This window comes from Chrysochloris asiatica, unplaced genomic scaffold (assembly GCF_000296735.1).
Source record: "Chrysochloris asiatica unplaced genomic scaffold, ChrAsi1.0 scaffold00083, whole genome shotgun sequence".
NCBI classification, from domain to species: domain Eukaryota; kingdom Metazoa; phylum Chordata; class Mammalia; order Afrosoricida; family Chrysochloridae; genus Chrysochloris; species Chrysochloris asiatica.
The window spans coordinates 9,355,397-9,419,642 of record NW_006408601.1 but is presented as its reverse complement, the minus strand read 5'-3'; the positions used below and the strand labels follow the sequence as shown (position 1 = coordinate 9,419,642).

At 46.8% G+C, this 64,246-nt stretch overlaps 2 protein-coding genes across 2 annotated transcripts in view; both read left to right on the top strand.

The window, feature by feature from the left end:
- Positions 1-5,615: 5,615 nt before the first annotated feature.
- On the top strand, positions 5,616-49,416 carry PTPN5 (protein tyrosine phosphatase, non-receptor type 5 (striatum-enriched)). Its single transcript, XM_006865835.1, has 14 exons — positions 5,616-5,707; positions 5,858-5,934; positions 31,753-31,946; positions 32,497-32,610; positions 32,819-32,902; positions 33,353-33,594; positions 35,320-35,509; positions 37,718-37,802; positions 43,300-43,379; positions 43,563-43,700; positions 44,690-44,800; positions 48,592-48,752; positions 48,829-48,942; positions 49,323-49,416. The coding sequence occupies exons 1-14, from the start codon at positions 5,616-5,618 to the stop codon at positions 49,414-49,416; spliced, it is 1,776 nt and encodes a 591-aa protein (XP_006865897.1).
- A 4,722-nt stretch (positions 49,417-54,138) lies between these two features.
- Positions 54,139-64,246, top strand: part of IGSF22 (immunoglobulin superfamily, member 22) — a 20,408-nt gene continuing 10,300 nt past the window's right edge. The window contains exons 1-12 of the mRNA XM_006865809.1: positions 54,139-54,284; positions 56,923-57,051; positions 57,208-57,344; positions 58,818-58,917; positions 58,999-59,038; positions 59,237-59,414; positions 59,613-59,726; positions 60,254-60,416; positions 61,068-61,340; positions 62,894-63,178; positions 63,939-64,063; positions 64,153-64,246. The exon at positions 64,153-64,246 is cut by the window's right edge and continues 48 nt beyond it. Coding sequence (XP_006865871.1) covers positions 54,173-54,284; positions 56,923-57,051; positions 57,208-57,344; positions 58,818-58,917; positions 58,999-59,038; positions 59,237-59,414; positions 59,613-59,726; positions 60,254-60,416; positions 61,068-61,340; positions 62,894-63,178; positions 63,939-64,063; positions 64,153-64,246 — 1,750 coding nt within the window. The 5' untranslated portion in view covers positions 54,139-54,172. The remainder of the gene's footprint in view (positions 54,285-56,922; positions 57,052-57,207; positions 57,345-58,817; positions 58,918-58,998; positions 59,039-59,236; positions 59,415-59,612; positions 59,727-60,253; positions 60,417-61,067; positions 61,341-62,893; positions 63,179-63,938; positions 64,064-64,152) is intronic.

The following is a 64,246-nucleotide window of genomic DNA, read 5'->3' as shown; positions in this document are numbered from 1 at the left end:
AGGTTGGCCCAGGATCGGGCAGTGTTTCATTCTGCTGTGCATAAGGTCGCTATGAGTAGGTACCGACTTGATAGCATCTAACAACAACAACCACATAGGCAAAATGGTGTGGCGCTGTAGGTTAGTACACAGGACTGCAAATTGGTTTGAACCACAAGGTTGGTGGTTCAAACTCACCAGCCACTTTTTGGAAACCCTATCCAGGGTCGCTATGAGTTAGAACCAACTCGACAGCACTTAACAAACAGAAAAAACTTGGCCAAAATATTGAATAATGCAAAAAGCATCAAAAGAAGATGGAAGAAATATACAATCACTAGACCCAAAAGATATGGTCGATGTTCATCTGTTTCTAAAGGTAGCATATGATCAAGAACAGATAGTATTAAAGGAGGAAGTCCAAGGTGCATTGAAGACATTGGCAAAAAACAAGGCTCCAGGAACTGACAGAATACAAATTGAAATTTTTCGACAAACTGATGCAGCTCTGGAAGCACTCACTCAACTATGCCAGGAATTTGGAAGACAACTACCTGGCCAACTGATTGGAAGAGGTCCATATTTATGCCCATTCCAAAGAGAATTGAACCAGTGGAATGTGGAATTCATTAAACGGTAACATTAATACTACATGCAAGTAAAATTTTGTTGAAGATAATACAAAAACAGTTGCAACAGGGAACTGCCATAAATTCAAGCTGGATTCGAAAGAGGACGTGGAACTAGGGATATCAGATGGTGTCAGATGGATCTTGGCTGGAAGTAAAGAATACCAGAAAGATGTTGACTTCTGCTTTATTGATTATGCAAAGACCTTTGACTGCGTCGATCATGGCAAACTATGGATGGCATTGTGAAGAATGGGTATTCCAGAACCCTTAGAAAAAGAACACACTTGTAAAACACAGCTTATTAGGTGTTGCACAGTAGACAAGTAACCAGTTGCCTTTGAGTTGGTACTTACTCATGACAAGTCCATGTGTGTCAGAGTAGAACTTTGCTCCGTAAGGTTTTCAATGGATGATTTTTTAGAATTAGATAGCCAAGACCTCTCTTCTGAAGCAACTCTGGGTGAACTTGAACCTCCAACATTTTGGTTAGCAGCCAAGCACATTAGCCCCGTCCCTGAGTTGCACAGTCAGTGTTGTCTCACGCTCCTCCTCCCCTTGACCTCTGTATTCCAGCCTCAATAGAGACGTTGCTCTTCATTGTGCCTTTGCAGGTGCTTTTCTCTCTGTCTGGAGAGGTCCTCCAGCTCTACTTCCTAGTATCTCATATCCATAGCATTTGTCATAGTTTGAAATTTCTTCTAAACGTATGGCATTCTTTGATTAGCATCTATCTCAATCATGAAGGCAAGGACCACCATTTCTGTTTCATCTACCATTGAATCTTCAAAACCTAGCATAGTCCTGGCTCATAGTTGTTGTTGTTAGGTGCTGTCAAGTCAGTTTTGACTCCTAGCGGCCCTGTGCACAATAGAATAAAACACTGCTTGGTCCTGTGCCAGCCTCACAATTGTTACATTTGAGCCCATTGCTGCCACCACTGTGTCAATCCATCGCGTTTGGAGTCTTCCTCTTTTTTGCTGACCCTCCACTTTACCAAGCATGATGTCCTTCTCCAAGGACTGGTTCCTCCTGATAACTTGTCCAAAGTATGAGAGACAAAGTCTCATCGTCCTGCCATCTAAGGAGCATTCTGGCTGTACTTCTTCCAACACAGATTTGTTTGTTCTTCTGGATGTACATGGTACTGTAATTCAAATGCATCAATTCTTCTAGAGTCTTCCTTTTTTGTTGTCTCTAACTTTCACATGCACATGAGGCTATTGAAAAGACCTTGGCTTGGCTCAGGCTCACTTTAGTCATCAAACTGCTGGTATCTTTGCTTTAGAACATTTTAAAAAGGTCTTGTGCAGCCTAATGCTGCAATCTGTCCTTTGATTTCTTGATGGTTGCTTCCAAGAGTGTTGACTGTAGACCCAAGCAAAATGAAGTCTTTGACAACTTCTGTCTTTTTCTTCATTTTCCATGATGTTATTTATTGGTAGTTAATAGGGTTTTTTGTTTGTTTGTTTTTTCCATTGAGGTGCAATCCATACTGAAGGCTGTGGTCTTTGATCTTCATCAGTAAGTATTTTAAGTCCTCTTAGCTTTCAGCAAGTAAGGTTGTATCATCTGCATATTGCAGCTTGTTAATGAGTCTTCCTCCAATTCTGATGCTACATTTTTGTTTATATAATCCAGCTTCTTGATTTATTTGCTCAATATACAGATTGAATAAATATGGTGAAAGGATACCACCCTAGTACACACATTCCCTGATTTTAAACCATTCAGTCCCCCCTTGTACTGTTGTAATGGCTGCCTCTTGTTCTGTGTACAGGTTCCTCATGAGTTTCCATTCTTCAAAATATTATTCACTGTTGGTTAAGATCCACACAGTCGAATGTCTTTGCTTAGTCAATAAAACACCAGTGAACATCTTTCTGATATCCTCTGCTTTCAGCCAAGATCCATCTGATGTCAGCAGTGACATAACTTGTTCCACATCCACTCTCAACTCAGCTTGAATTTCTAGCAGTTCCCTGTTAAAGCACTGCTGCAACCATTGTTTAGTTCTCCTCAGCAAAATTATACTTGCATTTGATGCTAATTATTTTTGTCTGATAATTTATGTAATTCTATTGATTCACCTTTCTTTGGAATGGGTACAGCTGGCCAGGTAGTGGTCTTCTACATATCTGGGCATAGACAAGTGAGTGCCTCCTGTACTGAATCAGTTTGTTCAAACATTTCAATTGGTATTCCATCAATTCCTGGAACCTTGTTTTTCACAAATGTCTTCAGTGTAGTTTGGACTTCTTCCTTATGTACCAGAAGTTTTGATCATATGGTATCTCCTGTGAAATGGTCAAACATCAACCAATTCTTTTGAGTACAGAACTTTGTGTATTCCTTCCATCTTCTTTTGATGCTTCCTGCAGTGTTCAATATTTTGTCAATAGAATCCTTCAATATTGCAAGTTGAAGCTTGAATTTTTTCTTCAGTTCTTTCAGCTTGAGGAATGCTGAATGTGTTCTAACCTTTTGGTATTCTCATTCCAGATCTTTGCACATTTTACTTTAAACTTTGTCTTCTCAAGCTTCCTTTTGACATACTCTGTCCAACTCTTTTGCATCATCATTTCTTCCATTTGTTTAGGTACTCTACATTCAAGAGCAAGTTTCAGTTTAATGGCATCTTAACATATTGAAAGTTCCATGTGCTGCCAAAAGAACAAACAGATCTGTATTAGAAGAAGTGCAGCCAGAGTGCTCCTTGGAGGCCAGGATGGCCAAACTTAGTCTCTCATACTTTAGACATAGTGTCAGGAGGGACCAGTCACTGGAGAAGGATATCATATTTGGTAAGGTGGAGGGTCAGAGAAAAAGAAGACCTCCAGTGAGATGGACTGGCAAAATGGCAGCATCAATGGGCTCAAACGTGGCAACAATTGTGAGGTTGGCCCAGGATTGGGCAGTGTTTCATTCTGTTGTACATAGGGTCACTATGAGTCGGTACCAACTCAATGGCACCTAACAACAACAACAACAAATTCAATAGGATGCCATTAAAGTATTTTTTTTTAAGGAAGGTTTTTGATAAATGTTGAATTTGAAGAGTTGATTCTAACTCAGGGCTGCCTCATCTCTTGTGCAGGTTGGAAACTGCATACCCTCTGTAACATGTGCATTGGCACTGTTACATATACAATATATGTGGAGAATATATTGGAGGCCAACCTGAGTAGGAGCTGGATCACGTTGGCTTGGGTAGAGATGAAAGTGATTTGAGAGAGAATTGGAGGGACGCAAGAGGCATTTAAAGGTATGGAAGGTAGCAGCCATCTCTCTTCAAGAGACCTGAGCTCTGAGATTTGGGATTCTCAAAGACCGTTCCAACTGGAGTAAGGGAAAACACTGAAAATGCAATGTCAGTTGGGAACAGAATGTGTCAGCCTGTCTGCCCTTGTTGTGAAGTGTTGAGTCAGTTGCAACTCATAGCAACCCTGTATAGGGTTTCTGAGGAGTGACTGGTGGGTTTAAACTGCCAACCTTGCTGTTAGCAAATCAGTGCGTATCCTACAGCACCACACCAGGACTCCTGCCTGCCCTTAATCATTTAAAATCTGCAGGTGAGCCTGAGAGAAGCCTGAATGCCATCCAGAGACACAGACCTTGCAGAGAGAAAGGCAGCCGACCTCTTGGACTTCTTGGAAGTATGATGTTACCTGAGGCTTTTTTTTAGAGGCTCTTTTGATTGCCAACTTCAGAAATTAAATCCACCTAGCTTAAGCTAAAGTGCCAAAATGTATTGGAAGGATTCTGGCACGTCTTTTGGCCTTACTGGACATATTGCCCACTCAAGACTCAGAATTGGTGGGAATGAAGCAGTTCTAAGGACAGATGTTCACAGTCTTCTCCAAGGGCACTGCAGTTACTGTGACTCATTGTCAGAAACTACAGGCTCCAGGCCCTCTAGGAAGCATTATAAATGTACAGGAGAGAGGATCAGATTGCCCCAGTCTGCTGTGTGTGTTCCACCCCTGGAACAGTTATCTATGCCCAGGTCAAAGACATAAAGGACCAATATGACCTTTGGAGCCCATGCCTGTATCCTGGGCCATTCTCAGAGGAGGGAAGCCTCTGTGAGTTAGCTGTGTAGTTGCTCTCAGGATGGCTCTACAGACACTGCATAAGAGCTGACTGATCTCCAGCAGCCTACTGTGTAAAGGGGAATAGACCCTAGTATGGTCCTACAAGGAATCCTGATGTGGTGCTGTAGGATAAGCACTGGACTGCAAGGTCAGTTTGAACGGAAAGGTCAGCAATTCAAATTTCCCAGCCACTCCTATACAGGGTCGCTATGAGTTAGAACTGACTCATTGGCACTTAAAACAACAACAAATAGTCCTACAAGGTGCCCTGATGGACCAGAAAGAGAGTTTTTTTAATTTTAGAGGAATGAAAACATTTAGAATATGCTATATATATGTATGTATATATTGCATTATATATGTATGTGTGTACACCACGGGAGTCCTGGTGTGGCACTGTGGGTTAATGCACCAGACTGCAAAGCCAATTGAACTGCAAGGTCAGCAGTTCAAGCTCACCAGCTGCTCCTTGGAAACCCTATACAGGGTTGCAATGGATCGGAACCGACTCAGTGGCACTTCACAACAACAACAACAACATGCACCGTGAGTGGGAATCAACTGGACAGCACTTAACAACAACAAATTCTAGCAGTTTCTGGAAAATAATTTTGCATGTCACTTTCCATTGCTTTAAGGCCTTTTCTGAAGCCCCAGAGGCTGTGTGTAACTCAGACCCCTCTCCACACTCACCACCCATAGTAACCAGGAAGGAGAACAGCACAAAGTGAGGGCGTGAGCCTGACTCCTAGACTGTAATTTCAAACCTAGTGTCACCCTAATTAGCTGTGTGACCTTGAACAAGTTACTTCATCTCTGAGTCTGTTTAATGATCCCTAATGCAGGCAGTCATGATGAGGGTTCACTTTGGTGGCATTTATAACATTCTTCCCATAGTGAACCCAGGGCAAAGATGATGATGGTTGTGATGATAACTGCTACCGATGATTCCACATGGAAGACGCTCGCAAAGTTCTGTTCCTGCCTCGACAGCTTGACCCCTCTGTAGGTCGATCTTTTCTTCAGGTCCCCGTCACAGGGTGGTGGTATTCAAAAAGACACAGAGTGCAGGAAAAGAAGGCATTTTATCTTTGTTCAGGATTTTGCCTTGTTCTGGCTCATTGGCATCACCCCCCATTTTTCATCCTGCTGCAGGAGTGAGAGAGAGAACCACGCTGCTGATGACTCCGAGGGAGGGGCCCTGGACATGTGCTGCAGTGAGAGGCTGCCGGGTGAGTCTTCCCAGCGCCCAGCTGGCTAGCCCCCAGAGCTCAGTGTGGAGGGAGGAAGCCCACTCTGACACTGGGGATGGAGTGAAACTGATTAGGGCTGAACTCATTTGAAAGGAGTGACTCAGCTGGTCTGTAGGTCTTCGTTTAAACAGGGATTTGTTTATCTAATCCCTGATGTCTTCCTGACCTGTTAGCATTTGGAGTTTCTTTGGACTCACAGAGAACGAAGAGCAGCTGAGTTGGCAGGGTGGAGAGAGAGGGTAAGAGCTGGGAGTCCAAGGCTGATAAGGATGTGACCACTGATTGGTGATGTGCTGGGTGGACGGACCCAAGAGATTCAAGAGGTAAGATTAGAAAATACAAGCAGACAACCTGAATGTGGCACGAACCAAGGGTGGGGTGGGTGATGTGGCTTAACCTGGCTGTGAGGGTGAAATCGTGTTGCCCACATCGGGTTGGCAACACCTATGGGGAACCTGACCATCTGACCATGGGCAGTCAGTCACCTCGGAGACATTGCCAGGAGGTGGCAGTGTCTCACCAAATACCTAGGTGATGATAAACAACCTTGGGAGGAAGGAAGGAAGGAAGTTTAGGGCATTTTTTTTTGTTGTTGTTGTTTATTTTTGGTTTCTATATTTTATTGGAAAGGAGCTCTGGTAGCGTAATGGTTACGAATCAGTCTGCTAACCTCAGTGTCAGCAGTTCGAAACTACCAGCTGTTCCTCGGGAGAAAGATAAGGCTTTCTGTTCCCATAAAGGTTTACAGCCTCAGAAACCCTGTACAGGGTCACTATGAGTCAGAACCGACTCCACGGCACAAAACAACAACAACAAATATTTTATTGGAGTCCTGATTTGGGGCTGTGGGTTAACGCACTGGACTACAAAGTTGGTTTGAAACGCAAGGTCGGCGGTTCAGGCTCACCAGCTGCTCCTTGGAAACCCTATACGGGGTTGCTATAGGTCAAAACTGACTCAGCGGCACTTAACAACAACATGTTTTACTGGTTTATTACTATTAAAATATCTATTGTAGAAATATTAGAAAATAAAGACAATTTAAAAGTTTCCATAATCCCACAAAAATAGCATGCATTTTTATACTTACCTTTCCAAACCTTTGTGTTTTGGGGAAAAAAAAAAAAAAAACAGCCTTTTGAATTCTAACTTGGAAGTCCCAAACCTATAGCTTGGCAGAAGCCACACCACTGGCAAGAACTTTCACTTGCCACCCTTTAAGGTGGACATTGAAAGTAACTAGGTATGATTCTAAAGTGATTGCTCTTTAAATTAAACTGTTATCACCATGTGTCAATGGCACAACTACTATACTAACTCCTCCAGCAACCAAATGAGGAGTGAGGCCTTTGCTGTAGTTCACCTGTTCTCCAGTAGGGGTGCCATTGCTCAAAACACGTAGAGGACACCCCTTTGGACCATCTGCAGAGATAGTCTCACTAGAGAAGTCAATGTGGGAGCCAGATGTAATTAACTTGGAGAAAAAAATTCTCAGAATGGATGTGAGAGCTATTTGCAGATATTTGAAAGAGTGTCTTGGGGTGAGGGTGGGTGGGGGGACAAATTCATTTTCTGTATCTTAGGAGGATGACATAAGTCCAATACGTGGACATTAAAGAGAGGCCTGTTAGCCCAAAGCATGCAGAACTTTGTTTCTGGCTCTAAGTGATTCAGTCATAGAACTCATCATCCAAGAAGGAAAAAACAAAACAAATGTTCCGTCACTAGAGGAATTGAAGTAATGGCTAGCAGACATTGAAGAGGAAATTTCCACAACAGGGGGGTGGTCCAGATGACATCAAAAGTCCCTTTCAACTATTAAACAGTTCTGTGATTCACATATGAGTCATAGAATTTGGAGATGATTCTACAATCAGGGATGGCCCCGCTGGCTAAGAAAAAAAAAAAAACACACACACAGAAAATAGGCCATGATGTATATGTATAGGAGTCTAGAGCATTGCTTAGTGTAGAGAAAAGAACATGGGGTTCGGCTATCCTGCTTACCATTTGTGTTTGTAGGAAAATTACCTACCTTTGTTGAGCCTCCAGTACTTCATCTACTAAAATGGAAACAGCAGTGAATATTTATCCTTACAAGATGACTTTGTTGTTGTTGTTAAGTGCTGTGGAGTCAGTTCTGATTCATAGCAACACAATGTAGGGTTTCCAAGGAGCAACTGATGGGTTTGAACCATCAACCTTGCAGTTAGCAGTCCAGTGCTTATCCTACAGTGCCACAAGAAGACTAAGTGAGTCAACAAATGCACCCACTCAATCACTCAATCAATAAAATGTTTATTGAGCATCTACTATATGGCAGGCACTATAGTGGTTACGAATCAGGCTGCTAACCTCAAAGTCAGCAGTTCAAAACTACCAGCAGTTCCACAGGAGATAGATGAGGCTTTCTGTTTCCATTAAGATTCACAGCCTCGGAAACCCTATACAGGGTCGCTATGAGTCGGAACCGACTCTATGGCACATAACCACCATCACCATACTGGGCACTGGGCAAACAGTGGTGAATAAAGCAGACATAGTCTGTTTCACATACAAATCCTGCTTTGATTGGGGCTTAGAAAATGAGATGAAGTTACAGCAGAGAAACTGCCGTAATAGGCAGCATATGTTTCATTCTAATTCTAATCCTCTCTCCTGTTGTAGAGTGGGAGATGAGTGATGGTCATCATGGTCAGAGCTGGTCCATTTACTTCCTTGGGCCAGCCACTATCCCAGAAGCTCCTATACATCTCATCTCTCATAGAACCCCCTCCCCTACTCTATGAAGGTAGTACTGCTGGGTGCTGTAGGATAAGCATTTGACTACTAACCACAAGGTCAGCTCCTCAGAAACTCTATACAGGGCCACTATGAGTTGGAATTGACTCCATGGCACTTAATAATAACAACAACCATCTGAAGTTGGTATCATTTGCTGTTCCCATCTTATAGATGAGACGACCAAAATTACAGTCTCTTCAATGTTACTTAGCTAATGTCTGGTAGAAGGAGGATTCACTCAAAGGCCATCTCTCCCAGAGCTTGTGCTCCTAGCTGTCACCCTGTTCTGCTTCCATTGTCACCATCAGAGTTGCCATCGTTTTCTGATGATACCTTGTTGACTATGACAGGAAGAACTAGGTTGTATGTGTCTCCAGGGAAGAGTTTAGAGAAGGTTGGCCATGTCTGTGTGCCTGCCAGGAGCTGTCCCCAGACTTCCATGATACTATCCTTAGAGAGCACTGTAGTGCTTTTGTTTCCCCCATGAGACTATGAAGTCAAGTACCAGCTCGGTTGTATTCCGTGTCCTCCGTGTCCAGCATTCATTCACTCATTTCCTTATTCATTCACTATGAACTGAGCACCGACATGAGCCAGCACTGTTGTAGGCACAGAGACTCAGCACTGAACCAACTGAGAAGATTCCCTGTCCTCAAAGGGCAGTACAGTGAACTGTTAAAGAGCAGGAACTCAGGAGCCAGAGTTGGCCTCACGTCTTACCAACAGATGACCATGAGCAAATTAACATTACCTCTCTGCACCTTGGTTTCTGAATTTACAAAACGAGAGAAATAATTTGTTGGAGGATTAAATGAATTAACATAGAACTTAGAACAGTACTTGGTATATAGCAACTGTTATATAGGTTTTTGGTATGAATGGAGAGACAGTAAATGAAGCAAAATATATAACATAGCAGATGGTAGTGAATGCCATGAGAAAAAAAAATGGAAACCAAGAAACGGCATAAGTGGGGTTTGGGAAGTGGTTTGCTATTATAATAGAGTGATTCTAGAGTCCAGTGTGGAGTAGACATCCACAAATGCCTAAACTGTAGCTTGGATACAGAGATAAAGTTGTACAGATAGGTCAAGAGAATTGGCTCTTGGTCTTAAAAAAAATAGCCCACGGGCACTGTAAACAATTGCATAGTGATGGTATAAAAATACAGCTGTCACTCAGATAGATATGTGTACACTAGCATTCACTGCAGTATTATTCAGAATAGCCAAAAGAAAGAAACAAGCCCAGTGTCCATCAACAAATAAATGGATAAACTAAATGTGGTACCTGTATATCCAACCAAAAGGCCACTGCTGCCAAGTCAGTTCTGACTCAAAGCTGCCCTGTCAGATTGAGTACAACTATCCCATAGGGTTTCCAATGCTGTAAATCCTTACAGAAACTGATTGCCACATCTTTCTTGAACGGAGTGGGTGATGGGTTCAAACCACCAACCTTTTTGTTAGCAACTGAGCTTTAGCCACTGTATTACCAAGGCTCCTCATACATACATACAGTGTAATATTCAGCCATGAAATCTGATTCATGCTATGACATGGATGAACATTGAAAACCTGATAGAGTCACAAATAATGGACAAATATTTTATGATCCTACCCTGGTAGCTTAGTGGTTACATATCGGGCTGTGAACTACAAGGTCAGCAGTTCGAAACTACCAGCTGTTCCGCGGGAGAAAGACGAGGCTTTCTGCTCCCGTAAAGATTTACAGCCTCAGAAACCCTGTACAGGGTCACTATGAGTCGAAATCGACTCCACGGCACATAACAACAACAACTTATATGAAATGTCTAGAGTAAGGTTAACACATAAAGGCTAAAGTTTATTAGTGGTTACCAGGAACAAAGGGGAGGAGAGAATGGGAGTTATTACTGGAGAAGTACTGTGTCTATTTGGGGGATATAAAACTTTGGAAATGGATAATGGTGGTCGTACAACGTGGTGCATGTGATTAATGTCACTGAATTGTATACTCAAATATGATTAAACTGGCATTGTTTAGTTATATTTGTTTTTGTTGTGATTGTTAGCTGCTGTCGAATGATTCTGACTTATGTCATGCGCAGAATAGAACTGTTCCGTAGAGTTTCAAGAGCACACTTGATTGCTCGCTCTGCCCCCCACTTGATTTCTGCCACAGCCACACCCCTTCTCATGCACACACAGAGCTCAGCAGCACCTCCTTCTATCATCAGACATTCACCTCTTCCTTTCAGAAGTGGGTTGCCAGGCCTGTCTTCCAAAGCACTGCTAGGCTTGAACTACCAGCGTTTTGATTACCAGTTTTGTTTTTTTAATGCTGTATTGTGAATTATGTGATAGTTTACATGGGAGAGCATTAGCTTCACATTGATCCCATCGTATATCATTTCCTTGCCATGGTTACAATCCCTTCCATGCATCATCAATTAACCAATAGTAGTCTTGTTTTGTTAAGTGCTGTTGACTCATAGCTAACCTATGTAGTGTTTCCAAAAAGTGGCTGGTGGAGTGGAACCACAGATCTTATAGTTAGCAGTCCAATATTTATCCTACAGCATGACACCAGGGCCCCGGTGAGTAGTCTAGCACTTAACTATTTGCACCACTCAGGGACTCTTATATATGCTTTACTACAATAAATTTTTTTTTTAAAGAAATACAACCTAGGACTTCCAGCAAGGTGGTGGTCTAGACAAACACACTAGGGGATCCCTCTACAACAAAGATACATGACACCAAATAAACAGACACAGATGAAAATTCTGGAAGCCTGAACTTCAGAGGAAAGGTTAGAGAAGTGGATTGAGTGCTTGCTGGGAGGAGAAGCTGAGCAAGGACAGTTGGAGAGGGAGACTAGTGAACAGCTGGTCAGACTCAACACGACCATCTTGTGAGCAGGTCTGGCAACAGAAGGAGGACTGACAGAGCAAATTCACACAGGTGACAGAAAAGGTGTCTTTTTCCTTCTTTTCTCCCATGCTCCCTGGTGACCACAGGTATGGCCAGCTCCCACCCTCATCCATACCCAACAGATCCCCTGCTCTCAGGAGTTCAGAACCACGTGGTTGGGAGCCATGCCACGGTGCCGCTTTGGTGCCTGGATTCAGGCGGGATGGGCTCTAGACCTACAAAACCTTCAGAGTCACCAGATTAGCATTTAACCAGTTACCCTGCCCCCAGCTTCCTTATGGTCCAAACAGACACTGAAACAAGCTCCATTAAGGGCCTCCAAAAGGACTTCCAGATTTAATGCCCTGAACATAGATAACAGCAAGGCTGTGAGGAACTCCATCTAGGGCCAGGAACTGTGCTGTCAAATCCCTCCCACGTCCACCTCATGAACTCCTTGATTTGCAGGAGCCACCAGAGTTTTCTCCTCGCTGGATTTTTTTTTCCTTAATTGTTTTATTGTTTTTGTTTATTCTTTCTCTTCTTTCCACTGCTCTTTCCATTTTCTTGAATTTTATTCTTTCAATCTCTGCTTTTGTTTTCCTTCTGTCCTTCTGTTTCTCATTTCCACTCTTCTTTTTATCCCCCTCTTGATCTTTCTTTACTACTCTCTTTTCATCTTGCCTCTCTTTGGTTTTTTAAGTGTTATTTTCAATTTCTTCCTTTTAGTCTCTCTCTTAATTTTCTTTTCTTTGGCTCCATTTCCCTGTTTTTCTTTTCTTTCTTTCTTTTTTTTTTTTTTGTTATTCTTGAGTTCTTATTTCTTCCTTTTATTTTCTCTCTTATTTTTCCCTTCTGTAGCTCAATTTCCCTGTCCCTCTTTTGTCTTTATAGTTATTACATTCCTTTTTTTCTGTTTGCTGACTGTTTTTATTTCTCTTTTTCTTTTAATTGTTGGTTTCTTGTTTGTTTATTCTGTTTTGTTTTCTTGTGGGGGTGGGGGGAGGGTTTTCTCTTTCCCAACTGGCAGGAAACAACAACTGTGCCTTTACAGCCCAGTCACAAGTTTACCCTCTGCAGCTCTGCCCACTGGGAAAGAGCCAATACCAGCTCCTATGCCACCTGATCAATGACAAACAGCAGCCAACACCAGCCAGAACTGAGGTGCACAAACAGCAAAGGAGAATAGTGTACACACTTCCATTCACTAACCATGCCCACAGGTGATTGTTGGTAAGAGCCTAAGAGCATATTAACATACAATCATCAACTAAAACCAAATACAATGATTTCACAATACCCCAGAGGCAACAGACAATTTTAGCTCACACAAAGAAACAAGAGAGAATGGCTTAAATAAATGACCAAGGTGCAGAACCAGAAAATGTTCTTGAGGAAGAAAAGGTAATGGAACTACCTGAAAAATAATTCAAAATAATTACATTTAGGTACCTTCAAAGGATTGACAGAAAGATCAAGGAAAGCAAGAAGAACACAGAAAAGAAAAGAAAAAAAAACTTTAGAAGAACTCAGGAAAACGCTGTAAGAACAAACTGACCAAATAAATGCAAATTTTGAAAAAATAAAAAACCTCTAGTGTGCTGAAGACCTGGGGGGTACGGGGGGAAGGATTGCAGGGTATACCCTTTGGTTGGTTGATGATACATGGAGGGGATTGTAACCATGGCAATGAGATGATATACAATAGAATGAATGTAAAATTAATGTTCTCCCATGTAAACTATCACATAATTCACAATAAAACATTTAAGAAAAAAAAAAAACAAAAAAAAACCACCAGACCCGGAAGATAATACTAAGATTTCAGAAATGAACAATACATTAAAAGGGCAAATCAGTAGGTTCAAAGCAATGGAAGCCTGAATTAATGAATCTCTTAATACTAGTATGCTAGAAGCACAATCAGAAAAAGGAATGAAAAATTCCAAAGAGAGCCTAAGCGTTATGTGGGACACCATGAAGAGGTACAACTTACAGGTCATCAGAATTCCAGAACAGGAAGAGACAATAAAAAGTACAGAGAAAAATGTCAAAGAATATTGGAAGAAAACTTCGTACCATCATGAAAGAGAAAAAGATATAAGAAGCTGAACAAACCCCAAACAGGATAAATCCTAAAAGAAAATCAGGAAAGACAGCATAATCAAACTTTCAAAAGCAAAGACAAGAAAAGAATCCCTAGAGCAGTTCGGGAAAAAATGAAATTCTACCTCCAGAGAAGAACCAATAAGTCTAAGCTGACTTCTCAGCAGAAGCCATGAAGGCAAAAAGCAATGGGATGACATATACAAAACTCTGAAATGAAAAACTTGCCAACCAAGAATCATATACCCAGCAAAGCTAACCCTCAAATACAATGGCAAAATTAGGATGTTTCCTGATAATCAGAAATTAGAATGAATTTGTAATGATCAGAGCAACTTTACAAAAAATTCTAAAGGGTGTTTGTTCTTTGGACTGAGAACCAACAACAGCAGATAACAACCTGAGATTACCATACATGACAACAGCACCCAGAACTCAATCCAAACATAGAAGTATGTAAAGTCCTGGTGTGGTGCTATGGGTTAATGCATCAGTCTTCAAAGCTGTTTGAACTGCAAGGTTGGCGGTTCAAGCTCACCAGCTGCTCCTTGGAAACCTTATACAGGGTCGCTATGGGTTGGAACCAACTCGACGGCACTTCACAACAACAACAACAGAGTAAAACAAACCTTCAAGACTGAAAATAGGGAGCCAGAGATACCAATTTACAATGAAGTCAACTGCAAAACTAAAAGAGGGAATTGTGTAGATACAGAATTTCCAAATGGCAAGAAGTCTAGTAGATTTAAAGATAAAACACTGTTTTAAACAGTTAAAAAAGTAATGAATTATAAGGTAACCTCAGAGAAAATTAATACAACAGAAATTAAGAAACCTGTCCCACCTACTAGTAGTCTATACGTGTTTATTCTTGCTTGTCAAGTGCATGTGCACACATACCCACAAAAAAAAGATCTCTGCACAGAAAATTACGTGAAACAAAGAAACCAGCAGTACCACAAAAAGCACACACAGCAAAATGACAGCAATCAATTCATACCATTCGCTAATTACACTGAATGTAGATGGATTAAACACACCAGTCAAGAGACAGAGAGAACAGAATGGATGAGAGAGCAGGATCCTTCAATATGCTGTCTACAAGAGACACATGAAAAAGATAGAGACAGCCTAAATGCCCATCAACAGAAGAGTGGTTAAACTTTGGTACATCCATACAGTGGAATACTATGCAATGTGGAGAATACTGATGAATCTGTATAACATCTCACAAACATGGATGAACCTGGAGGACATTATGCTGAGTGAAATTAGTCAATCACAAAACGACAAATATTGTATTAGACCAATGTTGTTAAAATGTTAAGAAAAAGTTTTCTTAATAAAAAGAAATAATCAATGATTGTTATGGAGGAGGTGGGAAGGGAAAATATTCATGGGCTAGAGGGCAGACACGTGTTAACACAGGTGACAAGGCAGGTAATATACAAGAGGGAGGTTAACAGATGAAAGGTGAAGGTGGAAACCCTGTACAGGGTCGCTATGGGTTGGAACCGACGACACTTAACAGCAACAACAACAATGTAAGAAATAAGAAAGAGATGAGGAGAGAGACTTGGCTTCAATAGTTGTTGTTGTTAAGTGCCGTGGAGTCAGTTCCGACTCATAGTGACCCTGCACAGGGTTTCCGAAGCTGTAAATCTTTACGGGAGCAGAACGCCTCATCTTTCTCCCATGGAACAGCTAGTAGTTTCGAACTGCTGACCTTGTGGTTCACAACCCGATTCGTAACCACTACACCACCAGAGCTTCAGCAGTAAGTAGGTTTATTAAGAGTAAACCTGGGAGGGGGTACCCCAAGTCACCAAGAGACCAAGAGCCCACCTGTTCCTGACAGACTGCAGTATTTAAGGTGGTGTGGTCCCGGGTACAGTTCTGGTGAGCTTCCAGTGGGCAGGGTTATAGAGATTTTCCTGAAACCTAAAACTACCAGAGGGGAGGGTCTCTTGATATAATAAAGACCCAAGCCTTCCGGAGAAGCTTAAGCAGGACTTTATTTAGTGCCACTTGGGGGTAGCTGCAGTGAATGCCATTTTGTTGATCAGGCTCAGGATCCTTCAGGTAAATGCTGTTAACTCATGGTACAGGAAGAAGATTACAAACATTATGATGAAGCAAAGTATATGATTTACTGAATGTAAAACTGATGATTTGCTCTCAATTCACAATGAAAAGTTTTTTTAAAAAAAGAAAGGAAGAAATACAATCTTTGAGTAATCTCTCCCAACTCCCAGCTTCTGTCCCCACTGGGCTAGGTGTAAGGCGGAGCACAGGAGGTCCAGCCATGTCCGGGTTACTCACTCATTCCCACACACGCCACAAGGTGAGAGTGACATGACCAGCACTCCAGCCGTGGTCACTCAGACCTGAACCTGTGCCGGCTAGGTCATACAGCCCTCCCAGAAGGAGATTTCTGGGGTGAAAACATACTTAGGTGTTACCATCACCCCCACACAGCACCAGTTGCTCAGGGACTTACACTCTGGCTCCCAAAGCCGTCCCACCTCCTAGCAGTCTATGCATGTTTGTTCTTGCTTGTCAGGTACATGTGCACACATTCCCAGAAGCCCTCCCCAGGCCCATGCCTGGTCTCTCCAACTCCCACGGCCCTGCAGGGGTGGCCCCACACCTGCCCACCAGCTTACTCTTGCACACTCAGTCTCATTTAGCTGCACCGTCTACCCACTCTCTGCCTCTAGACTTTGCTTCCCAGAGATGAGCACATTCACTTGTTCTCTCTGCCTCCCACAACCACACCCCCTTCTCATGCTCACATAGTGATCAGCAGAACCGCCTTTTCTCACGGGCACTCTCTCCTCTTCCCAGGCCCTCCTTTATGTGTAGCTCCCAGGTACCATACCTGCTCCAACCATCTGCCTTCTCCACTCCATGTGCACATGCCCACGGGCTTTTTCTCCTTTCTTAGGCATACCTTCTTTTTCATTCAAGCACCCTCCTTTTCCTTTCACTGTTCGCCCTGGGTTTCTCACTCATTTTCCCAAGCACACTTGTACACTCTCCTTCACACCTCCACCCTTGTGTGTAGGAGTTCACATGTGCAGGAAAACAGGCAATGCTGCTGGCACTGGGGCCTTCACTCCTGTTCCCCAACCAGCACCAATGTGGGCCTCGCCTAGGACCCAGCGGCCTCCCCGAGGGAAGGCTGTAAAGCCGAAGTAGGACTTATGATGGCTAGGATGGCAGTGGAGCCACAATCCCAAGTGCTACTTTCAGGGGATCCTCGGGGCACACTTATGGATAGGCCCACTGCTAACATCTGCAAAGACCAAGGGGCAGACTACAGATGAGATACCCACACTATAAATAGAAATCTTTCAACAAACTGATGCAGCACTAGAGGCATTCATCTATGGCAAGAAATTTGGAAGACAGCGAGCTGGCCAACTGATTGGAAAAGATCCATATCTGTGCCTATTCCAAAGAGGAGGTGCAACAGAATATGGGAATATTCCAACAATATCATTAATAATGCATCCAAGTAAAATTTTGCTAAAGATAATTCAAAAACTATTGCAACAGTATGTTGACAGGGAGCCTCCAGAGGTTCATGTCAGATAAAGACATGGAACAAGAGATATCATTGCTGACATCAGATACATCTTTGCTGAAAGCAGATAATACCAGAAAGATGTTTACCTGTGCTTTATTGACTATACAAAGGCTTTCAATTGTGTGGATCATAACAAGCTATGGACAACATTGTGGAGAATGAATATTCTGGAACATTTAATTGTACTCATGAGGAACCTAAATGTAGACCAAGAGGCAGTTGTTCAAACAGAATAAGGGGACACCAAATGGTTTAAAATCATAAAAGGTGTGTACCAGGAATGTATTATTTCACCATACTTATTCAGTTTGTAGGAGTCTGGGTGTGGCACTGTGGGTTAATGCACTGGACTGTGAAGTCAGTTTAAACTGCAAGGTTGACAGTTCAAGCTCACCAGTTGTTCCTTAGAAACCACATACAAGGTCGCTATGGGTCAGAACTGACTCAATGGCTCTTAACAACAACAACAACAAAATTCAGTCTGTAGGTGAGCAAATAATATGAGAAGCTGGGTTACATGAAGCAAAACATGGCATCAGGATTAGAGGAAGACTCATTAACAACCTGCGCTATGCAGATGATACAACCTTGCTTGTAGTTCTGGTGGGGCACTGTAGGATAAGCACTGTACCGCAAAGTTGATTTGAACTGCAAGGTGGCAGTTCAAACCCACCAGCTGCTCCTCAGAAACCCTATACAGGGTCACTATGAGTCAGAATTGACTTGACAGTGCTTAACAACAACAATAGCAGCACAACCATGTTTGCTAAAAGTGAAGAGAACTTAAAAATACTAATGAAGATCAAAGACCATAGCCTTTGATATGGGTTGCACCTCAATGTAAAGAACAAAAAAAAACAAAACTCCTCAGCACTAGACCAATAAATCACATCAAGATCAATAAACAAAAGGTTGACAATAAGTAGTCAGCAGTTTGAACCCAACAGTAGCTCTAAAGAAGACAGATATGACTGCCTACTTCCGTACAGACGGGTGGTGGTAGTGTGCCGTCGAGTCACTTCTGACTCAGAGTGACCCTGTATAGGCTTTCTGATCCTGTAAATCTTTCCAGGAGCAGAAAGCCTCATCTTTATCCCAAGGAGTAGCTGCTCAGATCTCCTCTGTCCTGTAGAGTTATTATGAGTCACAATCAGAGGACAATGGGTTTGGTTTGGGGTGAAAATGAACTTAAAGGTCAAGTTCACATTTCTGTTTCTGACTTTTCAGAGTTATGTACCACATATGGGGCATAAGGAAAGCCAGTCTCCACCCACCCTCCCCACTGGCTGTATCTACCATCACCAGGGGTCTCACATGCACTCCTGAGAATGGGAACCCCCGTCCACACATCCAAGCTCCATCCACATCTTCTGTAAGCAGCACCCTTTAATCACCTCTAGAGATAGGGGTGCTTCATAAAGCAGTCAAGGAAGAGAGCCACACACTACCAGTTTAGGCAGGAAATTCTAGGGTTCTGGGCACCCAGATCATGGTCTAAGTGGAAGAACTGATTCCAGATAGGAATGACCCTTTGTGTCACCCATGAGGAGACATATGCCTGGTGAAGGATTGAAGCAGGACCCTCTAGCATGGGGCTAGGGCAGGGGTCTTCTTGAGTGTACAAGCGGTACTGCATGTGCTTGCTTGCATATTGAGTGCCAGGCTTCAAGCCATGGGCATTGCCTCTGACAAATGCACTTGGATATGACCTGGTACTTCATCACCCCTTGGATTGGTTCATTCCACTATAATGGGAAAAAACAATCTTTTCATAATACTATGAGAATTCTGTGATAAAATAGATATAACTGGGGGTGGGGCAGTTATAAGCCATAATGCGCCACTTTTATTCTTAGTTTTTATTGGATTCAGAATTTGGACTGTGTTGTTTTCAAGCTTGGGATCTTGGATGAATCACTTTATTTCCTAAACTTCAGAATTACACACAACACATGAAACCCCATAGGACAAGTGGAGCTGTTTCTTATGACCCCAGTGTTGTCTGTTTAACTGTGAGTGATTAAACCGGAGTGATCTAATGAACCAGGGGAAACGTCCTCAGAGAAGGAACTAGTCTGTCTGCAGTAGGATTACCCAGAAGTTAGTGGGGCTCACATTGCCTGGTTTTTTCTTTAACGTTTTTTTGTTTGTTTGTTTGTTTGTTTGTTTGTTTGTTTGTTTTGTGTGTGTGTGTGTGTGTGAATAGGGTGAAGATATACAGAGCAGATCATTCGTTTTCCATTCTACAATTCATACACTTTGTGTTTCATCTCAGCGATTGCAGTCCCCTCCATGGAACAGCACACGTATTCCGTTTCTTTCCTGTGTTTCCTGTTTCCGTTGTTCCTCCTTTCCTAACCCTTTGTTTCACAGTTTGTGCCTGTAACTCTTGGTTCTCTGAGCATGGTCCCATAGAGGGCTCTACCTCTACCACCACCACAGATTGCCCAGGAGTGAGTATCATAGCTGACATGTCCCAGGCGAGGCTGTGAGAATTTCTTTGAGACCTACACCCTGGAGCAGAGCCTCTGGTTCCCAGATTTCTGTCATTCCCAGACCAGTTCCCACAGGGGACCAAAAGAATCTGGAGCAGAGAGAATACGGGGGAGGAAGTGTGGTTGGAGACTGAGGACATAGCGGCCCCTAGAACTTGCTGAACCCCCCAGATTGACCCTGGCAAAGATTGTGGTCTTGATCCTAAAGACAATGAGAAGCCATTGGATTAAATTCAAACAAGGGCTTAGTGTAAAAAAAAAAAAAAAGGCAGTGAGTCTTTATAGCTGGAAAGGTCCTTAACTACCCCCCAGTCCCAGTCTTGGAAGGCCCATGGAGATAGTCAGGTGCCTACTGGAAGTCACACAGCCCATTCGAGCCAGTGCTGAGACTGTAACTCGGTGCTCCGGTACCTTACCAATGCTGAGGACCATCTGAGAGTGGCAGCCTTCAGAAGCTTGGGGTTTGCCAGCTTTGCTACCCTGGGGCTCTTTGCTCATTTATCTAGAGCTCTCATGGCACTGGGCAGACCCCACCAAAGAACCATAAACCAGGACCGCCCTCAGCCTTATGGGGCTTCAAACTCAGACCCTCCCGAAACCCACAGGCAGTGCCTGTTAAACTTCTCCTGCAGATCCAATGAAAGAGAGCTTCCCCAGAGGGCCAAAGACACAAGTACCACGCCTGGCTCGGAATCTGATTCTCTGGACCTCAGCTTCCTCTTCTATAACATGAAAAAGGAAAGCAAGATGCTCTCTCAAGTCTGCATCTTTGTCCAAAGAGCTCTCCTCTTTGCTCCAGAGTCTCTGCTGCTGACTCTTTGAGTTCTCAGCATGGGCAACGCTGTAGGGGGTCTGCACCCTCAGAGTTTCATTGACCCTTTTCACCCTCATACTTCTGGGCCTCCACTCTAGAGAGGCACAAAGAACTGAGCCTTTGTTTGCAGCAACAAAGCTGTCTGCCATTCCAGATAGATTCATTTTATTATTTCCCATCCAAAGAGTACTTGAGCTCTTTTTATTTTGGAAGATTCTCAGATTTAATTAACTGGCAGAGACAAAGCTGCCCCACTTTACACACCCCCAGCCCCTGCCCCCTCCATCCATAGACCTGTTGCTAGCCAGCAACCTCAAAGTCACTGCCCATGTGGGACGTAGTGCCCATTGTCTTGCTGGGGGCTCACCTGGCAGATGAAAGAGGAATCCTTCCTCTCCCTCACCCCCCAGCCAATTATTGAGCACTTGTGTGCCAGGCACCAAGCTGAGACCTCTGTATGTTGTATTTCACCATATCTTCAAAATCCTATAAGGCCTAAGAACTTTAAGGGGCAGACAGCTTCAATTAATGGTGATGAGACAGTCTGAATAGAGAGTGAGAATGAACACAGTGTGAATGAAATATGTAATTAATGGCATTGAACTGTTCATGTAGAAATTGTGAATGGATATATGGTTGGTTGTGTCCATTGCCACCAAATAGAAATAAAATACAAAAATCCTATGAAGCAAATTTTTTAGTTTGTCCATTTTCTAGATGAGAAATTCAAATTCAGAGAGACTTGCCCAAAGTCACACAGGTAGTGGCCGTATGGTCCACAAATGATGTTATAAATTTTGACAGAAAAAAGGTTCCCCACCCTTGCTAGTGGCAGGGTGTGTTACTTGAAAAACATGCCTCCCCAGAGCATCCAGACCAGTGTCCCATTCCTGCCCCTTCCCTAGCACATCCCTGCCCACTCCAACCTCCTCTCCTTCAGGCTAAGTATTGGATATGCTTGGCTTTCTGCCATCGTCCCCAGCTACTTGGGACCAGTTCCACTGTTCTATGTTCACACCTCCTCTCAGAAGATCCTCACTGTGGTGGACAGGTGTGATTGTGCCATTTGGGGTGTCCCCTCTGGAGCTCCTTCTTGGGCTGACTACCCCGACAGAGAAGAGGGAGAAGCAGTTGGGGTGTGGAGGTGTAGTCTGGGTCAGGAAGTACAGAATGTGATAAAGAAGACAGATGCTGAAGCCAGACTGGGTCTGAGTCCTGTCTGTGATGACTTGGGGCAAGTTGTTTACCCTCTTGTAGTTCTCAGTTCTTATTGGCAGTTCAGTGGTACAGTTCTTGCCTTCTGTGTGGGAGACCTGAATTTTATTACTGGCTATTGTACCCCCTGCATAGTCACCACCTGTCTGTCAGTAGAAGTTGCTGTGTTGCTATGATGCTAAATGGGTTTCAGTGGAACTTCCAGACTGAAATAGACCAGGAAGAAAGGCCTGGCAATCTACTTCCCAAAGCAGCCAATGAAAACCTTTTGGATCACAAGGGTCTGCTCTGCAACCAATCATGGGTATGGTACAGAACTGGACAACATTTCAATCAAGGGCCAACATGGCAGCAACTAACAACAATAAACAAACACTGTCACCAAGTGAATTCTAACTCATAGTAACCCCATAGGAGAGGGTAACTCCCCCATAAGGTTTCCAAGGCTGAAAATCTCTCCCCCAAGAAGTAGCTGGCAGGTTTCAACTGCCAACCTTTGACTTTGCAGCCAAGTACTTGAACTGCTACACCACTAGGTATCCCTAACAATGTTGTTGTTGTTGTTAAGTGCCGTGGAGTCAGTTCCAATTCAGAGCGACCCTGGATAGGGTTTCCAAGGAGCCTAACATCTAAAATGAAGGCAATTCCAGTACTTATCTCATGCAGTTGTTATGAGGTTTGGATAAATTGTTATTTGTAAAGTGTTAGCTGAAATTTTGCTTTGTAATAGAAAGGAAAAAATATATAATCAATCACACGGGTGGTAGGAGGTAAATTTTGTTTATCCCAAACTGCAGACCTGCAGATGTTTATTTTGTGTGGGTCTCAGAATCAGGGTCCTTGGTTTAGGGGGTTAGTTGTTAGTATGTTCATTAATAGTATGGGCTCTGGGAACAGACTACCTGGGTTCTAGTTAGCTTCTAACCCATTTATTGACCTGACCTTTAACCAGTTGACTTAATGTCCCTGTGCCTCAGTTTCCTTATCTGTACAATGGAAGTAAGTGTAACAGCTGCCGCCTTTGTTGTGAGAATTGAATGAGTCCTGGTGTGGCGCTGTGGGATAATGCACTGAATTGCAGGATCAGTTTGAACTGCAAGGTTGGCGGTTCAGATTCACCAGTTACTCCTCAGAAACCCTATACGGGGTTGCTCTGAGTCAGAACTGCCTTATCAGCACTTAACAACAACAACTACATATGGAAAGCACTTGGAAAAGTGCCCGGCACATTGTGAGCCCTTAGTAAGTATTAGTTCATGTGATCATGGTTGCAGCTGATGTCCTGACTTAAGTCCTTTTCATAATGTCACTAGAGGGATGTATATTGCACTGGGTAACACTGTCAGTGGGACTTACACAAAAATAACTACCAGCAAATTTTGTGTGCAGTGTTTCCACAGAGATTTATTAATTTTTTAAAACAAAAATGTCCCTCGTAGTTAGTTATAGCAACAAAAACATTTTTCATAAGCCCAACATACATATCAATATAACTACAAGGCTAAAACATTATGCTGATTTACTTTTAGGACCTTCTATGTGCTATGAGAAAGCTGTCATTATTACTCAGTTACAATGTTGCTGTGATTCACAGGGTTCTGTCTAGATGTGCTGCAAGCTGCACGTGTTACAAGCACACGCTGCTGTTTCTGTTGCTGCCGGTGTTTTCGTGTTCGTTGATTTTGCTACGTTTTCAATGGATACTGTATTTGTAAAACTATATAACTTTTTTGATAACACAGTACTAATTCAAGAAAAAGGTGAAAAATCCAAAATCTTTCTACATTGAGTTACGACATTATTAGTTACAACTGATAAAGTTAAAACTGTAGAAAGATTTTACAGAGTAATTTTGGTGTTAGTATTATACAGTCTATGGACTGTTACATTTAAGCTATTTATGACAATAATCACATGTGATTCTGTGATTAAAATTGTAAGTCTCCTGGTATGGCACTGGACTGCAAGGTCTGTTTGAATCTCAGGGTCGGTGGTTCAAACACACCAGCCACTCCTTGGAAACCATATACATGGTCTCTATGAGTCCATGTTGGCCTGACTGTGGACAAGTCACTTCTCCTCTATGAGCCTCAGTTTTCCTGTCTAAGAAATTAGGAGGCTGGAGCAAGACGTCTCTTAGGCTCTGTATGGTTCTGAAAGTCAGTGGTTCTAGATGCCTGGGCCCGACTGAGTATGATGCTCTACTCAGGGGCATGAGTTCTACATTGGGGAAAGGAAGAAAAGCTGAATGGGCAGAGTCCCCCTGCGCATGTAAACAGGAACCGGCTAAGCCAGCCTTCCGCTCCAGTTCCAGTTCCGGTAGGCTGGCAGCCAGGGAGGCAGCTCAGAGATGAGTCACCGACAGAAGCCGTCACGGGTGCTGACGCTCAGGAGGCACCAGGCCCAAGGCATAGAACCTGCAGAGTTTAATGGTGGATTCAGATGCTAGGTACCAGGAGAGGGAGCCTAGTGCCACATGCCCCAGGTAAAATCTGAAGGCATAGGACTGCTAATCACAAGATCAGCTGTTCAAAGCCACCCGCTGCTCCACAGGAGAAAGCTAAAGCTATCTGCTCCTGTAAAGATTTGCAGTCTTGGAGACCCTATGTAAGGTTACTGTAAGTTGAAATCAACTTGATGGTCAGAGGTTTGGGCTTGGATTTGGGTTGGTCTGGGATATTCATCTCTTGCCTTTGGTACTATTTTCAGTCTCTCCACACCATAGAGCCTTTGAGGACCCATCTGCTAGGACACAGGCAACCATTGTAGCTGGTTAGGGTCTGAGGGTCCCCAAAACACAGGGACCACCCCCCGGATACTCGCCTTTCTTGTGCTACAAGAGAACACTTGTGGTTGTTGTATGCCTTGGAGTCAATTCCGACTCTTAGTCAGCCCATAAGACAGAATAGGACTGCCCCATAGGGTTTTCTAGACTGTAATCTCTGTGGGAGGAGATCATCAGGTCTCTCTCTCCAGGAGCCATTGAGTGGATTCAAACCATTAACCTTTTAGTTAGTAGTAGAGTGCTTAACTGTTGTACCACCAGGGTTCCGTACAGAGACCCTTTACAAGGAAGCAGTGTCACAAACTGGGGAAATCACTTGGTGTCAGGGAGCTCTAGGTTCAGCTCTCAGCTCTGCACTTACTCGAACAAGCTGCTTAACCTCTCTGCACCTTGATTCCTGGCCTTGAAAATCCCCTTGCACAAGAGGCAAGACTATGAGGAGCCTGATGTTAAATGGCTTGTCAGCAAGTTGCCTGTGAGTCAGGGTTTCATGCGTGGCAGAGCAGTTACCTCGCTGTGATCTATTGAAAAGCCAGCCCTTGACACAAGCAGCCGCCTCTCACCGACAAAACGGGGCTGATGATGATAATGTCTACCTCATAGGGCTGCCAAGAGAAGCAAATACAACTGCGTACGCACTTGCGCTTTGGGAACTGCAGAGTCTGTGTGGGGAGGTGGTGCTGTCACTCAGAACAAGACAGTCCAAGGAAGGGTGGGGTAGAGCTGGGAGAAGAGCTGACTTCACCTCAGGAAGAGGGAACTAGAGGCCAGAAGAACAGATGGGCCAAGCGCTGCAGGGGTCCCTGCAGTCAGGGACTGTCTTGTTCACTGCTATATCCCCCAAACCTAGCCCATTACCTGACAAAGTAGGCACACAGGAAGTGCTTTCTGAATTGCATGAAATTGAATCTTTGCATTTCCAGTGCTTAGCTTGTAATTGTTACTCATAATGAGCAGAGACAAGAATGGGAGAGAAGGTTGTACATCAGACTCCAACCCTCAATCCATTAAAGATGGGGGGGGGGGGGAGAATCCCTAACCTGAGATCTTGGTGTGGCACTGTTGGATAAACAATGGACTGCTAACCGCAAGGCTGGCAGTTCATACCACGGAAACCCTATCCAGGGTCACTATGAGTCAGAACTGACTCAGCAGCTCCTAACAACAAGAACCTGAGATCCATGGATTTATCCCTCCCTGTTTAATTGTATGCAGAATACAGTATGTGTTTAAGAATATATCTTCTTGGACAAAAGATGTTAGGTTTCTATCCAGAAATGCTTTTAAATAAACCATGCTCTAATAAAGGACCTCTGGTAGCTTAGTGGTTATGAATCGGGCTGCTAACCTCAAGGTCAGCATTTCGAAACTACCAGCTGTTCCACGGGAGAAAGATGAGGCTTTCTGCTTCCATAAAGATTTACAGCCTCAGAAACCCTGTGCAGGGTCGCTATGAGTCAGAACCAACTCCACGGTACTTAATAATAAAAAGGTGCTCAGGGAGCTCTGGTGGCACAGCATTTGACTGCTGCTAACGACAAGTTCTGGTGTGTGGCGCTGTGGGTTAGCGCACCAGACTGCAAAGCTGTTTGAACTTCAAGCTCATCAGCTGCTCCTCAGAAACCCTATTCAGGGTCGCTATGGGTCGGAACCGACTCGACAGCATAAACAACAACAAAAACCACAAGCTCAGTAGTTCAAACCTACCAGCTGCTCTGCGGGAGAAAGATGTTGCCATCTGTTCCCGTAAAGTTTAGTTATGGAAACTCTACAGAGAAATTCTGCTCTGTCCTACAGGACCAATATGGAATTGACTCAATGGCAGCAGTGAGTTTGGTTTTTGGCGGGCAAGTGCCCATCCACCAAGTGCTCAGTGAATAGCTGTCAGTGGGCTGCCAGCTTCCCTGTGGATTTAAGAACAATATAGGCTCTACCTTGGCTCTGGAGTCCTGGTGTGACACTGTGGATTAATGCGCCAGACTGCAAAGTCATTAGAACTATAAGGTCAGTGGTTCAGGCTCACCAACTGCACTTCAGAAACCCTATACAGGGTCACTATGCGTCAGAACCAACTTAATGCCACTTAACAATAGCAACAACAACCTTGTCTCTGAGCCGTGTATCCACGGTTTTCCAACCAGCAAAGCCATGAACCTGCCATCTTTCATATGAAAAAGGAATGATCATACATCATCCATGGTGCCTGCATTTTAATGGCTTTTCTACTGCTCAGTGGGTTTCACAGAGCTGCTCACCCACATCCTCTAATGGGCCAGCATATGCATTCAGGTATCACATATGGGAATCAGGTCCTGGAAACCAGGAATATTGACTAGGCCTCATGAAGTTTGATCTCTTTACGAAAAAAAAATTCTCTTGACAACTATATAAGAAGAAATTGAGAATATATAAACAATGAAAAAAATCACCTCTAATCTCACTCCCACAAAGTTAACACCTTGCTTATTACATTCGACCATTTATCAAGTACATTTGTTAAGTACTTACTATGTGCCACACTCCTGGTGTGGCACCACAGGATCAGGACTGCAAACCACAAGGTAAGCAGTTCAAACCCACTTGATATGGCGCTGTTGGTTCATGCATTAGACTGTGATGTCCTTGGTGTGGCGCTGTTGGTTCATGCATTAGACTGCGATGTCCATTTGAACAGCAAGGTCAGTGGTTCAAGCTCACCAGCTGCTCCTTGGTAACCTGAATATAGGGTCGCTATGGGTCATAACTGACTCAACAGCACTTCACAACAACAACATGCGAGACTCACGGTGTGGCATCATAGGATCAGGACTGCAAACCACAAGGTAAGCAGTGCAAACTCACCAGCTGCTCCTTGGAAACCTTGTATGCGTTGGAACCGACTCGACAGCACTTAACAACAGCAAGACATTCATTCATTGTGCTTTGTGTTCTTCAAGCACTATCTTGCACCAGCCTCTTGCCTCTCTTTTCTGTTGTTGTTTTTGTGGTGGTGGTGAAATATATGTAACAAAGCATTTCAACTAATTTTTGTATACACATTTATACTTGTTTTATTCTTATGGCCAATGAGGTTTTATAACCTTGCCTTTCTCATTCAGTGCCTCCAGAATCCCTCTCTGTGCTATTAAATCATCATCTGCAGAATCATCTATGATGGCTGCATGGCACTTTATGGCGGGCAGGTTCCATCCTTCTCAGACTGGGGTGCATTTACCCCTAAGGGCAAAGCCACAAGATAAATTATAGCATATCTTCCTGAAGCATCAATTTTATTCGAAGCTTTGCGAAGGAGAACAACCATTATTTTAATATCACAACAAGGTGGCATCGAGCACAATCCAGAGCAACAAAGCCCAGACCATGTGTGCTTGTTGCTATTCGTGTCCATGTGTTCTCTCCTCTGAGGTTGGCAGAAACATTGAGAAGCACTGAACTCCAGCCCCTCCTTTTTTCTGCTCAGGAAACAGGCCCAGAGAGAAGAAGGGGTTGTCCAAGGCCCCACAGCCTATCCATCGCAGAGCTGAGATGTAGAAGTCAGGTGTCCTCAGGCCTGTGCCCTGTCCTTCCGTCCACATTTGGCATCAACAAGGGTGTGGGTGGATATCTCATGTTGGGTAATAATCCTCCGCTTGTCAATAGCAGAAACTCTTGACTTCACCCATGATCCATCTTTTAACAGCAGCTTTTCCTTTTTCATTTTCCTAACTAGGATCTGAGCCATGTACTCATGTGGTCAGCAACTCTAGCCTCCATGGGTGAGAGCTACTTCTCCCCATCTTAGATTCCTCCAGCATTTATATGTACTAGTTAATGCAGTGTACTGTAAACAGTTTTTTGCAGGTGTGTTTTACCTACTAGATTAGGAGCCTTTTGAAGGTAGAAAATTTGTATTATCATAATCTGCCATTTATTATTATGATTATCATAATCTGCGATTTATTGTTATTGTTGTTAAGTGCCATCAAGTCGGTTCCAACCCCGTCTAGGGTTTCGGAGGAGCGACTGATGAATTTGAACCAACAATCTTACAGTCCAAACTGATCTTGAGGTGGAGTGCTTACCGTACAGCACCACATCAGGACCCCCTGCCATTTATTGAGCACCTACTAAATGCCAAGTTCCAGATGTGCATTTCATATGTAGTATGCACAGTCATTGTAAGGTCTTTACATGGCACAAGCAGTTTGCATCTAACTGCTAACCAGAAGGTTGGTGGTTCGAACCAGTCTAGCAGGATCACAGAAGATAGACCTGGCAACCTATTTCCATTAAGATTACAACCCAGGAATCTAAGGAGCAAGTCTACTGTGTGTCAGAATCAACTTGACAACTAACAGCAATAGCAGTCTGCATGCAGTTTTTCCAAGTGAGCAGTATACGAAAGAGAGGAAGACCCCCAAAGAAGTGGATTGGTACAGTGGCAGCAGCAATGAGCTAAAACATAGCAACAGTTGTGAGGTTGGTGCAGGACAGGGCTGGGTCTCATTCTGTTGTGCCTAAGGTCGCTGTGAGTTGATAGCGACTAGTTGGCACTTAACAACAATAATATATATATATAAATAATTTTTTTGGTTTTACTTTATATCCTGTGACCTAGTTGAGCTCACTTATAATTCTAGTAGAATTTTTATTGTCTTTTTAGGATTTTTTGTGTAGATAATTGTGTTATCTGTAAATAAAGACCATTTTATTTCTTCAAAAAGAAAAAAAAGTGAGCATTATCCCATAAACAGGTGAGAAAACTAAGTAAGAGATTGCCACTTGCCCATCATCAGTGATTTATTATATAGCTATTTGTTGCAGACTTACTAGATGCTGAGCACAGTTGTGACAAGAAACACTGACACATCTCCTGCCCATATAGAACTTGTTATTGTTGTGAAGTGCCATCGAGTCGGTTCCAACCCATAGCAACCCTGTATAGGGTTTCCGAGGAGCGGCTGGTGAGCTTGAACTGCTGACCTTGCAGTTCAAACGTCTTTGCAGTCTGGCGCATTAACCCACTGCGCCATACCAGGACTCCGTATAGAACTTAGTGGTGGAGATTATATTCAACAATGACACAGTCATAGTTTATGTAATATAGCCCAGAGTCTGTCGCACTGTCTCAGTTGAGCACATTTCTACCACTTACTAGCTAAGTGACCTTGGGTAAGTCCTATAATTTTTCTGCACCTCATTTTCCCAATCTGTAAAATGAGGATATATAATGAGACCAACTTCATAAAAGCGTGGTGAAGATTACATAGCTTAACATATGTAAACCACTCAGAACAGAACCTCATCACATTACAGTCGCATTTCTACTCCTGGAGGGTTTGAAAGAGAGGCAAAGGATGCTAGGAACATAGAATAGGGCAAGAGCTACATCAAAATGACTAAGAGTTAACTTGGTGAACTTGTGGGAGGTACAGGGGGAGGCAGGGTATCCAGAGGGATGTCCCAGGCTTAGGGAACCATATATACAAAGCACAGGAAGCAGGCTCACTGGAGGAACACAGAGAGTGTAGCTAGAAGACAGCAAGTACAGAACCATGCAGTGTCAGCAACTGGGAAGGCGAAGGCTGCAATGTAAATCCAGGTGTCTGGAAGACCAGGGTGCCTTGCACTGCACTGTTGATCCAGACCAGGGGAGGTGCTCAGTAAATATCGAGTGAGCCAGAAATACATGGAGAAACACCAGTCTTCGCCTTACATGGTCTTGGCTGTAAATGTTCTGATGTTGCCCATCCAAGAAGGAGCCCATTCTCCCATGTGTGCAGTGATATGGTAGATACCTGAAGTGGAAGCGTGTCTACAGGGTTCCATGTGTGGATAGCCCCATCTCCACTGTCAAGCCCTGCACATCCATTTTGCTGGTCCTTCTGTTTTTGGTAATAGACTGAACCATATGGGTTTGGATGGGGACATCCAATATCTGGGACTCACCAACATGGCTGACACAGGATCCTCAGACTACCACCAAGACCTCAGATCTAGGCTGTTGTCATCTAGACTTTTTAGTAGTTGAGCCCTTTGTTGAAGTACCTTAGAGGAAACCCAATATATGAAACAGGGACAAGCAGAGGTTCTAGGGTCAAGGCACAGATATTAGACTCTGAGCACCAAGTAACAGTCCTTAACACACTTGAGAAAAATCTATGACCCTGTAAAGCACAGTTAGAAACCTGTGTGCAAGCAGGGCCCAGAGTCCAGCCCCCCATTTTCCAGATATTAAAACTGAGGTCCGGAGATGGACTAACACACAACCATGCTGTAGTGCTGTGGGATAATGGTCTGCAAAGTCGGTTTGAACTGAAATGTCAGTGGTTCAAGCTCACCAACTGCTCCTCAGAAACCCTATACAGGGTCGCTATGGGTCAGAACTTGACAGCACTAACAAACAAAAAAAAAAGTAGCAAACCCAGAACTAGACCCCAGATGATGTTATTGTTGAATGCCATCGAGTCAGTTCCAACTCATAACGATCCTATATAGGGTTTCAGAGGAGTGGCTGGTGGATTTGAACCACCGACCTTGTGGTTCAAACCGACATTGCAGTCGATTAGTTGTCCTACAGTGCCACACCAAGATTCCACCAATGTCAATTCTTATACCAAGAGTTTCCTCCTGGTTGCCCCCACCCCCTCTCAGTGCGGGGGGTCATCAAAATAGGCACTTGGTTGTGGATCTTGTAAAGAGTCCATCTGCAGTCCCAGCTGGGGCAAAGACCACAAGAGACAAAAATTCAGAGAGCAGGCGTGGGTGGGTTGTTCAGGGTCACAGCCTGGTTATGCCGTGTCTTTTTTCCTTTTTAATTGAGTTTGAGGTGGTTGTTTTTTGTTTCCTTAAGAAATGGAAAAGAATGAAGCTACGTAAACACAACGATATTAACTCTCTGAAAAACCTCCTGCCATTTTAACTCTGTTACTGGAGAAATAAAAGAGAAATAATTTGTCCACCCACACTTAGCTCTTTCTGACGAAGGTAGGTGAATATTGCTTTGCTAATCGAGGGTGACTGCTGGAAGTGGAGCCACGCTGACTGATCCCAGATTGAGAGGAATCCACAGCAGCCCCAAAAGGAGCGGGCCGCCTGGGTCAGCAGAGTCCCGAGTGTCCTGCCTTCCACAGGTCCCCCCCAGCCGGTAGTGATAGAGGCGCTAGACAAGGCTGAAGGGCTCCGGGGCTCGCACAGAACAATGCCACCGCCCCCACCACCCTCACGGCTCTCAGAGCCAGCTCGGAAACCACCACCTAGAGTCACCTGGAGCGACTCCCTGGTTCTCTGGAGCAGCCTGTGCCTGTTTGCTGTTTCACATTTCCTGGTAAGGATCTCACAGGCCTGGAGAGAGGGTGGGTTGAGGGACAACCTTCCACTTCCTCCCAAGATGGTCACCTGGGTCTGGGGAGGCTGGAGGGGCCATTGTGGTGTCCCTCAGTGACTCTGAGCCCTCTGGAATGGTGTGAGGAGAAAGCTGGAGTTCTGAGCCAGCTCCTTCATAGGTAAACCCCTCACAATCCCTAATCTGGGAGGCAAGGACACAGAACCTCCCCTCCCTCCCTCCCAGGACTTCCTCTCTGTGGAGGTATCTCTGGGAGAGTCCCCTTTTTCTGTATGTGCCAGTGCATTGAGGGGGCCCCTCTGGGAAGGGCTTTCTCTTGGCTCTCTTCAGTCAGCTTTTCTTCAGGTAGAGTCTTGAGGCCTCCTTGGGGCACATGGTACCTTAGCCTTTCCCTCAGCTACCCACTCTGGACCCTGGAGGTTCAGGAGTCTCCTTGCTGGCCCAGATTGAGGCTGAAGGTGAGCTCTCCAGGGGGGTCTGGGGGCAAGGAGCCCAGGCTCTGGACTCAGTCTGCTCCCCTTGGCTGGCCCAGCTTGCCTTCGGGGTGCTCTGGTATAGTGGCTTCGGCTACATCTGGTTGAAGAATGCCACAAACTTCATCTCTTCCACCTTCACATTCATGGAACAGCTGCTCCTAGGACCCACAGTGAGTAACTCTGTGTTACCCCAGGGTAAGAGGGAGACGTTGGGGCTGCTTTGAAATCATAAGATACTTCTGAGCCCCTGAAATTGTTTGCCTGCTCCCCATCCCAGACCTGCTATACAGTTTTCAGAGCCTCGGTTTTGTCACCATTGAAATGGATGAGAAGTGCCCCTCATTACCACCCTGACTTTGTATGTCTGGTGTTCCTCAGGCTTGGCTGGGTGTTGAGACCTGGGGAGTCTCCAGTCTGCTGCTGGTCTCTCTGTCTGTAAGCGTGGTCCTCATCACCACCCTGGTAAGCCTTCTGAACCCATCCTCCATGTTCTCCTACTGTGATCCTGTGGCCCTCATCCCACAAGCTCTAGACATTCTGAGTAGGGGTGGGGATGAGGTTTCTATTTCCTTCCATTGGAATGTTCCACCTAGGATGAGAGGGACCTTCCTTCTAAAAGTTGTCTAGCAATGACTTGAAATAGATAAGAACTAAGGGAGAGGTCTGGTGGAAGAGCCCCCACACCTCATGAAGAAAGCGTGGTCCACAGGAAACTGAGGGTTGGATGAAGGAGGATTCAGAGAGGGTGGAGTCACCAATCTAGATGAGGGGCATTGAACTGTAGACACCTCCCAGGAGAGCAGGGATGTTCTCGATCCATTGAGAAACTGGGGGCCTAATCACATGGGCACCTAGTTACCCAGGGGCAGCTGGCTTAACCCCATTCCCATAATGTCACATGCCCCTAACCAGGTGTGGTACCTCCTGAGAGCTCCCCCGGAGCCACCCACCCCACTGCCCCCCGAGGACCGACGCCAGTCTGTGAGCCGTCAGCCCTCCTTCACCTACTCAGAATGGATGGAGGAGAAGGTCGAAGATGACTTCTTGGACCTGGACCCTGTCCCTGAGACACCTGTGTTTGACTGCGTGATGGACATCAAGCCTGAGGCTGACCCTGCCTCGCTGACCGTCAAGTCCATGGGTCTGCAGGAGAGGTGGGAGGGGTGGAGGAGGAGGTGGGCTCCACGGGCCCTTGAGCTCTCAACTCCATTCCAAAGGGCAGATGCCCAAGTCTGATTGTCTATGCTCCAAGACCAAGCTGTCCTCGCAGCTTAGCAGTGTAGACCAGTACTCTTCAGGTCTGATTGCTGTAGCTTGTACCCCCATGTCAGTGCTACATTACTACATACACACGCAGGCATCCACGGACGTACACACATACACATCCCTGTGCACACTCACACAGTGACCTGTGCTCAGGTAGGTTTGGGAAGTATTGGAGATGAAAAAGGTTTGGTTACTACAGGACTTGTCAGTGCTTTTAACACATTGGTGAGCATTGTTAAGTCGTTAACGAGGGTGGTGTGCAGCATTCCCCAAATTCACTTAACCACAGAACCCTATGTTTATGGGGTTCATCGTGATCCACAGAGCACATTTTGGGGAATGTTGTTATTGTTGTGTACCAACCAGCTGATTCTGATCCACAGTGACCCGATAAGACAGAGTAGAACTGTCCTCATAGGATTCCGTAGCAGGACAACAATAAATCTAACTGTAAAGAGCCTAGTAGCTGTGTGCATTGCACATTGGCCTGCTAACCACAAGGTTAACGGTTCAAATCCACTAGCCACTCTGTGGGAGAAAGATGAGGTTTCTGCTTTCATAAAGATGTTCAGCCTCGGAAACCCTGTGCAGGCTTGCTGTGAGTCAGAACTGGCTTGATGGCACACAGCGGCAGGAACAGTCTGTCCTTCTCAGAGCAGATCACCAGAGCAACTGGGTGGGTTCAAACCCCCAACTTTTCAGTTAGCAGCCAAGCACTGCCGGGGTTTAACCATCAACCATTGCACCACCAAGGCTATGTTGTCGTTGTTAAGTGCCTTCAAGTTGATTCCGACCCATAGCAACCCTCTATAGGGTTTCCAAGGAGCAGCCGGTGAGCTTGAACCACCAACCTTGCAGTTCAAATGACGTTGCAGTCTGACGCATTAGCCCACAGAGCCACAGCAGGACTCCAAGGCTATAAGCACCCTCTTTTCAAAACCTAGCCAGATCACACCTGATTCAAGTTGGTCACCTGATGTCATAGAGCCCTAGACAGGAGTCAGAAGACCTCACTTTTTGTTTCAGCTCTGCCCCTTACTTACTGAGATTCCTTACTTGACAATTCTTATTACCTCTCTAGGATCAGTTTCCCTTTTCGTATAATGAAGGCCCTTCCTGTTCCGTAGTTTCAGACACTGAGCACAGTAATGTTTGTCCCACTGTTCTGTTCCTAACAACCGAGGGTCCTAGCCTCTCCTGGACCCATGACACCCTCATCCCAGAACTACTGGACCCAGGATAGTGATAGCTGAGGGTCTGGAGACTCTGCTCTAAACAGATGCTCACTGTGTCTGAGCTTCTGGGGTGCTGTGAAGCTGGGACTGACCAGAGTCCAGGGGAGACCAGTGTTGGGGTTGCCTTGGATGGAGCAACCAGGCATGACCCTTTGTAAATGGGGCCCCAAACACCCTACTCAGCTTGCTCCGTCTCTGTGGAAGACAGGAGACCTAGAGTCAGGCCTGAGTCTAGGTCTAAGACCCCACTCCTGTGGTACAGGATCTTATCACCCTCCTACTCCTCCTCCTTAAGCCCACCCTCTTCCCATCTCTACTCCCATCTCCCACCACCCTGCTTCCCTGCCCCTGAGACTCCTCCTTTCCTGGCTCTTCCAGGAGAGGCTCCAACGTCTCCCTGACCCTGGACATGTGCACACCGGGCTGCAATGAGGAGGGCTTCGGCTACATCATGTCCCCCCGTGAGGAGTCTGCCCGCGAGTACCTGCTTAGCGCCTCCCGTGTCCTCCAAGCCAAGGAACTTCACGAAAAGGCCTTGGACCCCTTCCTCCTGCAGGCAGAGTTCTTCGTGAGTCCCCCACCCCAAGCCAGCCACACACAATGGGCAGACCTTTCTGCTCACACCCATTACCTGCCATGCGCATAATATCCAGAACTCACCATGTGGAATGGACTGACACCATTTCATTATCAATTTAGGCAATTGCTTCGCCTCTGACACTCAGTTTCCTCATCAGGAAAATGGGGATACAAGTCACAGGATTGTTGCAAGGATAAACGAAATGGATAATGTGTGCTAAGCACCCAACAGGATGATTGGTGTCCAATAGGCATTTCTAAGTTTTTCTTCACCATCACTGTGCTCATAAAGCCAACATCCCCAACCACTATTCCTCCTTCCTTTGAAATTTTACCCCTGATCCTCACCCCTAGCTAAAGTCCAGCTGCCTCCTCTTGAACTCCAAGGTGTCATGAGTAAATGACATCCCTGTTTTACCTGCCTGAATTCTGAAGCAGTTAAGAGCTAAGACAGAAAGGAGCATGCTATCCCCTTTTTTTTTATTGATAAGGCAAAGTTGGAAATGAAGCTGAGGTGTGTAGTAACACCCAGCCCCCTGCATCAGTCAATTCCAACTCACAGCAGCCGTTAGGACAGGGTAGAGCTAACCCGTAAGGTCCCCAATCCCAGTTCCTCAACCAAACATACCTCTGGGCAGGCAGGGGGTAGAAGGGGAGAGCGGGGTGGGAGGGGTGGGGGGAGCCGGAGAAGTGGACAAGAGGCCAAGACAGTTTGGGGGAAATTCCTCCTGGTAGAAACCAGAGGGTAGAAAGCAGTGTACCCCCTTCATGTCTCCCTGCCTCTAGCCCTCACCCCACACCACCCTTGGCCCTACCTGGACTGGTAGGTCTGAAGAGACCTCCATTATCTTGTGGCCTCTGTTCCAAGTTCTCTAGAAGCTGGTACCACCTGCATGAGAAAAAAGTTCACCTTACCTGAGTTGGTGTAGCCCCAGCCTCAGGTCCCTCTGCTCATGTAGGATTGTACTTCAAACTGGCTACCCACTTGTACCTTCCTCCTTTCATGCTTTTACTAACATGCCCCCCACTTGGCCTCTTTCTCCCACACCCTATCCAAACTTTCCTGGAAGACCTGACCCCTCAAGAAAGCCTCTTCAGCTACTCCAACTTTAGCTCCTCCTCTGAGTTACCACCACCATCTACATCCTTCGCCCAAGTTCCCACTGGTGCTGGTGACATCCAGATACATTGTTGCTTTTACCCAACAAGAAAGGAGCATACTCTGAGTACCCACCCTACCGGCACTTGGCACCCTAAGATGCATTATGATCCTCATTCACAAAACCCATACTTAGTGTGTCCTGGGGGGCGGGTGGGGTGGGGGTGTGGAGAACAGTCTAAAATGTGTGTAGTCTGGTGTTGAACTCCTTGAATAGATTGAAAGAGAAGCTCGGGGGAAAAAGGCATTGGGAGTCATTCCTAAGGCCATCCGGATAAGGTGGGACTAGAGCAGAACAGGAAAGGTTGGAGAGATGGAGAAGGGAGAGAAAGTACTAAGACGTGGAGGTAGACTGAGAACAGAATAGTAGCAAAAGGGAAGAGATTGGAATACCTGGGTGTGAATTGTCCCGTGAGGTCAGCCAGAAGTAAAGAGGAGTCAGATCTGAGAAGACCTCAGGAGCCAGGCTGTGCTGTTCACACTGGAGCTGTTGGCACAAGGAGTGGTTGAGACGTACATCTATAACCCTGGGAGCTCAGAGGTGGCCTCTCTCGTGCTGGAAAATCAAGGATGGTATCTCTGAAGAGGTGCCTTTAAGATGGATGAGGCAATGAAGACAGGGTGGGTACCACCACAGAGCAGGCAGCACAAACCAGGGCCCCGAGCTGGAGACACCAGAGCAGGAACACAAACAACAGAATCACTCAGTTTTGCTGCAGCACAAGGAATGTGAAAGGAGGCAGTGATTGGCCACGTTGCCATTTTCTCTTGCTCTTTTTCAGTCAACGATTAATTGAGTGTCTACTATGTGCCTGGCTGTCCCTCAAAAAGCAATCAAACTAATGCCATTTATTCTATGTGCCAGACGTTGTTATGTGCCAGACGTTGCTATGAATGCTTTATGTGACCTAACTCGTCTAATAGTAAATGTTTGCTGAATGAACACACGAGTACTCTCAAGCCAGATCCTGGACTAGAATTTACCCAGCAACCCTTGGATTGGAACACTTGCTCACACTCCCCTGTCATCCCCCACAGGAAATCCCCATGAATTTTGTGGATCCAAAAGAATACGACATCCCTGGTCTGGTGCGGAAGAACCGGTACAAAACCATCCTTCCTAGTGAGTACACATTGTGCCAGGGCAATGGGGCAAGCTCACCCTCATCTGATGTCTCTTCACCCTGAGGAAGACCTTACCCCCAGGGTGGGACCTCTAGGGGCGAAGGGACATTGGTCACTGTGGAAGAAGGGATGGTGGTATCAAGGAAACACTCCTGGCAAGTGCAGAGGCCAATTCATTCCTCCCCACAGCATCTCCTACGTCCTTGTCCTGCCAGGTAGGTACTGGGCTCAGAGGAAGCCCAGAGAGAAAGCTAACAGCTCCTGGATAGCATGTGGTAGCTGAGAAATGTTTCCCTCTTCAGTGTGGGAGGATTTTCTAGAAAAAGCAGCTAAGGCTCAGAGATGTTCAGTGGCTTGTCCACAGTCACACCATCTTTACTCCCATTTCATAGATGGGGAAACTGAGCCGTCAGTGGGTCATGTGCTTTACAAGTTTACACAGCAAGTTAGTGGCAGTCACAGAGCTAGTACGTATAGAGCTGCCTTTGAAACCCGGGCCTCTGTGTCCTCAGTCTGGTTCATTTGTGCTTGAGTTCCGTGTGGTCAGCTTGAAAGCCCTTAGCAGGGAGAGCTTGCACACAGGGTTATGAACTGTCTCTGTCAGATAACAAGTTCCCTGTCACTCAGGGTGCTCAAACAAGGCACATGAGCAGCCCCCTGGGAGGTCTCAGAGGGATGGTCCTCCTTCGGGGGTGGTTAGACCAGGTGACCTAGTGCTCCTCTTCCAGCCCTGAGGTGGCATTTTCAGTTCACTTTCATAAACCCCTGTCTTTCCACAGCCCCTGCCAAGCTCTGGCCCCAGGCCCCAGGTCTAGCTTGGGGGTGACTTACTGAAAGTGAATCCCCACAGACTACTCCACTCAGTTTATGGAGTAGTGAGGCTTTTGAAAAGCAGTTTTACCATCAGTATCTCCGACAACATGTAAGATGTCATGACTTATTTTTAACTTTTAAAATTTCCACTTGTGGTTGCTATGGTTACGCTGTCTCTGGTAGTTCCGGTTAAACAAAGCGCCATGTAAGGCTGGGATGGATTGTTCAGTGCCACTCACCTCTTTCCTCAGTTTTGCCCACCCCAGCCCTAGCTGAAGGAAGGGGCTCAGATACACCAGAATGTAGGATGTTGGTGGCTCCCCAGAATGCCCACAGCGGGAGGGTGGGAGCCAATGCCTGTGATCCCCACTGGATTGTATGGTGCCTTGAGCCCCTCTATCCATGTCCTCAACCTCCAGACCCAAGTCTCACAGAATCTTCTCCATGTCCAACACAGACTGCCCCTGCCCCTACAGAGACCTAGGGCACAAGAGAGCAGATAAGGCCTGGCAGAAGTCCCCACCCAGATCCGAGGCACCTGGAGGTTGGTTCTCTCAGTCACTTGGCACATATTTTCTGAGCCCCTGATGTAGCCCAGCTCCTGCGCAGGGACTCAGAATTCAGCCAAGAATGACCCACAGACTGCCTGTAAAGAGCTCACAGTCCAGTGCAGACAGCACTGAAGACAAGGCTCATGGGAGCCATTTCAGTGTCCCATATACCAAAACTAGTGCCTGGCACACCATAGGCATTTAGGACAGTTGGGTGGGTAGGTGGGTGGATGGGTATCACTAATTAGCTCCTCTTCTCCATCTCCACCACTAATAGCTTGTTGGTTCCACGACCTCCATGTTGCCCAGCTTCAGGCGTGTCATTTACACAGACGAAATCGGCATCAATGCCCCTGGAGCTGTGCAGGGCAGGATAGTCCATGACACTTCTTGCTGGAATCACTGCTGTGATCTGTGAATTAGTCTCCTGATTGCCACATTTCCCCCTCCCATCCATCTTCCACAAGTCCTGGTGGGTTTACAAGCTGGGCTGCTAACCACAAGGTCAGCAGTTTGAATCTACCTGTCGATGCTCGAGAGAAAGATGAGGCTTCCTACTTCTGTTAAGATTTACAGCCTCGGGAACACTATACAGGGTTGCTATGAGTCGGAACCGACTCCCTGGCACACCCCCACCATCCATCTTCTACCATTGCTTCCAGAATGGTGTACAACAGAAATGTTGTATCATTCTCTTCCTCAAACACCACCATTGTGAACTCTCCAGGTGCAGATCCAACTTCCTGAGCACCATCTAAAAGACCTTCTGTCTTCTGATTCACCAGCCCCACCTCTCCGCCAGCCCCATCTCTCCCTCTGCATTTGAGTCAGACCCAATGGTATTTCCTATGTTTCCTCCTTCAAACCCATCCAAGTGTCACCCTGCCCACAAAGCTACATCAAGGGCCCCCTGTGATCCCTAAACCCTAGTGCTCACATGCCACACTCTGTACCCATCCTGCCTGCCCATCTTTCTGCCCCCGCTACACTGTGAGTTTCCTGGGCACAAGGACCATGTCTTGCTTTTCTAGAAGTCTCTACTGACAAGCACAGTGCCTGGCACAGCGCCTGTGTTCAGGAAGAGTCTATTGAATGAGGCAGAGCAAACTCCATTACAGAGTGGTTCTTTAATACCAAAGACCCAGTGTCTGGCCAGAGTGAGCAGTGCCTAGTTCTGTCCTTGTGGCCAACTAATCTGGGCAGATGCAGGTGGGGGGTAGAGACGTAGCCTGCGTGGAGCTCTTCTGATGGGCTCCTAGAAGCCCCCAATCTTCTGATTCCTGCTTCTCTCCACTTCTGACACCAAAGACCCTTCCACCCTTCTTCTGTATGCCCCACCCCCAGCTGTCCCCCCAGGTCACGTGCCAAAACCCAGGCAGCTGGGCTGGGGTAAGAAAAGAACTGGCAACAGGAAGCTTGTGCTTGTTCCCTCCCTTGTTTTTCCTGCTGGGCTTGGCACCCTTCTTTTACCTGCTCCGGTATAATGGTGAGAGCAGCTGCCTGCTATGTAGTGGTGGCTGTATGCCAGTTATTGCTCCTAGGGCTCTCCTTGTTCGTGTAAACTGATTGAACCTTTACAAGACACATAAGGTGGTTTGGGGAGGAGTGCCCCTGGTTTACAGATAAAACAAAGAGAGATTAAGTAAGTGGCTGCTAAGCCATAGTCAGGATTTGAACCCAGACTGTCTGACTTAGTGGTGGGTACTCTGAATCACTCCCTACCTTGCCCCTGAGAACCCCATAAGGTACACACTGGAAGTGCCTTTAGTCCAGCCCTCCTGACTATTAAAGAGAAACTGAGGACCACTATCCATAGTCAGACAGTGAACTGATGACAAGGCCAGACTAGAGCCCAGGCCCCCAGACTCCAGCCAGCTTCCCTGCCCACCCCATCTCACCTGCCGTATCAATCCCAGCCTCTGCAAACTGGCAGGATCGTCGGCATGGTACGGGGAGAAAGGCAGACTGAGCTGGGGGATTTGTTACTATGGGATTTGGCAAGCAGATGTTGTTAGGTGCCATCGAGTCCATTTTGACTCATAGTGATCCCATGTGACCGAATCAGACTGCCCTATAGAGTGTTCTTGGCTGTAATCTTTTTTTTAAAAAATGAAAACGCCATCTTTATTTAATTGACAGCATGAGAATAAACCCCTCAAGCTTCCAAAAAGTTACAGTAGGTTTACAGTGGTTTCACACATCAAGGTTCTTTCTACCCAAAAGGTTGATTTTCAAAGGGAAGTGATAGAAGGGGGATACGATGCTTAACCAAGAGAGTCTTCATCCCAAAGGCATATACTTTATCAGGAGTCAAAACCCCAGTCCAAAGACTTGTTAATTTAAAATGTACTAAGTACTTCCTATGTCAAATAATGTGACAGGACATTGTGAGGGAATTACAAATGCCCAAAGTAAACGGACTTTCTCAAAATGAGGTCATTTTTCCCAAGCTGGCGTTCTCAGCTCCACGAAGGAATTCTGAGGAAGAAATGACTGTAGAATCCAGTTTGATTACAGCTGAGAGTTCGAGCCAAGGATTCCCACTGCCAGGGATAGCTCAGACCGTGCTAGGAATCTGGCTTTCATGTTGGTGCCTTCCCACAGTAGCAATAATTAGCAGTGGCCAGCTGAGGTCCCAGTCTAGCTCTGTCTTAAAGTAGACCTGTCCATCCTATAAGTCCATGTCTCTCACCCAGGATCTTCAATAAAGTTAGAAAATGGGCAGAGGGATTTGACTGGAGATGTGCAGTGTACTCAGTTCAAGCCACAAACCTTGGTTAACAGGACTTGGAAGAAGCAGTTCAAGCCGGGGAGAGCAGGGGGGATCATACAAGGAGCTCATGGCAGAATGGTGGTGGTATGCTCTGGGGTCGGTTCTGACTCAGCAGTCCTGCATAGAGTCTGGAAGTCTTTGCGGGAGCAGCAAGCCTCATCTTTCTCCCACGGAATGGCTTTTGGTTTTGAACAGCTGACCTTGAGGTTAGCAACCCGACTCGTAACCAATGTGCTAGCAGAGCTCCTTCATGGGAGAGTGCAGGGCTCTTAATGGTTAGAAGGTAAAGAGGCTCTGTGAAGGATGTGAACTATCCCCAGCAAAGACTGTGGGTTCTAATTTTTATGAAAGGAACCCTGGTAGTGGAGTGGATTATAAACTGAGCTGCTAACCTCAAGGTCAGCAGTTCAAATATACCGGTCGCTCCTTGGGAGAAAGATTGATGCTCTCTGCTCCCGTGAAGATTTCCAGCACACCACCACCAATGTTTATCATAGCAGATTGCCAGATCTTCCTCTCACAGAGCAATTGGGTAGATTCAAACCGCTAACCTTCCAGTTAGCAGTTGAGCACCTAACTGTTGACACCATCAGAGCTCCTCTGACCTGTGGATTGATGGAGAAAAGCCTATGAGCACAGATGTCTGTTCCACCAAGACCCTTCCAGGCTCCCTTTAGACTCAGAAGGCTTCCCCACTGCCCCTCATGTCCTCCTGTCACTTTCTACTTCCAAATCTTAGCAGCTCTTTTCAGTTTACATGAGGAGCCCTGGTGGCACTGTGGGTTAGGCATGGGGCTGCTTACCACAAAGTCGGAGGTTCGAATCCACCAGCTGCACCATGGGAGAAAGATGAGGTAGTCTTTCTCCCATGTAAGGTTGACAGAGTCAAATCAACTCGGTGGCATTGGGTTGGGTTTTTACAGTTCCCACGGCGCTTTGGCATCTGTTTTCTCACTGATTTTTCAAACAACTCTAAGAAGTAGGCATCTTTACCTATATTTTACAGGTAGGGAAACTAAGGCCTAGAAAGGGTGTGTGCTTTGTAAGCTGTTTGCTGTCCAGGATCTGTACTGTAGATCATTCCTGCCTGGACTTCAATCTCCCCACTCCAAGAGAGGGGTGCAGTCGGGTGAGGTCAGGGCAGCTTAAACAGCAATGGCATTGATCCTCCGGAGGTAGAGACCCAGGGCCCCTCTCTGCACTCGCCCTCCTTAGCCAGGGTCCTCACCTTCCTGAGGTGGCCCATGGGGATGAGTCAGGAGAAAGCCACTAGGTACTAGGAGAAATGCGGGTACCCTAGAATGGGGCCCTGCACCAGAGGGTCTAGCTCCCAGCCTTACCTGTCTCCCCAAACCCAGACCCTCACAGCAGAGTGCGGCTGACCTCGCCGGACCCTGACGACCCCCTGATTTCCTACATCAATGCCAACTACATCCGGGTATGTAGCCTCACCCTGATGACCTCTCCCTGGAAGGGAGGCCCAGGGCCAGTGGTGTCCACCCTTCAGATTGGTCCCTAAGCCATTGTGGTTCCTGCCAGCCCCAGGGAAGAGCATGAGGGTGGGACTGGTTTCCAGGAGCACTGCTTCTGACCCTGACCTCTGGGCCTTGGCTGGCCACAGGGCTACGGTGGGGAGGAGAAGGTGTACATCGCCACTCAGGGACCCATCGTCAGCACGGTCAGCGACTTCTGGCGTATGGTGTGGCAGGAGCACACACCCATCATTGTCATGGTCACCAACATCGAGGAGATGAATGAGGTAGGGACCCCCATACACAGGGACCCCATACAAGTGCCAAGGGTTTGCTGCTTCCTGCCCTGGGCTGAACGTCTTCTCACCTTTGCGTCAGATAATCCTCTGAGGTCAGTAGAGCCTGTTCCAGTTCACCATGAAGTAACAACAGGTTGCAAGAGGTTATGTCATTTGCTGCTAGCCACACAGAGGCAGAGCCTGGAGTGGAAACCCAGGCTCCTCTGTTCACATCCAGTGCCCGTGATCTTAAACACAAGGCTCTGCTGCCCCCAGTGTGCCAGGCTTGGCGCAGCTGCCTGCATGCCCACTGTTGTTGTTAGATGCTATCAAGTCAATTCTAATTTATAGTAACCCTGTATAGGGCTTCTGAGACTGTAAACCTTTATGGGATCAGAAAAGCCTCATGTTTTCCCATGAGCAACTAGTGGATTTGAACTGTCAACCTTGTGGCTCACAGTTCAATATTTACCCTACAGAATCACCAGCAGTCCCTTTGTAACCATTTTTGTTGTTAAGTGCCGTCAACTCGGTCCTGACCAGTAGCGACCCTGTATAGGGTTTCTAGGGAGCAGCTGGTGAGCTTAAACCACTGACCTTGCAGTTCAAACCAACTTCACAATCCAGTGCATTAACCCACAGCGTCACACCAGGACTCCTTCATAGCCATTGGCGGTGGCGGTAGTGGTGGTGATGGTGGTTATGTGCCGTGGAGTTGGTTCCGACTCATAGCCACCCTGCGTAGGGTTTCCGAGGCTGTAAACCTTTACAGGAGCAGAAAGCCTCATCTTTCTCCCACAGAACAGCTGGTAGTTTTGAACTGCTGACCATTATAACACATTTAATTCAATCCCCTTAAATGGGTATTAGTTCTCCCGTTTCCCAGATGAAGCAATTGAGGTTCAGGAAAGAGAAGTAACTTGTAGTTTCTTTAGTTGAGAATACAACCGTGGGAATGGAGCTGTGGGTCTCATGGTAGTCTGATCTGACTCCCGCAGAAGTGCACTGAGTACTGGCCGGAGGAGCAGGCGACCTATGATGGTGTGGAGGTCACTGTGCAGAAGGTTATTCACACGGAGGACTACCGGCTGCGGCTCATCTCCCTCAGGGTGAGACCTCGGGCTGGACTTGGCTGGTGAAGCGGGGAGAGAAGTAGATGGCTGGAGATTGACTGAGAACACCATGGACAACACAGTCCCAGAGCCCACGGTGGCTGAGATCGAGGCCTGTGTTACTCCCAGGATTTCTGATAAGCAGAGATAAGGCATAAATAGAGAAGGAACGCATACATGAACCTGAGGTCCAGAGACAGGCTCCACATTCCCAAACCACAAACACACACACACACTCACCTCCTGGAGGGAGACCACATATACATTCAGGTAGAACTGTGCTTCATAGAGTTGTTAACAGCTGGCCTTTCAGAAGTAGGCAGTGCACCCTTTCTGCCTAGGTACATCGGAGTGAACTCACAATTCCAACCCCCCCACGTGTGCTCACCATTTGTACCATCCCTCACAAACGTTGTTGTTGTTGGGTGTCATGGAGTGGACCCTGACACATCAGCCTATGTGAAAGAGCTATCCCGTAGTGTTTACTAGGCTGCATTTACAAGAACACATCACCAGGTCTTTCTTCTGCGAAACCACCAACTTTTCATTCTTTACACACCAAGGAGTGACGGGTGAGTTTGAACTGACACGCTTGCTGTGATGGACCTTATAACCTTGTTGCTGCTATTAAGTGCCATCAAGTTGGTTCTAATTCATAGTGATCCTGTATAGGGTTTCTGAGGAGCAGCTGGTGAACTTGAACTACCGGCCTTGCGGTTCAAACTGACCTTGCAGTCCTGCAAGCATTATCCTGCAGCGCCACACCAGGACTCCTTTACAAACCTTTGTTGTTGTTGTTAAGTGCCATCGAGTCAGTTTCGACCCATAGCAAACCTGTACAGGGTTTCCAAGGAGCAGCCTTGTTGTTGTTGTTGTTGAGTGCCGTCGAGTCGGTTCCGACCCATAGCGACCCTGTACAGGGTTTCCGAGGGTGTAAATCCTTACGGGAGTAGAAAGCCTCATCTTTCTCCCGCGGAGCGGCTGGTAGTCTCGAACCGCTGACCTTAAGGTTCGCAGCCCGATTCGTAACCACTATGCTACCAGAGCTCCTTAGTCGAATTTAATTCTGATGGGCTACCTCTCACCGCTCTATGAATTCATAATACCTTCCAGCTCTGTTTTGAATGCATCCCAAGTCATGATTGTCTGGGTGAAGGAGTCTGTGGGCTCCAGCGCTATCTTTAAGACTTGAAGGTCCACTGGCATTTTGAAATCCCCATTAAGAGTCCTCCTATACTATGCTACCAGAGCTCCCATGCGGGGTCACTATGAGTTGGAACCGACTCCACGGTATTAACAACAACATTAGGAGTCCTGGTGTGGCGCCATGGGTTAATGTACTGGACTACAAAGTAGTTTGAACCACCAAATCAGTGGTTCAAACTCACCTGTCACTCATTAGAAACCCTATACGGGGTCACTTTGGGTTGAAACTGACTTGAGGGCACTTAACAACTTAAAAAGCTCTAGTAGCGTAGTGATTACGAATCAGGCTGCGACCCGCAAGGTCAGCAGTTCGAAATTACCAGCTGCTCCGTGGGAGAAAGAGGAGGCTTTCTGCTCCCGTAAAGATTTACAGCCTCAGAACCCCTGTTCAGAGTCGCTATGGGTCGGAATCGACTTGACGGCACTTAACAACAACTTAAGAAGGCCCCTTCACCTGCAGTGGTAGGCTTCTGGCCACAGTAGTGCCTGATGTGTCCACCAGAGGGCCGACGCTCCCTACTGTGTTTGGATGATCAGATGGGGAGCTTGTAGCTAGAGAAAAGGGAAAGAAAAAGGAAAACACAGAAAATATGAGCAGTTCAAAACAGCCCAGAAGAGTTGGGGGAGGGATCCTCCCACCTTGAAGATGTGCTTCTTCCAGGATCAGCAAAACAGAGAAAGCTGTCCCTTCGGCATCAAAGAAATTAGTGGGTTCGGGCTGTAGAAATAATAAAACTGATGTTTGGGGAAGGTAGAAACCACTGTTGTTAAGTGCCATCAAGAAAGTTCTAACTTATAGTGACCCTGTATAGGATTTCCGAGGAGCAGCTGGTGGGTTTGAGCCACCAACCTTGTGGTTCACAGTCCAGTGCTGATCCTACAGCGCCACAGCAGGAGTCCAGAGCCTACTGGTTATGTGCTATGGAGTCAGTTCCGACTCATAGCGACCCTGTATAGGGTTTCCAAGGCTGTAAATCTTTATGGGAGCAGAAAGTCTCATCTTTCTTCCATGGAATAGCTGGTAGTTTCGAACTGCTGACCTTGCAGTTCACAGCCCGATTCGTAACCAGTACGCTACCAGAGCTCCTTCTGTAGTGGCCCCAAAAGCTGAAAGATGTAAATATGGTGCTAGGCAGGCAGCCAACATAATGACATGAACATAGAGTCATTTGGGGACCAAAAGATGTCTGCATCACTTACTAAGATAAGAGACTGTCTTCATCATCTAGTGCTGCTATAACAGATATCCCACAAGTGGATCGCTTTAACAGACAGAGCTTTAGTCTCTCAGTTTAAGAGGCTGAAAGTCCAAATTCAGAGTCCTAGTCCTAGAGAAAGGCTTTCTCTGTGCTTCAGCACTGGGGGAAAGTCCTTGTCTCCTCTCAGCATCTATCTGCAGGCCTGGTATTCCTTGGAGATCTCCCCACATCTTGATCTCATTCTTGCCCTGAGTCTGGGAGTTTCTTAGTACAGGGTCCCCATGTCCAAAGGACACACTCACTCAGGATCTTTTGTTTTAGTGGTGGTAGGTCCCTCTTGGTGGTGGTGGTGGTGGTGATGTGCTGTGGAGTTGGTTCCGACTCATAGTGAGCCTGCATTGCGTTTCTGAGGCTGTAAATCTTTACAGGAACAGAAAGCCTCATCTTTGTCCCGTGGAATGACTGTAGTTTCGAACTGCTGATCTTGAATTTAGGAGCCTGACTCACAACCACTACACTGCAAGAGTTCAAGTTCACCAGCTGCAAGAGTGTCCTGGTATGGCATTGTGAATTAATGTGCTGAACTGCAAAGTCGGTTTGATCCGTAAGGTTGGTGGTTCAGGCTCACCCGCTGCTCCTCAGAAACCCTACACAGGGTCATTATGAATTGGAACTGACTCAACAGCACTTTACAACAACAGCAATACCCTAATCCTATTATAACCCCAGTTTCCCTTGGGTATGTTCCGCAATACCTTTTATCTTACAACAGAGAAATGAGCAGAGGGACCTGTTGGTGTTAAGTGCTATCTCATAGCAAGTCTATACAATTCTGTATAGGGTTTCCAAGGAGCAGCTGGTGGGTTTGAACCATCGATGTTGCAGTTCAAACCAACCTCGCTGTCTAGTGCATTCTTCTGCAGCACCATACCAGCCCACCCTTACTCCTCTTACTGGGATTAGTCCACATCCGTCCACATCATGGGGGATCATCACACAACTGCCACATGCATCATTACATAACTGCTGAACCACTGAGAATCATGGCCCAGCCCAGCTCAACGCTACTCAGCCCATGACAAGAAGCCTGCAGGCAGTAATGAGCTGGAGACAGGGTTTCCCCACCCCTCTCCAGGATCTTGGAATCTCTGAGGCAAAGCTGAAGTGAGAACTGCTGATACTCACCGGCACCTGGGACCAAGCTGACTGTGGCTCCCTGTCTAGCACCACTGGGAACTGTGGTGCCCATGGGAAGGACTGGACTCCACTCCCTGCCCCTGGCCTCATACATTTTCTCTCCTCCCCTTCCATCCCCATCTCTGGGATGGTTGGTGGGGCTGAGAAGTCCACATAAATCTGGGTGGGCTTCTGTCTCCTGGACAGAGCGGGACCGAAGAGCGATGCCTAAAGCACTACTGGTTCACATCCTGGCCTGACCAGAAGACCCCAGACCGTGCCCCACCACTCCTGCATCTGGTACAGGAGGTGGAGGAGGCAGCCCAGCAGGAGGGGCCCCACTGCGCCCCCATCATTGTCCACTGCAGGTGGGTCCTCCCAGTCATCCTAGGTAGGGCTACTCCCCACAGGCTGCCCACCCTGACACTTCCCCTCATCCCTCAGTGCAGGGATTGGTAGGACGGGCTGCTTCATCGCCACCAGTATCTGCTGCCAGCAGCTGCGACAGGAAGGCGTGGTGGACATCCTGAAGACTACATGCCAGCTCCGTCAGGATAGGTCAGCTCACGACCAGGGTGGGAAGAGCCCCAAGGGGCAGCGGGGAAGGCTGTGCATGGGGGAAGGGAGAGATGGACAGACTGGCAGACAGAGAGTGGAGAAGACAGATTGATAAAGGGTCAGGATCCAGCCAACTGATGGTTCCATGAAGAGAAGAGAGAAACCTAGGTAGTGGACAGGAGGAAAGGGGCTGAGGGCGGGGGGGACATGTCCCCTGTGTCCCCAAGATCCGACTGTGTCAGATCTGGGAAGGGCTGGCAGAGAATGGTCTCTTCAGCCTGCAGAAAGCCACAGCCCCTAAAGGGTCTCACCCATGATTAGTACTCACTCCAGGGTTGGTGGGGCACCTAACGTGGTCACATTGTGTGTCTGCCGGGCAGGGGTGGCATGATCCAGACGTGTGAGCAGTACCAGTTTGTGCACCATGTCATGAGCCTCTACGAGAAGCAGCTGTCCCGCCAATCCCAGGAGTGACCCTGCTCCCCTGCTGAGGTCCTCTGGGCCCTACCCCCCACCCAGGACCTTGCCTCAGGCCCTGGATCTGCTCCCACCCAACCCGCTTCCTTCCTCCTTTGTTCGCCTAGGCCTGGCCCCTGCCCCCCTGCATCGCTCTTCCTACTGTAAATATTGGGGAGTAGGGGGAGGGTGGGGGAGGGATGTGCCAGGCCAGGCCTGAGGCCCTGGGGCCTGACTCATACCACAAAGACGGGGGCCTCAGTTTTTAACTATGGCTTCACTGCTACTTGATCCAAAACCTTTCTGTGCCACCCTCCACATGTCCTGCCACAGTGTGTTCTGTCTCACCATCCATCTCTGCTGTCTGTACCGGACACTGTGTCTCCTCACCCAGGAGAGAGCAGATGAGTTCCAGCCCCTGAGCCGCCAGGTGGAGGGGCCTGTCTCAGGCCACCTCTGCTCCTCCCCAGTTATCTGGACCAGGTGGGACCAGGATGAGGGGCCCGTGTTCCTGGAGACCAAGCAGGGGCAGGGCAGGGCCCCGATAGACTGGCTGAAAGTCTCAGCTGAGAAGAAGGTCTCTGAGTTGGGGGGAGGCCCATCAGGGGAGACCTGGGTGTCAGGTGCCCTCAGGAAGCAAGCATCCAGCCTCGGAGTCATTGGGGAAGGAACGAGATCGATGGAGCAGTGAGTCCAAGGGCTCTGGGCCCTGGTGGGGGGTGGGAGAGGGGGGTTATGGGGGGACTGGGTCCCAGATCTGTGTAAAACATTTTCCTGTGTCCCTGTGGGAAACTGCTCCCAAAACTCTTGCTGTGTGTAGCTCTGTGTGCGTTCCCATGTCCACGCGTGTGTCGAGAGCCCCTCCACGGGGCATGCATGACTCTTCGGCAACATGTGTTCTCTTGGAGCCACGTGTTTTTATTGCTGACTTTAAATATTTATCCCACGGCAAACAGAGACATTTGGTGTCTTTTTATAATTCGCTCGTGGTCATTGAATAGAGCAATAAAGGAGCATTTTGAGCAAAACTAGACTCTTGGGTCTGTGTGATTTGCCCCTGGGCCTGTGTTTGCGCCCTTCCCTCCCAGCATGCCCACAGAGCCAGGCCAGCAGTTCCACAAGCCCCTTCCATGAAGACAGTCCAGATCTGAAGCCAAAATAATTCCATTCTACAGCCTCTCACTTCGTCGACCCCCGAACCCAGCCAGTGCCCTAGGCCACAGGACACTCAGAACAGGGGTAGAGACTGGAAGGCCAAAGAGGCCCAGGCTGGACCAGGGGGACATCAGGTCACAGCTAGCCTTCCTACCCCATGCTAGCCCCTTGGGTCCCAGCAGCAGCTGCAGCCCAGCACTTTCCCTTGTAAGGCCTGACTGAGAGTGACCTTTCCCGAGGGACCCAGGGCATCCTGAGTCATCCCGGACACTCCTGCTCTATTTACCTCTGTCCCCTGGGATGGAGCAAAAGTAGCAGTGATACCAATGCCACAGTTGGGGTTCAGTCCAGGACAGGGCTGCTGACCAACCCTGACAAACAGGACATGTTGTGGACACTGAGAAAGAGGAGGAATGGCGGCAGTAGCTCAGCTATGGGGGAAGTGGGGCACAGTACAGGGCATACTCTCCAGACACCTTCCAACAGACCTTTCATCCCCACCTACCTGTCTAATCTGGGAGTCTAACCAGGAGTCTGGGTGTGGCGCTGTGGGTTAATGCACTGGACTGCAAAGTCAATTTGAACCTCAAGGTTGGCAGTTCAAGCTCACCAGCCACTCCTTGGAAACCCTATACAGGGTCGCTATGGGTTGAAACCAACTTGATGGCACTTAAGAACAACAATGAGAGAAAGTGGACTGTGGAAAGCAGGAGGAGAGAGAAATGTTTGCATGGTACCCCTGAATTTGTACAAGTGGCAGATGCCCCCTAGACCTTTTCCAACTCCCTCCCTCCTAAACCAAGTAGACACAAAATGAAGCTACTGCTTTGTTCTCACATCCTGTTGAATCGCACAATCGGATCGCATGTGCACACACATACACACAACCCTGAGCCCCTCGGCTCAGAGAGGTCCCACCCAGCAGTAATGAGAACCAAAGGCTCTGCCACAAAGGTAAGTACAAAGATAAGTACCCCCAGATGACCACCCTCAGTGTCCTTCTCACCTGGGCCTCAGCATTTCCTTCTGGATCCAGTCTCCCCCACCCCCACCCCCCAGCCTTCCACCAAAACCCTGTGCCATCTAGCTAGGACAGCTGGGAATCTGAGAAAGGAATCGCCCCTAGGGAGCCAGACATTTAAGGAACGGATGACTCTTGGTGGCTCCACCATTGGGGCAAAGGAAGGAGGAGACTGTCCACTCTTACAGCCAGACGCTCACTGAGCCTCCAAAGTGTTGGGAGGGACTGGTCAGCACAGAAGGTAAGGCTTCCCTGTTGTCTCCTGAAGGGAGCAGATCGCAGAGGTGGAGGAAAGACTGGTATAGGAGAGGAAGGAGCAAGACAGGTGAGTAGTGTTAGAAGCCAAAGAGGCAGGAGCAGGCCCAAAAAATACCAAACCACGTGCCTGCGAGTTGATTGTGACGCAGGGTGCCCCATGGGTGTCCAAGCAGAACTGTGTGCCACAGGGTTTTCAGTGACTTTTCAGAAGTCAGTCTTTCTTCTGAGGTGCCTTTGGGTGGACCCAAACCCCCAACCTTTTGCTTAATAGCTAAGCTCTTAGAAGCAGGCCAGGCAGTGCTAAATGCTGGCAGAAACAGGAAGGTATAGTTTAGCCATAACCCTCAAGCTACCTGCCTATCCTAGAACAAAGCTTTTTGGGTCCCCTGGAAGGGCACTGGATTGGCCATGAAGAGTACAGGATTCTGACCTGAATGACCTTGGACAAGTTATTGCTCTCAGACACCAGTTTCCTCATGGACAGAACAGAGATTTTAAAGTGGCCATGCATAAATAAATGCTAATGGGTACATCTGTATGTTGAATTACCATGTAGCTGTTAAGCAGAATGAGGAAACTTTGTGATCTAATATGGAAAGATGTCCAAGATGTATTACGTGAAAAAAGAAAGGAACAAGGCAATGTGTATATGTTTTACATGTAAAATAAAAAAAAAAAAAAAAGAAGGAACAAAAATCTCAATTCCTATTTACATGAAGGCTTTTCAGAATGAGTCTGGAGACTAACCCGTAAACAGTACCTGTAAAGAGGTGGTTAGGAGAGATTGGGGGTGGGGGGACGGGGAGTGACGCCTCTTCATAATGTATTTTGATATTATTGTATTTTTTAGCCATGTGACTGAATTATTAACTGCAAAAAAGAAACCACCAGTTACCATTGAGTCGATTCCAACTCATGGGGGCGCCGTGTGTAACAGGGTAGAACTGCCCCACAGGGTTTTCTGGGCTCTGATTCTTAGGGAGCAGGTTGCCAGCTCTTCCTTCCAAGGAGCCAGTGAGTAGGTTTGACCACCAACCTTTAAGGTAGCAGCAGATAGCAAACAGCTCATGCTACCCAGGATTCTAAAGAAAAAGAAAAAAAAAAAAAAAACCCAGGATTCTAAAGAAAAAGAAAAAAAAAAAAAATGTATGGAATACTAAACTTCTGACTTCACCTTTTCACAAATGAAAGCAGAGTTCCAAAAGTTCGTTCTCATTTGCTTTAGCATTCCATGAATGCCAGGGGTCCCCAGGGAAGATTCACAGCTGCTTCTTAAGGCCCACTCTAGCATGGCTCATTCTTCAGTCAGCCTTCCTCCCCTCCTGATGGAACATCGAGCGCCGCCTCCCTAGTTCCGTGCAGTTATCAGTGCTATTGTTGGCAAATGCTTTGGAGTTGTTCTGATTCACAACAACCCTGTGTACGATACAAGTACTTGTCAGTAGCAGTTACCAGTAGGTCTAAGTTTTTAAATGCTGTCAAGTCAGTTCCAACTCATAGCGATCCTGTGTAGGGGTTCCAAGGAGTGGCTAATGGGTTTGAACTGCTGACCTTGTACTTAGTAGTCCAGTGCTTCTCCCACAGTACCACTCCAGGACTCTATGTTGTTGTTGTTGTTATGTGCCGTGGAGTCGGAACCGACTCATAGCGACCCTGTACAGGGTTTCCGAGGGTGTAAATCTTTACGGGAGTAGAAAGCCTCATCTTTCTCCCGCGGAGCAGCTGGTAGTTTCGAACTGCTGACCTTGCGGTTCACAGCCCGAGTCGTAACCACTACGCTACCAGACCAGGACTCTATAGCGCTGAATAATTACCAACTTCAAAAAAAAAAAAAACGTCAAATCCACTGCCATTGAGTCAATTCCAACTCATAATGACCCTCATAGGGTTTCCAAGTCTGTGAATCTTTATAGTAGCAGACAGCCTCATCTTTCTTTCTCCCTATGGGCTGCTGGGTTTGAACCATGAAGCTTGCAGTTAGCAGCCCTAGTATCCTCAACTCCCTCTGGGTCTTACTTGGCTCTATGGGTAAGTCTAAGCCCTACAGTGTTTTCTTCCCCACAAGAACTTGGTATGGGTTGGGGTTACTCAATGAGAGAACAGGCTTATGGGTCCTTGCAACCAGCCATGGGCAGAGCAATGTAAAATGAAGACAAGAGCAGCTTGCCACCTGGTCTCTTTCCTTGCTCTCTTCTATGGGCTTCCATCTCCTTTTGTGCCTGTCTCTCTTACACACACACACACACATACACACACACAAATCAATATCCTTCTGCTCCTTCCTCAGGGCCTCATCCTCTTCCCAGTCCTCACAGGTGAGTGCCTACGCCTGCTGTCACCATGACGACCATTCACCACAAGCAGATGCTGCAGGAGCACGTGTCCATGGAGTTCAGCTCCAGCTCCACCACCCACGTGCAGACCTTCTCCCAGACAACCAAGATCATGGGAGGCAAGTGGAGTGGGAAGGGGAGCCGGCAAGGAACAGCCTTTCTCCTTTCACACCCAGCCCCGGGGTGGTCTGTCTTGGGAACTGTGGGCTTTTTCAGGGGCCTGCGATACCAATATCAACCCCCTCCCGGTCTGTGCTTCAAATCTTCAGCCAGTCAGATATTCACCGGATCACTAGATCTCCAGGAAAATGGTTTAGGACAAATCAGTCACATGGAGGTATGACTAGGGAACATAATTGCTTAAGGAGCTCAGAGCTGGAAGACTGTGTCTCTGATGGTAGAAGGTCAACCTTGTCTGCTTACATCCTGTTACACTCCACACGAGAGTCAGGGCTGCCAGAGGAGAAAGATGAGCGTCTAAACAAGTGACTTAAGCTCCCAGGCCCTCAACCTTTGGGGACTAGACTTAGGGAAGGGCAGATCCAAGGGAAAGCTGAGAAATGGGCTCCAAGCAGAACAAACTGTTTAAGTCCACTCTCTGGTCAAGAGAGATTTTAAAATGGCCAAGAAACAGGATATTGGATACCCAATAACATAGTTATTTATCACTCCACCTCTCAAATCCCAGAGAGAAAGAGTCCCTCAAAGTTGTCTGCACAGAAGTCAAGGTCAGATAAAGACTGTCTTTATACCAACCCCTCCTGGTCCATGAGACACAACACACGGAACAGTTAGGATTCAAAGTCTATGGTCTAAACCAGGCACTGCAGACTGAAGGTGATTATAGCAGCAATTCTCAGCCCGTTAGAATCATCCTAGTGTGGAGGTCAAGGGAAGAGATAACAGAAGTGGGGAGGGAAAAAATGTAATACCTGAGTCTCACACCAGAATATTAAATCGGGTAATTTGAAAAGTTCTCCAGGAATTCGAATGTGCAATCAGAGTTGGAAACCATTAACCAATAAGGTGTAGGATGGAAATATAAATAGACGCAGCAGACTGGGGTAAAGTGAGAGGCCATACTCCGTCCATCTAAAAGTGTGGGAATATGAGTTCAGTGCCGAGAATCCTGAAATCTAGATATTTATGTGAAGTCTCCAGTTCTTAAGTGTGGGTAATTTTTGTTGAAAGCTTGTGGGAGTCAAGTAAAAAATAACTGTAGTCTGGCCACAACCTGCATACTGCCTGTTTGAGGCCTCTGGTCACTATTGAAAAGCAGACAGTGAGAACTTAACATCTTTCTTCATGTTAGAGTCCCAGATGAATGGAGATACTAAGGTTACCTACTTCACAGTGATCATTGTAAGACTACAATAAAACAAAATGTGCTTATCACCGTTTCTGACCCAAGAAAGTGCTCAATAAGCCATATTGTAGTTGTTCTTGTTGCTGGGTGCAGACAAGCCAATTCCAGCTAATGGTGATCTGTCCCATGTGACAGTAGAAATGCCCTGTAGGGTTTTTCAGGTTATCCTCTTTAAGGGAACGAATCACCAGATCTTTTCTCTTGCAAAGTGCTTTTCCATGGCACTATCAGGACTCCTTCAATAAACCATGCTACTTGTTGCCTTCAAATGGGTTCCGACTAATGACAACCTTGTATGGGGTTTCCAAGGAGCAACTGGTGGGTTTGAACCACTGACCTTGTGGTTAGCAATCCACTGCTTATCTACAGCACCACGCCAGGACTCCTCAATAGTAATTATTACTAACTGATAACCTACTAGCCAAGATTTTCTAGCTGGAAAAAAAAAAAAAATGTTTTGTTTTCCAAATATACAACTGTATGACCACACTTAATGTCCTCCTTCAATACAGAGATTCCCACAGCTAGCCCCATTGAAATGGGAGTGTGCCTGATCCCCCTACCCAAGGACCACTATTCCAATGGCAATGAATGTTAAACCCACAGAATCCTAAGGAGAAGGCTTAACCCTGGCCTAAGCTGACCAGTAGGCCTCCCAAACAGTAGCAGGCCCTGTTGTTAAGTGTTATTGCACTCTGAGTTGGTTCCAACTCAGAGTGACCCTGTATAGAGTTCCCCAGGCTGTACATCTTTGTACTGACAGAAAGCCTCATCTGTCTCCCAACAGCAGCTGATGATAGGCTGGAATCTCCGACCTTGTGGTTCTTACTATCATACAGAGGAACCACGCCCAAGCTCTCCATTTGTAGCAGGCTCTTGTTGTTAAGTGTCATCAACATCGAGTTAGTTCTGACTCATAGTGATCCTGTATAGGGTTTCAGAGGAGCAACTGGTGGGTTTGAACTGCCAATCTGTGGTTCACAGTCCAGAGCTGAGCCTACAGTGCCACACACCAGGAGTCTAGCGAGCCTTAATGTTACTGGTGTTACTGAGAGACCAGGGATTCCTGGAAAAAAGCCCAAGAGACCCAGAAAAATCCCAAAATATCAGTCTCCCTAAAAGAAGAAGAAGAAAATAACTAAACAAAAATAAACAACTCAGGGTCTTAATCCACGGTGATTGACCTTAAAGGGTAAGGAAAAAGGAGTTGGCGCTCTCTAGTGGTTGAAACTTGCCATCACACTGACTCAAGAGTTCAAAATCCTCCTTTCTTAATCAGTCAGTCCTAAACTCCCTCTGGCCTTAACGCTCTTTGTCCCCATACTCCACCGTCCCCTTGTGAAAAAGAGAGGCCTCCAATTCTCGGCTCACCTCCTGTCTGGTCCCCACAGAGGAAGTGACGAGGAAGTCCTCAAGCACCGTGGAGTTCTTCAGCTTGGTGTCCCGGACCTCCAACATCCCTGCGGGCGAAAGCATCCCTGAGTTCGTTGGCAAGCCTCGCCCGCTCACCGCATCCGAGGGTAAGCCTCTCCCGGCCTCTTCCCATCCCCCAGGCACAGACCCTGGCTGAGCCAGGCCATTAGGCGGGACCCAGATCCCTGAGAGATGGAAGGGAACAAGTAGAGGGTCCAGCCTGGGGGCTAGGAGACGAGGCTGCCTCCTTGTTCCCAACGCAGGGGACAAAGCCGAGTTCCGAACCCAGGTGCAGGGGAACCCCAAACCCAGCATCTCTTGGAAGAGGGAGAGTGGCATTCCCATCAAGGAGACCGCCAAGGTTTTCTACGACAGCATCAATAAGGAGCATGTGTTGAAGGTGCGGGGGACCCGAGCCACAGGTCTGGCACTCAGACGACCCAAGAACAGAGCGGTGGGATCAAAGGCGACCATTGCAGGATAACACCTAGGCCGAGTCAGAATCTGAAGGCGTTGTCAGGAAGCGGGGGACCCACCAAGATTAGGGCAAAACCCCAAACCGACCCAGGCGGGACCCAATGGAGAGGCGGGTCTACGAAGAGTAGGGGCGGGGTCTCAAGTTGGCCTAGGGAAGGCTAGAAAAGTGAGGGATCTAGAAAAAATGGTGAACCCAAAACCACTAGATAGTGGCCGGACTCCGTATTGTGAGGGGGGTGGGGGAGACAGAGATGCAGGACGGATCAGGAAGGTGGGAGGGACTGATCATAAAGTAGGAATGAGAGTCAGCAGCCCTTTTCTCCTCAGCTGAACCTCCCAGAAGAATCTCGCCAAGAGCTAGCTCTGTCTAGGTCTAACCAACTTCTGGGCCATTTCCTGGGAACCGGGCCTGCCTGGTTGCAACTTTGGGCTCCAGCCCCTTTGGAAAGAGGGAGGGATGGGTCAGTGAGAGACCAAAGCCTATAATTACTCCTGTTGCAACTGGTCTTTCCCTGACTTCTCACTGTGAAAGGCAAAAAGCCTCTCCTTTCCCTCACTCAAAGAAGTTGGTCCCTGCTCCTCCCCAAAGACTCTATCGCTGGCCACACAACACACTCAAGCGGCTCCAAGCCTCCTACTGACCCCCTACTCTTCACAGACGTCATTCATTCAGCAGAAGTTGTTCTGAGAACCTGATTTCTAAGAGCCCACCAGGCTGTATGCTCCATGCAGACAGAAACGACTCTGCTTTACTCACAGGTCCCACTCATTTGAGGCCCAGCCCAGTCAATGCCTCCTACAGATACCTAGATACAAGGGGGCTTCAAAAAAATTTATGGGAAAAAATCCTTTATCTTTTCATTCCATTTTTCCACAAAAATGTGCTAAATCAGGGGTGAGGAACATCTGGCCCAAGGGCCTCATTTGGTGTGGCCCTGCCAAAGCAAACTGGAAACCATAGTTCCAGCCATCACATTAGGGGTGAGTTAACTAAATGTTTGACCAAATATAGCAGGTTAATTTTTAAGCTGATAATTTTGTATGGTCCATAAATGATGTTATAAATATCCAAATGACCCTTGTCAGGTAAAAAGGCTCCCCACCCCAGTGCCAGGAACACATAGAGGTTATAACTCAGACAAAGGCCCTGCCTTCCAGGAGCTCACAGCCAAGGAGGAGAGTCAGATGAGGAAAGACTTTTACTGCTGTTCAATCATTCTACAAACTCACAATGACTGCTACCTGGTCATCCCAAATCACCAAGGTTGCTCAATCCTCCACACATACACCCAACACTCGTCTCCACTTCCAAAAAATAACTCCCTTCCCACTCTCACAAAAAATGTCCCTGTGGTCCCCTCCCCTCTGTCCCACTAATGTCCTGCCTCTGATCCAGCTGGAGTCACTGACCTTGGATGACTCTGACAATTACAAGTGCATTGCAAGCAACGACCATGCCGACGCCATCTACACTGTGTCCCTGCTGGTGACAGAGGGTGAGCCAGCCCACTCCTCCTGCCTCTCCTCTTAGGCACGTGAGTCCCCTTGTCTGATCCCATCCCTCTCTGTGTCCTCAGGTCAAGATAAAATGGATTTCAAAAAGATGTTGAAAAAAAGGTAAGGCTGGGAGGCCCTTCCCCCAAGGCACTGTTCCCCACCCTCCATTCTGGAGCTTCTTGAAGGCCCTCAACAAGACCCAGGGTCCAAGAATCCTTGGAGTTGAGAAGGGCCATCTCAAGGTTAGAAGAGATTCTTCAAGATTCCTATCTTCAAAGAGCAACTGTGAGTCTAAACTTGATCTCTTTCTCCTCCCAGGGCCCCACCTGCTCCTAAGAAGAAGCAGAAGAAAGTGACCGATGAGAAAGAGATGCTGGAGATTTTGTCCAAGGTGCCCAAGAAAGACTTTGAAAAGGTCTGCATGGAGTATGGTTTTACTGATTTTCGGGGTCTTCTCAAGAAGCTTAAAGAAATGAAGAAGAAAGTGGAGGTGGAGGTGAGTGCCTAGCAATTAGCAAGTGTATAGTGACTGTTCCATGAATGATAGCTTTTTTCTCATCCCTTTCCATCTCCATCTCCCCCTCAGTCAACAGGGGGCTACTATCTAATCATAGAAGCCCTTTCTCTCCAGATCTAATCTAGACAGGCTCCAGACGCCTCTGACACCTACTTTTTCATTATCACAATCTCTCAGGCCATCCGGATTCTGAAGCCCCTGGAAGACATAGAGACCAAGATTGATACCACAGTGACCTTTGACTGTATCCTGGAGCTGAAGGACCCCAATGTCAAGATGATATGGATCAAGGTGAGGACACACCTACCCAGGACTCACTGTGGCAATATCATTTCTTTTCTGCACCTTCTCCTTTCTCAGAGTCTCTCATTATCCCTCAGCCATGGTCTCCTTTCATTATACTGAGAGGATCTCTCCTGGTATGATTGAAAGACACTGAGAGTTGGGCCCTATTTTTGGCTTTCCTCCAGGATACTGTGTAATTTGAGGCAGTCACTACCCCTCTATAAATTTTAGACTTGTCATCTGTAACCTGAAAACGCTGAATGAGATAGTCCTCAAGGTCACAGAAGGTCTGTGCCTCTAAGAGAAAGCAGCTAATAAACTCATGAACACTATTTGAGCCTTGGGGGGGACACAAGGACCCCAGGCCCTATTACACCAGATGATGAGACCAGAGATATCTTAGGGGCCTTTCAGTGTGTCTGAGGAGCTTAGAGAGGTAAACAAGACACCTCCAGCTGACTGGTTTTGGGAAATAGCTCGGGAAGTCTCTTCCTAAACATCTTATCAGCTTTCCTATCTGTTCCATGAGACAGGGTACTGAGCCATTGAGGATCCAGTACTCCTTGGGCAAGTATGATGTGAAGCAGATGGGCACCAAGCACATGCTGGTCATTACCAATGTGAATATGAATGATGCAGGCACCTACAGCCTGTCTGTTGGTGACAAGCGGATGAGTGCAGAGCTCACAGTGCTGGGTGAGTGTGGGCATCAGGGGATACACATAGAGGACACGGTCAGGGTTGGGGGAGAAAGACAGTCAAGAATGAGGTCCCTGGGAATATGGTATAATTGTGGGGCTACTATGCAGCAAAGACCTACATGAGGATAGGAGTTAATGACAAGGGAAACATGGGTATATGACAGAGAGGACTTAGAGCTGATAAGGGTCGTGAGACAGTATGTATAGAAGAGTGGTTAAGGGCACAGATGCTGGAGCTAGATTGCTTGGGTTCAAATCCAAGCTTCTGCTGTGTGATTTGGGGCAAGTGATTTAATTTCTCTGTATCTCAATTTTCTCATCTGTAAAATAGGGAATAATAGTAAAATCCACCTTTAACTCATTTAGTTCTCTAAGGTAGCTGTGAGAACCGAATGAGTGAATATGTACAAATTGGCCTGAGATAGATCTAAAATTACATTAAGTACTTTGTTAACATAAGTCTCATCATTAACGATACTAGGGAGGAAGCCATCTGAATATCATGGCAGGGGGCTCCTGGGAGGAAGGGTTCCAAGTAGAATGAAAAGAAGGGTAGTTCCCGACAATTGTGGGCTCCGGACAGTCAGTGACCCCTGAGTCCTCATGCCTAGAGCACAATGACTTTCCTTCCTGCCTTCTCCTACAGATGAGCCGCTGAAGTTCTTGGGAGAAATGAAGCCACTGAAGGTGACAGAGCGCCAGACAGCTGTGTTTGAAATCCGCCTCTCCAAAAAAGTGCCAGACTTTGTATGGAAATTCAATGGGAAGGAACTAAAGAGGGATGAAAAATATGAAATCATGGTATCTGAGGATGGTCTAACCCATACACTTAAGATCAAAGATGCCAGACTCACTGACAAGGGTGAAGTCTCTGCTGAGGTTGGGGACCTGGTCCAGAAGGCCCAGCTCACCATTGACCGTGAGTGACAGGGTCAAAGCCTGAAGGGTGGGCTTCATACCATAGCAACTCTCATATAGGAGGTCTTCTGTCCATCCATCCATCCATTCACCCATTTTCTCCATTCAATGCCCTGATGTTGGTACTGAACAGATAGATGTGGTCCTCCCTGCCATTAGAGAGGCAGATGCAAAAGTGGAATTAAAACAGCAGTTTTCAAGCAAGGAGTCAAGACACATCACAGTCTTATTATCAACTAGGAGATCATGGATCAAAGAGTTATTGACCTTTATGGCTCTAATGTTATTGTTTAGTGTGGTCAAAGTCAGTTCTGATTCATAGTGACCGTATGTGCAACAGAGTGAAACACTGTCCAGTATTGCACCATCCTCACAATTGTTATGAACATTTGCGCTCATTGCTGTTGCCACTGTGCCAGTCCATCTCATTAGTCATCCTCCTCTTTTTCACTGACCCTCCATTTTACCAAGCACACTGCCCTTCTCCAGGGACTGGTCCCTCCTGATAATATGTTGGAATGTGAGAGACTAAGTCTTGCCATCCTTGCTTCTAAGAAGCGTTCTGGCTGTACTGCTTCCAATATAGATCTGTTTGTTCTTCTGGCAATCCATGGTGCATTCAATATTCTCCTCCAACACAATGACTCAAATGCATCACAGTCTTCCTTATTCATCAGCATAGTAGTTACGAATGGGGCTGCTAACCTCAGGGTTAGCAGTTCAAAACTACCAGCCATTCCACAAGAGAAAGATGAGGCTTTATGCTCCCATAAAGATTTACAGCCTTGGAAACCCTATGGAAGGTCGCTATGAGTTAAGCTGACTCTACGGCACACCACCACCACCACCACCACCACCATTTGCATCTTAGGTTCCTATGGCTATAATATAGTAAATTACCACAAACAGGGTGACTTAGAACAAGAATGTTATTTTTTCACAGTTCTGGTTGCTAGAAGTCTAAAATCTGTCAGAGTTGCACTCCCTCTGGGAGCTCTAGAGAAGAATATATTCTTTGCCTCTTCCAGCTTCTGGTGGCTATGGCCACATCACTGCAATCTCTGCTTCTGTGGTCTCCTCCACTTCTATCTGTTGTAATCTCCCTCTTTCCCACTCTTATAAGGACTCCTGTCATTGCAGTTAGGACCCACCCAGATAATCCGAGATGATTTCCTCATCTCATGATCTCTAACTTAATTACATCTGCAAGGACCCCTTTCCAAGTGAGGTAGCACTCACAGGTATCAGGTATTAGGACATGGTCATATTTTTAGGGGGTCTCCATTTGACCATCAACAGAAACATTAGCAATATTGACTCACCCCTTTGAGGAGGTTAAGGTTGTTACCCAATTTTACATACAATGAAACTGAGGCTTGGAGAGGTGAATGGGTTGTTTGATGTCAAGTAGCAAGGAAAGGCCAGGTGGCATGTTATACATAAGCACACTCAACCTCACAAGTTCCTATGGTTTCAAGGCAGCATGGAGCTGTGGGAAAAGGGTGTAGGAGTTTGGGAGCAGACCCAAGCATTTGTCTGTCTGTCTATCCACAGGCATCCCCATCAAGTTTGTGAGCAACCTTAAGAATGTACGTGTGAAAGAGAGGAGTCGTGCGTGCCTTGAGTGTGAGCTAACGTCCAAGGATGTGACGCTGCGCTGGAAGAAGGATGGGCGGCTGCTGGAGCGGAGCACCAAGTACAGCATGAGTCATGAGGGCAAGCGGGCGGAGCTCATCATTGAGGATGCTCAGCTCAGCGATGGCGGCGAATACACAGTGGTGGCCATGCAGGATGGGGACCCTACTGAATACTACAGTACTGCCATGGTCACCGTGGAGGGTACACACCACCATCAGCCTTCACTGCCCAAACCCACTCTTTACCCCGGCCGCCACACCCTACTGTGGACACTCATTTGCCCCTCTGCTGGCAACAGCATACCCCTGGACGATGACTATCCTCTACCTCCCCACTCTGACCACCCTGCATTTTCTAAATTCTGACCTCCCAGGCCCTGAACATTCCTACTTCCTAGACCCTGATTACTTCCATTTTCCAACCCTATTTATCCCATCCATACCCCTTGACCTCAACCATCCACCACTTCCAGACCCTGACTGTCCCCCAATATCCCAGTCATCCCACACACCTTGACCACCCTCTCTACTCCTTAATCCTGACAATCCCACTGTCGACTCCCAGTGATCCTGGCCATTCCATAGACTAGCATAAACATCCCAACTCCACTAATCACCTGCGTCCTCACCATCTGTTGAGCATCCTAAGTCCCCGTGACTGTCCTCGACTGATCCCACCCCATTAACTAATGCCCACTCATCTTAGTGGCTGATTTTCCCCTAATCCTCCACTGACCTTTCCCTTGGCTGATTTTCCCCCAATCCTCCACTGACCTTTCCCTTGGTCACCATCTAGTTACTCCAGTCCCCTTCTGCCTGTACCCCACCCCCACCTACTCACCATCTCCCAATCACCTGGTGGCCATTACAAACCATTCCCACCACATCGCCCCCAGTACCTTTTCCCATGAGTTCCTTCCACCTCAACACCCTGACCCAGTCCCAGTTTCTCTTTTTCCCAGAGCGTTTGGCCACAGTGAAGAGCGGGATGTCAGATGTGCATGCAGCCACTGGGAGCCCAGCAGAGCTGTGCGTTGTGCTTAATGACGAGAAGGTGGAGGGCGTATGGCTGAAGGATGGCAAGGAGGTCCGAGGCAAAGGCCAGGAAAGGGGTGGAAAGAGGAAAGGGGTAAGCAGGACCCACGACCACACTCATGGCCGTGCTTCACCTCCCAGATCACAGACTTACCCGGCGTGCAGATTGTGAAACAAGGGGCTGTGCACAAGCTCATCTTCCCCAATATGGGCCCTGAGCATGAGGGAAAGTACA

Excerpts from the sequence above, each read along its gene's own strand:
- PTPN5 (XM_006865835.1), top strand. The coding sequence starts at position 5,616 with ATGATGATGGTTGTGATGATAACTGCTACCGATGATTCCACATGGAAG. Across the intron at positions 31,947-32,496 it reads TTGCTGTTTCACATTTCCTG|CTTGCCTTCGGGGTGCTCTG; the intron begins GTAAGGATCTCA and ends TGGCTGGCCCAG. Across the intron at positions 44,801-48,591 it reads TGCGGCTCATCTCCCTCAGG|AGCGGGACCGAAGAGCGATG; the intron begins GTGAGACCTCGG and ends TCTCCTGGACAG.